At 47.5% G+C, this 72,089-nt stretch overlaps 1 protein-coding gene across 1 annotated transcript; it reads left to right on the top strand.

Moving 5' to 3' along the window:
• Positions 1-38,042: 38,042 nt before the first annotated feature.
• LOC130108376 (EMILIN-3) lies at positions 38,043-60,232 on the top strand. The gene is made up of 6 exons (XM_056275283.1): positions 38,043-38,409; positions 52,701-52,823; positions 54,538-54,860; positions 56,145-56,488; positions 58,333-58,683; positions 59,087-60,232. Exons 1-6 carry the CDS (start codon positions 38,225-38,227, stop codon positions 60,230-60,232), a joined length of 2,472 nt encoding a protein of 823 aa, XP_056131258.1. The 5' UTR covers positions 38,043-38,224.
• The last annotated feature ends 11,857 nt before the right edge of the window (positions 60,233-72,089 follow it).

Here is a 72,089-nt window from a genome sequence, read left to right as displayed (position 1 = left end):
CAAAGAGGAATGCCCATCGGATGACTAGTCTATGACAAAAGATAGACTGCGGGGCATGGATGTTACCATCATGTATGTTGTTATTGTTGTTGATAGCCTTTAATTGTTTTCCCCCCAATAGTCAAAGTTGTCTTGTACACACAGCCAAAAACTGTCGATCTTATATATCCATATACTCTCATTAGATTTGTTGACCATGAACTGTGGTCACACATGGTTACAGCCCATGGGGTGACCCTGGGCCCCTGTTTGGCATGACTAGGGGCCTCTTTGTGCAGACTAGCAGACTCCTGCCTTTGTTGGGTGCAGCCTCGGGAGAAAGCCTAACGGCCAGGGTCTGAATGTTGACCCTACACGCTAATGGTAAACACCAGCCAAATGCCAAACAAACAATGGAAAAATGAGCAAAGAGCGACTACATCATCTTGGTAATGAGCCTTCCTTTCTCCATCTATCTATCTATCTATCTATCTATCTATCTATCTATCTATCCATCTATCTCATGTCCTCTGGAAAGACTCACAACATAAGAACATGAAGTGAGTGGCCAGCTCCAGCACCAACTCAAGAGTTCATTCAGATGTCTGATGCAAATCCAACTCAGCTTTGTTTACGGGTTCTTCCAAGATTATTTGGCCCCGAACCCTTCAATTTTCTTGTCCATGAAAGATTTTTCCCCTCCTCCATTTATTTCTGTGAGCTTTGGGAGCTATTTGGACATGAACCCCATGTCCTCCTCTCTTTCTCTGCCAGTTCATACCCTCGCTGGGCTCCCAAATAACATACAAACACACATACAAACCACACACACGCACTCACACATGCAAACAGAAACCACGGGTACGAGAGCACACATGCGTGTTTATGTGCTGATAAAACACAAATATACATACACTACGCGCACAACCACACTCTTAGACACACACTCCTGGCTATGTGGCTCCATGAATTCAGCATGAGCATCTGCTGTAGTGCTTAGGAGTCTTAAGCATCGTGTTGTAGTCTACTGGAGGGTAATGCCAACCATCACAAACACGTACACGCATACGCGTACATTTAAACACACATACACAAGCTTGCATGTGTGTATCACACACACACACGAGCACACACGTGGACACATTAACACTAAATTGATGCAGTGCCATCCTGCACATGCCAAATCCCATCTATGAGATAATCTTTGGAAGGACACCTCCAGCACTGGTCTTTAGAGTCACTGGATTCTGAACTCAACCACCAACCGTGGAGCACGGCATGGTGGTTCACTAACCTCTGGTATTTTGGCTTGACTAATAACTGTTGGATTTTCAGCAATCAACTAATGTAACCACACTATCGCTTTCTTCATTGCCTGTGACCAAGACTGAGTCTTTAATAAAGTATTCTGATTCCGAGTCTGATTCTGATTAAGCTCTAATAGATATTATCACTTACCCCTGGAAAGCACAACGCACTTAAATGCAGCTGTGCCAACCTTACAGCCAAGTAAAAGTCTGTTTAGGAGAAAAGACTGTCGTTCTTTTCATTGTGCAATTACTTATCAGACAAGTACACGTGTACAGGTGTCAACCAATTTTCGATTTATTACCACTCTACAACAGACAAAATAATGTGAAGGTCTGCTTTTTCTCCATCTGTCTCAGTCTGTTTTGTCTTGCTCTTCATTTGCTCACTCGCGGTCTCTCCCACTAACCTTCTGTCTATGTGGTGTGCCTGTTGTCCACTCAAGAGCTTTTAACTGCGTCTTGTCTTTCTCTCTCCCAGTGCTTTCCTTTTGATGGCTCTGCCTGCTGTTTTTGAGCTCTACTTTTCATTGGCTTTATGAGACCAACTGTAAATTCCTGAGGGCCTTGTGCGTCGCTGTGGACGGACTCTACACGGTTTTTCTCTTAACCTCACCAAGTTCGCCCGCCCGCCCCTGACTCCACTGCATGGCAAGCAGTCAATCTGGCACAACTTTATTTTCCACTCTGTTTGGCTTGTGAAACCTGGACCACTAATTATGAGGTGATAATTAGTGAGGGTAGAGCCGATGAGTGGCATGCCGGTTGTCTTAAGGAAAGCGAGGCTTCCCTGCAGTTTGTCTTCCCCACCAAGCTGTATTTTTTCCAGTCAGAGGCTAGTGGATTTCTAATGCAGCAGACCGAAAGAAAAAAAACTAAACTACTGAATAAGTATTGTTCCTTTTTATTTTCGTCAAACTGCAACTATAAATGAGACAAATGAGCTGCTTTCTAGACAGAAGACCTGACTAACAAAGTGGACACTGCTAGAAAAGGTAGGGGTTTGATGGAATGAAAGGGTAAAGAACCATACCGGTGTTTTTTTATGCTAAAGCCCATTTACTACAAATGGTGTGTACTTTACATTATACCCGACCATTTTCCAAAGCACGCTGTAGTTTTTCAGATTGTTGGATGCTACCAGATTCTACCTTCCAGGGAGCCATTGGGTTCCATTCATTTCAGTATGGTATGTAAATCAACTCGTAGAGCTTAAGATAGATAATCGGTCACAGTGAGCATTCTGTCAATGTCATTGTTTGTCAAGTCCACCAGGTAGTTTGTTCCAGTGCTGGTGGGAAGCTCGGACATGTGAGATTTGAGATTCGGCTGTTGAAGGGCTTTGCGTTCATGATCTATGTTGTCATAAAATCAAACCCGGGAGGTAGCCTAAACAATAATCAAACGTGGATGTCATAAAAAGAATAATGTGAATTCGGTAGCTTCTTGCATTACAAAAAATTGCTGTTTTGCAGCCAACTCTCAAAATCTCAGATGACTGAGCTCCCCAACAGTACTGAAACACACCACGAAGAGGACTTTTTGCAGCAACCCGTGCTTTCAAATTTATTGTCCTGCAACAACAGCGTGATTTCAACAAATGCCCATTTAAATATTGTATATAAAAAGGGATGTTGCCACTCCTACAGCATGTGATCAGCATTTGGAGATTTGCCACATGTAATCATAGGCCACAGGAGAAGATACTTGTGGTGTGTGTGTGTGTGTGTGTGTTTTGAGGGGGGTAGAGCTGTTAAAGGCGATTCACAGTTAATGCTGGTGTGTACTCCTGTATTTGAATGGGGTAGGCTGCACACAGGAGGGGATCTGAATAAGGAGGTGTGCATGTATGCATATGTACAGGCTTGCATGCCGTGTGCGTGTGAGTGCCAGAGTGCATTACTCTGTTTGTCGCGGGGACCACATTGAGAAAATTCCGAAGAGTGAAGCCAGACATGGGGACAAAGAAGATGGAATAATGCAGCGAGGTAGAGACTGCGTGTTTGTGATAGCTGGCGGAGGGAGACTCTTCAGACATCTGTTAATGATTTTGTAGATGTGTGTTGAGGACGGGGTGGGGGGGGGGTGGGGGGTCACTTTCATTGTAACAACAGTGGCTGCATTGTGCTTTGTCTAATTTGGGTGCATTTTGTACTTTTTTGTGACCCAGGAGCCGAAAGTGTTGGCTCACCGTGCTCACCAAATTGTTCCCTTCACAAAGGAAAAAATGTAGATGCGCTCATATGTGCATGTAGGCACAAATGCATGACGTGCTTGTGCACACCAACAGTCATTAAGTCGCATTAACAATGACACACCAACAAACACAAACTTGCAAGTGTCCTTTCACGCTTGTCCCATGTCAGCAGTGTCCCAGGTAAGGCCTGTGACCCTTTAAACTTGCCGTCACACCTCGATTCTGACAGACAAGAGCCAACAACCCAGTGTTGAAGAAACATTTAACATAGGAGGTTGAAGTTCTGGCAAAGGACAGCCACAGAACAAAATAATGGACTGAACATGTGACATATTTGACTTTCTAAAAAAAGTTTTCACTAAGTGAACGGAATCGATGGCCAAGGGAAGATGAAGGGACCCAATTATGGTTGTAGATCTAAAAGATATTCTAGTGCGTTTTCAGTCAAAGCCCCAGATTTTTCAGCCGGGGCTTGTCGACATGTACAAAATGCCACACTTACCCCTGAGCTGTCAGGAAGAGTCTGAATGGCATTCCTCTGTCTATCAATGAACTCGCCGAAACCTGCGACACTCTTTACCCTATGAAAGAAAGAGGAGGGGTAAGAGAAAGAGTAAATAAAAGAGGTATAGAGAGAGGATGGAAAAAAGAATGGAGGGAAAAGAGACAAGAATGTGCTCAACGGGGACGGTGGAGGGAGCGGAGATGGGGGTGTCGGGGGGGAGGACTGGGGCTGAACAGCTGAAGAGCTGAGGGTTTTGGGACTGATAGCTTGATGTGCATCAGTGATCCCAGTCCGCTCCCAGTCCATACCCACCCACCAACCCCCATTCTCCCTGGCTTTCAGCGGGACTTTCCCACTGGCAAGGTTAAAGCCCTATTAAGAGTGTATTTTGTTGCTATATTGTGTTTGGGGCAGGGTGAGTAAGGGGAAAGGGCTGCTTGTGGATAAAGAATTTGCTCCAGTGGCCTCTCAACTAATTCAGGCCTAAATAGCTCACTCTATTGAGTTGCCAATGCTACCCTGTGTACAATCTACACCGAGGCTTTTATTGATGTTGATTCTACTTTGTTACAGCCTGGCCAAAAATGTGCACCTCCCTGTGCTCTATGAGTTTGTCTGACAATCTGGCAAAGTACTAGTTACACTCCCAAAGAGTTTACATGCAAACTTTTTTTTTGGGGGGGGGGGGCGTGGTATCCGGGTAGCGTAGCGGTCTATTCCGTTGTCTACCAACACAGGGATCGCCTGTTCAAATCCCCGTGTTCCCTCCGGCTTGGTTGAGCGTCCATCCATCCATCCATTATCCAAACCACTTATCCAGCTCTCAGGGTCGCGGGGATACTGGAGCCTATCCCAGCAGTCATTGGGCGGCAGGCGGGGAGACACCCTGGACAGGCCGCCAGGCCATCACAGGGCCTGGTTGGGCGTCCCTACAGACACAATCGGCCGTGTCTGCGGGTGGGAAGCCGGATGTTGGCACGTGTCCTGGTCGCACGTGTCCTGGTCGCTGCACTAGCGCCTCCTCTGGTCGGTCGGGGCATCTGTTCGGAAGGGACGGGGTACTGGGGGGGGAAACAACGTGATCCTCCCACATGCTACGTCCCCCTGGTGAAACTCCTTACTGTCAGGTGAAAAGAAACGGCTGGCGACTCCACGTATCGGAGGAGGCATGCGGTAGTCCACAGCCCTCCCCGGATCAGCAGAGGGGGTGCAGCAGAGACCGGGGCGGCTTGGATGAGTGGGGTAATTGGCCAAGTACAATTGGGTTGAAAAAAAGGGGGGGGGGACTTGCTTTTTTTTAAGCACGTGCCCGTTTGTGACGCTGTTCACGTGTGTTTGCGTGTTTTCATACGGATGGGTATGTGGTGAAACCTGAATAAACTTTTTGATCACGCTCGGTCACTGCCGTGGTGAAATCTTTAGTTGCTCATTTTACATTTGCCATCAAATAAGACTTTGCCAGGAAAGAAATTATAGCACGTAGTTTTTTACGTCTTCCTGGTAGCAGCCAAATGCAAGAAGTAGGCAGGAAGCGGTGCGTTTGAGGAAGAAGCAAAGCAGCCGTGGCTAACGAACAAGTATGGCAGACTAAGCTTGTAAAAGACATTTACCGACAAATACCACAACATCCGCGGCCAAAATTTACGTTCCACTATGTGTTTTTGGTCGGCAGTGGGAAAAGGTGCCGACGCAGCCGGCTGGCACCTCTGTTTATATTTCTGGGAATTTGGAGATCGGTGTTTTTACCTTAACCACCTACTCTAGTTGGTTTTAGAGCGAGCCAGTGAGTGGCGCCATGCACTTTTATCGATGACTTCAGGACGGTGTGATCTGTTATCTACATTTTGTCGTACCAAAATTATAATACATCTGTTGATGTTATGCATTTGTATTTACTGGCACAGGTGCATGCTCCAGCATGGTCCACAACTTTGAAGATACCAGACCAGGAAGGAGAAATAGGAGGGGTCCTGATAAAAGAGAGGCCGAAAACCAGAGAGGGTGGACGTGTGTGTGTTTTTTTTTTATGTGCACCAGATGTGACCTATGAATGGTTTTGATATCGACGGCTAATACCAAACTTATCAAACTCATCAAACATACTCCAACGGTGAGATTCTCAACAAAAGCTCGCTGCACATATGTAGAGTGCAGCTGCCATACAAATAAGACAAAAAAAAGAGAAAGTTCTGAGCTGGGTTCGTAACTCTCAACAGTCATTAGTGTGTCTAATGGTGTTTCTCTTCAGACAGTAGCTCCGCTGTTTGACCCCCGTGCTGTGAAAGCTCCTAATTGCGGTTTAAGAGTGAAGGGAAACAGATGCAGCAATTAGACTCCTGTGGGGTTTAGGTAGAGGAAGAGCCCAACAGTCTGCAGAGCCAGGCTGGCATCCCTGTAATGGCTGCTTGAAAAGCCCCATCAGGAAACATTACGTCTAAACGAGCCGGGCCGTAATCAAAAGCACATAACAGTTATTGAAATTCAAATTGTTTTCTTCGAGCACTGTGGTATTTTTGGTTCATCGACTGGGTTCTGCATTGGTCTTGAAATGTAGCCCGAAACCTCTGGGTATGAGTAGGTCCCCCTGCAACTTAGTGACTGGCACCGACGCATGATTGGGCGTGACACAGGAAGCCCTGTTTTTAGTTCTTGGTCTGTGCTGCATGGCTGTGTATGAATAATATGACAGAAATACCAACCTCCACAGACCATAGACAGGAAACACTCCACAATTGCTCTTAAAAATATAGACATTTGTAACCGCACACGCTTTTTGTGAGGCACTGCATACACTACACATGTGACGAAGATGTGTGTGTTTGTGCATGTACCTACATCTATACTGTATCTGTATATTTTATGTGCAGATTCATAATTCATCAGGTTTATAAAAACTAAGGAGTAGGACTGCACTTACTGTATGCTCAGGTTGTAATGTCCATTAGCCTATGGCAGACACAAACAAGGATGCTGTAACTTAAAGCTACACCATTTACTGGAAAACAATGATGTCATCTCCCAAATCCAACACGCAATTTTTCATTGCCTTTTTTTTCTCTCTCTCTCTCTCTTTCACTTCTTTCTCTCCCACTCCACTGGAGTATCCGGATGGTGGTCTCTCTGTGGTGAGGTTTAACATAGCCATGGCTGCTGGCTCCAGTCGATGCGGCCTTCCCTGGCTTTCCTTCCTGGTTTTCCTTTATACCTAATTGCTCACCACATATGTGACAAATGACACCAGATGCCACAAAGCAGAGAAATCCAGTTCTGTGTGAGATTTATGAGCTCCAGGGATATAGAGGGGCTTATTTATAGAAGCTTTTCTACTGGACCTGGCCCCGGGGAGCAGCGAGTGGCCAGACGTAGTGCCAATACAGACCCTGCCATGTGGGATCCATTACCAATACTGGAACAATTCGCTCAGGTGGGGAGAGCAGGTTGTGTGCGTGTTGCTGTGGAGGTCTGTTGGCCTGTCTGCAGGCCAATCACTCCTTTCAATACAGTTAATTTCCCCACTCTTGCCTACGCACATGTGACCGGGTGCAGCCAGCATCGTGTCTCCTTTGCCAGTTTACAATAAGCTTTGTGTTCTGACGTGATTTGAGCCGAACAGTACTTTCAGGGTGAAAATTAAAGCAATCCACATTCCAGGAGTATTATTTTGGATCAAAGCACGTTTTGCAATGTAAGAAAGTTGGTGATTAGGTGAAAGGCTATGAAGGAAAACATCTGATTTTCAAGTAGACAAGTGGAATAACGTGGACTGTATGAAACATGGATGTGACATCACCCATGTGGTTGTGGGCGGTTGGAGGCTGAGGTGGGACTTGCTTGCACACACACGAGCAACCAGCCAATCGCCCCAGAGAGGGACCCGTCAATCAAGGCATCTATGACCCCCACCCCCTCCCAGACATAACACTTTTTAAGCCTTTTATATCCTCTTAATGGAACAGTTATTTTCAAAATCCCCACCAAAACACATATTAGAAGAACTGATAGCTATTAAGACCCCAACTTCTTGCAGAAAAAAACACTGAGGGGAGACTTTTGATCTTTTCCCCACAGACCTTAAGCTTTCAGTGCACCGAAAGAGTCAACGATTCGTGATCAAATTGTGTTCGGCACATGTGACAAGAAAGTCGGAGAAAGATTGTTAAGAGAAGCGGAACTCAGTTCGGACAATGCTGTGAAAACATGCCAGGCCAGCGAGTTAGCCAAACAGCATGTGGAACCGTTTGAAGGTGCCGCTGAGGGACTAGCTTTAGCGCTGCCAAGTGCGAATGTAGACGCCGTTTCACTGGGGGGGAAGTGGGCGCGGAGAACACCGAGGCGCCCGATGCGAGCAAAGCAACACGTTTGGCTGCAAAGGTTGCGGAGACAATCACAGACCCAGGCAATGCCTGGCATTTTGGTGAAATGTGCTCCAGGTGTAAGGGACAAAACCACTGTGCAAAAATGTGCTTTTCAAGAGAGAGGAAAGACCGCAAGGTGCATGTGGCGGGTGAAACTGATGAGGACAGTGACTCACCGAGTGACTCATTTTTAGTGAACATGGTTTCCTGTGACTGAAAAAAAGTGCAGCCAACTGAGAGCATTGTAGCGAATTCGGGGGACAACGCAGCCACAGGAACTGCCGCGGCCGGGAAGCGAACCCGTATCGCCCGCACCGCAGGAGACGTCGCTAACCGCTCGACTAAAGGGTCAGACCCGCCAGCCAGCGGCCAGCGTGTCTACTTATCCATGCACGTTACAATATAGACACTGGACATCAAGTCAGCGCAGTGGGAACAGAAAAATGGATGGCACCTCTGTTAGTTAATGGGACGAGGGTGTTCTTCGAATCAGACACAGGGGCAAAAGCCAATGTAACAGAATTGAAAATGACCTCACTCAGATAAAGTGAATTCTCCCAAAATTTGTATTTTAACATGTTATTGTAATCCAATGCTTTTTGATGGTTTGTGTAAACCCCAGATGTTGTACCGCATTCACTAAGGTTAAATATGAGGCTGCGCGACTGTTTGTCTATTTACTTTCGCTTTGACACATTTTGGGCATTTGCGCGACCCGTACCTTAGAGCCAGACCATTTCCGCTGGAGGTAAGCAGGCTTTGGGAGCGCTCCGTGAATAATTTGATATTTTAATAAATGAACATGTTTTTCTTTGCAAACTATGGGTTGGATATAAATGTATATAAGTTGTACTAACTAATGCAGTCGAAAAGTAACGATAGAAAATGATTTGTAAGTGTTTTAACCGAGTTCAAGTATAATTTTGGCGGCAACCACGCTACGCTGTGCGTTATGGAGAGCATTGCTCTTATTGTGGTTTTATGCTATTTTAGACTTGTATGCAGTCGCGTTGCAGCAGAAATCTCATGGATTGTTGTTTCATTTGTGAATGCAGGCAATAAAAGCCACTGTTAGGAACCCCTGGTCTGAATCAGTGGCGTAACCAGGAATATTTTTTTAGGTGGGCCTGAGTGAAAATGGGTGGACCAAAATTTTCCAGCAATAATCCTTCAAACAAGACGCAAATTCGAACACATTACAGCAGTAATGTGTTGCGGGGAACACTAATTTAGCCTGCGAGGGTGGCTCATCCACAGCAGACAAATCTGACGGTGGCATGGTCAAGGGAATCGTCTTACCGTCGTCAGTGGGGGGAGGAGAAGCTGCCTGCAACGGAGAAGCTGTAGCCTCCTCTGTCGTTCTCTCCGGCGGTATCTCACTCTCATTGGGCGGCTCAGTCGGTGCTGGAGCAGGTGTGCTTTCCTCCTCCTCCATCCGTGGCTTTCTAAAAAAGCAGAAGATTGAACTTTGTTTCGCCATTCCATAAGTTATGGCTAACTGTTGGCTACTGGCTAGTTAGCAGCAGTGAAAAATACGTGATGGTATGCGCGCTCAGATTTTGCAGTTCTACGTACGTAAAAGGGGCCGGCCTACGTGCTTGTAAGCCAGCGTGATTGGGTGGGCCTGGGCTTGAAATGGGTGGTCCTGTGACAGGCCAGGCCCACCCGTGGTTACGCCCCTGGTCTGAATCTCTATCACGAACACCTGCACAAGTGAGGGTCGTTACACCAACCTGATTAGTGTAAAAGACATTGAAGCACTTAAAGAGGAGCCACAAATACATAAACGGACAGCCCCACTGAAGGCATACAATAGAAACCAAGGGGGTGTGCAGGCTGAAAGTTAATGTGAAAGGGAAGCAACAAAACCTGACGTTCGTGGTTGTTCGACCGGGATATAGGCTAGGCTTACAAGTCAATCATAACATTTAAAGTAACGTTTGGATATTGAACACACCGCGCATATTTCCCTCGCATTAACATAATGTAGCGGTTATGGGGATACATAATTCCCCTTACTGAGCTAGTAGGAACGTTGGTTTACAGCCGCTGTTTCCTCGGTTCGGTTTTACAGTGATACACTTCCGCTGCGGGGGGTTTTGTTGTTGTTGTAATGGTGGAAGGAATAAATGGTGCACGTTGTGTAGCCGACAGAGAAAGTTGTCACGTCTCCTGCTTGAGCTCCTCTACAATAACATACTGTAGCGAGTTCGGGGGACAACGCAACCACAAAACTGTCGCAGCCGGGAAGCGAACCCGTATCGCCCGCACCGCAGGAGGCATCGCTAACCGCTCGACTAAAGGTTCAGACCCGCGAGCCAGCGGCCAGCGTGTCTTCTTATCCATGCACGTTACCATACATATAACAACATTGCGACTCACCAGTTTCATCAGTTCCCCTTGAAACTGTGGTCGCTGAAAGAGGCACCTTTGCCCCCTTGTTGGCCGCAGCTTCCCCCGACAGTTCACGGCACATGTCCCTGGCAGCAGGCAGAATCTGATCTTCGCCGATAGTGAAAAGGCTTCTTGGCCTCAGCAACACCTCTAGCCGGTAAGTAGGACGCTCTCAGAGCGGCAGCGCTGTAGAGGTGGTGGCTCTCAGCACGCGCTTCTGTCCCGCTTGCTCGCGTTGTTTTCGCTCAAAGAGCTCCACGGGTTTGTCTTTAGGTGCGGGGGTCTTGGGGGCTTCGTTGCCTCACTAGACAGCTTTGTCTCCACATATCACACACAGGGGGCTCGGAGCATGCGGGTCACCGGTCGCAATAAAGCCGTATTTTAGGTACGACTCGTCGTACTTCCTATTGAAGGAAGCTTCTGTAACCGGTTATTTTCTTGCCCGGTGCGGGATTCGATACGGGGTGTACTGCACCACAAGGCGACATCGCTAACCGCTCGGCTAAAGGGTCAGACCCGTTAGCTAGGGGCTAACGTGTCTTATTACTAGTTTACAGTCCTTTTTTTTCCGCTGTCTCGGCCTCTGCTGCCTCTGCGTCACCGTCGTCATTGGACCTCTTATCTCCCCGACCTCTTCCGAAGAAACTCTCAGGCGACCTTTGTCTTTCACTGCTCATGGTAGCTAGCTGCTGCTAGTAGCGAGCTGACTGACTGCGTCTCTGAGTTATTAAGTTAGTTACCATTGGTCTGCAGAATGCCACGTGACTGAGTGATAAAATTACGTCATTGCACACGCTCCAAGTATCCGTTTCAAATTAAAAGCCCTCCAGCGTTACACGGTCCCGGGCTTTTGTTTGAATATTGTATATCTTATTGCTTCCTTGCGGCCCGGTAGCAAATGCTTTGCGTCCGTGGCCCGGTGGTTGGGGACCCCTGCTCTACAGCACCGCTATTGCTTAAATTATGTGCAATATGCATCTGTCAGCTTGCTACTACTACTACTTTCGGCTGCTCCCGTTAGGGGGCGCCACAGCGGATCATCCGTTTCCATTTCTTCCTGTCTTCTGCATCTTCCTCTGTCACACCAGCCACACCTGCATGTCTTCCCTCACCACATCCATAAACCTCCTCTTTGGCCTTCCTCTTTTCTTCTTCCCTGGCAGCTCCATATTCAGCATCCTTCTCCCAGTATACCCAGCATCTCTCCTCCACACATGTCCAAACCATCTCAATCTTGCCTCTCTTGCTTTGTCTCCAAACAGTCCAACTTGAGCTGTCCCTCTAATATACTCGTTCCTAATCCTGTCCTTCTTCGTTACTCCCAGTGAAAATCTTAGCATCTTCAACTCTGCCACCTCCAGCTCCGCCTCCTGTCTTTTTGTCAGTGCCACTGTCTCCAAACCATACAACATAGCTGGTCTCACAACCATCTTGTAACCCTTCCCCTTTAACTCTTGCTTGTGTCCTTCTGTTGCAAATAACTCCTGACACTCTTCTCCACCCACTCCACCCTGCCTGCACTCTCTTCTTCGCCTCTCTTCTGCACTCCCCGTTACTTTGGACAGCTGACCCCAAGTATTTAAACTCATATTATGTGCAATATACAACAACAGTGCAATAGCTGTACCCTGTGCAATGATTGAACATGTGAACATGCTGCTGCATCTTTTACTCAGTGTAGCATATGTTGTATTTTTATTATTTTATTTGTTTTTTTATTCATTTGTTTAAATGTGTTACTTTTACCCCCTCTTCTCCCCAGTTGTATCCGGCCAACCATCCCACTCTCCCGGTCGCTGCTCCACCCCCTCTGCCGATCGGGAAGGGCTGCAGACTACCTACCACATGTCTCCTCCGATACATGTGGCGTCGCCAGCCGCTTCTTTTCACCTGACAGTGGGGGGTTTCGCCAGTGGGAAGCAGCACATGGGAGGATCACCAACCCCCCGGACAGGCGCCTTGACCGACCAGAGGAGGCGCTAGTGCAGCGACCAGGACACATACCCACATCCGACTTCCCTCCCGCAGACACGGCCAATTGTGTCTGTAGGGACGCCCGACCAAGCCGGAGGTAAGACGTGGATTCGAACCGGCGATCCTCGTGTTGGTAGGCATCGGAATAGACCGCTACGCTACCTGGACGCCTCAGTGTTTTTATTTTTACTCCTATTTGTATACCAATGCTTGTGATCCACCCTGCTTCTATATATAAATATGCATCTCTTTATTGTATTCTATTTTACAGGCACAGAGAACTCTTTTTTTTATTGTGTACATTATATATTGTGTATATCTGTGATATTGTGCCTCTGGATTTAGCAAGCTGTGCTGACACTTTAACTTCCCTCGGGAGCAAGAAAATATCGATCTATCGATCTATCTGTCTGTCTGTCTGTCAGTCTTGGGGGTTGCCGCTTGTTGCATCTGACATGAAATCAACCTAACATTCTCCGACAACGTTGGACCCTGCTCTGTCCAAATCCACATTACGAGTCGGTTGCAGAGGAGACATGCAACATGGAAAGCGCTGCTGTGTTTCCACAGGCTGGCGGTAGATGCTAGCCCTCCACCGAGCGGATCAAGGTTACCGGTGAGCAGGGACAAGCTGAAGCTGCAAGGCCGGGCTGCTGCTGCTGCTGCTGCTGCTGCTCCTCCTGCGGCTCCTGCTGCTGGGGAGCTTCCGTGCGCCGTGTTCGAAGTGAGGTGTGGTGTGTGTGTGTGTGTGTTTCATGCCGTTCCCCTGCCTCCTCCATCCAGTCTCACCTCCCTCAGGGAGGCAGGCCAGGGATTCTTGGCAACCCCCCAGCTGCAGACTGCAGCCCAGATGAGCCTCCCTCCAACCTGCAACCTGTCTGCCTCCTTGCCTCCACTTACAGGAAATTTGAAAGAAAGAAAAAAAAAAGAAAAGAAAAAGAAAGTCTCATACTCCGAGACGGGATTTGATTTGAAGTTTATTTCAAACTCGGTTGAGTTTTCGAAGTAAGTATATTGAATGTAAGCCCACTTGAAATGTGGAGAAAGAAGTGTTTCCGTTGTTTCCTTTCATTTCCACTTACTTTGTGAGGGGTGATGAGTTGTGATGCTTACAGATCTGTCTGAAACAAAAGCTTTCCGACTTGCAGCTTTCTCCTTGTGCTCTTACTGCTCAGTCACTCGTAAATTAACGTCATAAACATCACTGATGGTGGACTGCTGAAGCAGGAGAAATAAGATTGATAGAAAGGAAGCATGTACCAGGTTTTTTTGTGGTTTTTTTGTTATCCTAATGGGGACCAAATGTCCCCATTAGGATGGAAAAACCTGTAACCACCCACCTTGTGGGCCCTTGTGGGCCCTCATGAGGAAACGGGTCTATTTTAGGGTTAGGACTTGGATTTAGGGTTAAGGTTAGAATTAGAATTAGGTTAAGGTTAGGGTAAGGGTTAAGGTTAGGCATGTAGTTATGAAGGTTAAGGTTAGGGTTAAGGGCTAGAGAATGGATGCAGTCACTGAGAGGTCCCCACAAGTATAGGGCGACGTGTGTGTGTGTGTGTGTGTGTGTGTGTGTGTGTGTGTGTGTGTGTGTGTGTGTGTGTGTGTGTGTGTGTGTGTGTGTGTGTGTTCACAAGTTAGGGAGAGCCAAAGGTTAAGCGTCTAATCTTGAGGAACGGCCCTTACACAGCGGGACTCGATGGCTCTAAATCATGGACCTTGGGGGAGAAGGGATCGCCAAAAGCAGATTTTCAGAATTTTTTTTATGGAATAAACTGCTTAAAAAATATTGTTCTTTTTTTTCCCCCTCCCTTATCAAGTCATGTCACTGACTTCATTGCTGCCATTTAGCAATACTGAATACAGTTTGTATTGTCTGGCGTCCAAAGGCAGAAGAAACACTGGAAACCTTTAGGCTGACTTGCTGATTTTGTAAAAGCCTCTCCATTCATTCCAACAGGCCCATTCAGCTGCAGGGGTGCCTGTGCCTTAATCGTGGATTTACTAAAGAGGCAAGGACCTTGGGAGCCAAGTTGCAGGCCCCTCATTCAGGCCCACTTCTTAGCAAGGCCATTTCAGTATAGACTCACAATGGACACTTCTTTTTTCTCAATCAGGGAACGTCTCTTTTTCTGATGGCTCTGACTCCGTTCCTCTGTTTCTGTCTCTCTTTCCTTCTCTTTCTCCCCCATTCACTGTTCATTAGGACCTCATTGGCCGACAACCTTTGCTGCTTTGCTGATACCGTTTAGATGCTTCTTCTCGCAGAGACCAGAAGTGGGTGAGTGGATGGGCGGCGCTGCCAAAGACTATTCAGCTCAACCCGTCCTATATGGAGACAAGCCGGAGGAAATCCGATGATACCAGCCGCTGAATACGCCAGGGAAAGGTTACTTGGACTCTTTGCGACTGGTTCCATTGGACTGTGTGGGTTTGGACTGGGTCTGAGTTTCTTGATAGATGCTCAGTAGTGGTCGTTCGATTCGGTCGTTATGCATCTGTATTGTTTATAAGGGGGTGGGATACCTGCAGTCTGTTTAGACGGAAGAGGTCGCTTAGTTGAGTGATGAAAAGTATCTGTCAATAGACGTTGCGTCCTGATTCAACCTTCTTTGACTGCGTCTGAGTGTTTCGTAGCATGGTGATGCTGGCACCGCCCAAAGGTAACGCAACACAGAATCCGCTCAGGGAACAAACCTAGCAGGGAATGCGTTGGTGGTAAACCCTAAAGCAGTGGTACTTGTGCCATGGAGAGCCATGCCAACATGACACCACCTACTGTCACTATTTAGCACACCTGCACCCAGACGGAGGAGGACTAAATGGTGAAATAAATAATGAGGTATAGTGTTTGGTTGTGATGAAAACCCACATCAGGAATCGGGAACACTTTGTTTGTCATTTCACCTCATGTACTTGCGCACATGAAGTGAAGCGAAATGCTGTTTCCCCCAGCCCACAGCAGTGCAACATACAGACAAAAACAGATGTAAGAACTACAAGAACACACATATTCAAACTAACACACACACACACACACATATATATATAAGATAAATCACTGTCCAAGGGAACAAACGCCAGCCAGGATGACCTGCATGGGCTAGCAGTTAGCCTAGCCTGCCCCGATTACGTGTCCTGTCAGACCGCCCTCCGTGTTTCCTCCTCAGGTGCAGCTCCAGGCAGGGGCCGTGGCCCCTGTGGCAACTGGATGAAAGACACCAAGCCCCGCCAGCCGATCCAGCGCCAGCTCTCCCAGCCAGACACCCTCAACCCACCTCCCCGCACACCACACGACGACACTAAAAACACCAGCCAGTGCCAGGTGAGGCCGCCGCCACACCGTCCTCGGTGTTATCGGAACCACCGGTCTGCATGGGCTAGCAGTTAGCGTAGCCTGCCCCGCTTCCTCGTCCTGTCAGACCGCCCTCGGTGTTACCTCCTCGCATGCAGCTCCGGGCAAGGCCGCAGTCCCTGGTCCCACAGCGCAGCAGACCAAGCTCTCGTAGCCGATCCAGCGCCAGCTCTCCCAGCCAACAAACGAAGGCAAAAATTTAGACGCAGATGTGAAGAAAGACACTGCATGGACGGTACTGGGCGAGGCCGCCGCAAATGTGAATTCGCACCGCCATCTTCCCACACCGGTACTGGGTGAGGCCGCTGCGAACGTGAATTCGCGCCGCCACATACACATGGTTTCTCTCCATGGCACATGATTAAGTAGGGCGAACCTGAAGACTCTGATCTCTGTATTGTCAAGGAGTGATGAAGTGGAATGGGAGGTGGGTGGGGTGCACACAGCACCACTCAATCATGCATCGGTGCTGCGGAATGGTATCCATCTCTTCACTGGCTTTCTTTTTGTACGTGCATGTGTGTGCGTGCGTGTGCGTGCGTGTGTGTTTGTACGTGTGTGTGCATGTGTGCAAGCACGCACTCGCACGCGGGAGGATGCACTGGGACAATTACGGTCATTGTGGAGAATGGGGAGCCAGAACTAAAAGAGCTTGTCGGTCAGATGAGTGATACTCCGGGATATGGGCTAGGAAAGGCAATGATGGTTTAAGCACTGCGAATTTATGACACTCTTAAGAGTTGACCTCACGTGAACCATGGACGCCCCCCTGGTGTGTGTGGGAAAAAAACACACGCAAGCAAACACGAACGAGAGCACCAAAACACAGAGGGAGCGCACGCATACGAACACAGGCATTCTTACGCGTGTGTACACAACACACACGCACACACACACACGCACACACACACACACGCACAGTTGTTATAAAGCGATAGGCTCATTTCTGCTGCGTCGACCTCAAGTCTAAAAAGAGCAAACACAAGGCTGCCATTGTCTGTCCAAGTCACCACGACAGATAACGACTGGATAACGCCGGCCCTCATCCGCGGTCAAGCTCTGACCTGCTGGATTTACTGCACCCGGGGCGTGATAACCTCATCTGACGGGATTTCTTTGGGGGGGGGGGGTACTTGAACCAACATTGGCGCGGTGCTTTCAGTTGCCCCTCTTTAGTAGAAGATGAAAAATGAGGGAGGAAGAGGGAACGCGTGTAAGAGGCACCATCTTTTTGAGTTACGGCTCGGCCCGCTCGCGTCCCATCACCCGCTTTAAACCGCGGCGCGCACAAAATGGCGAACCCGCTGAACCCGAGCGGGGCAAGACGCACTGCGGAGCCCTGTTTCAAGCCTCTCCAGATAACGGTAATCCGTCATCTCCTGTGTCGATTTTACTGGAGAGAAATCAGAGAACGAGGGGGAGAGAGAGAGGGGGGGGGGGGTAAAGACCACGTTTTACGCACATGGAGGAGTTTATGCCCGTTTATACTCCCTGCAGCGCTGTCGTAAAGCAGATCACCTTGAGGCGGTATTCTCCCGGCAAACATACCGGGGCGCATACCAGGCTGAGCCCCGGATAACGGGCCGCTTCAGACGGACAATATGGAGTGAATATATCCCTTACACAGGTTTGCTTGTCTTGTGAGCGGGAATAGCACCGACCTTCTTTTCCCCCCTAGTGTGAAGCCGGCAGCGCAACGGTAAACACTGGTGTATTCGCTGCCGTGACGTATTCGCATGAAACGGTTCGTGTGATATCGTACGAAAAGTTACGCACCATTTTTTCGTGGATAATCCTACGAACGTCCCACGACACGAGCGATTCAGAGCGCCTGCGCAATCCTCTGCGGCGCAGAATTTTTTCAGTGTGTACGCGTGGCCAAAAAAAAATGGTAGGACAGAGCATCCGGGTAGCGTGGTGGTCTATTGCGTTGCCTACCAACGCGGTTCGAATCCCCGTGTTACTTCCGGCTTGGCTAGTGTTGTTTTGAAAGATGAATGGTGTACTTACCGTCGCTAGAAATCTTATCAAACCGCATCTTAATGGCCAAACTATCTTAATATGTTGCATTTTCCACTGAGAATAAAAGAAACGTCCGCCATTTTTATCCACGACAGCAGGCGCCTAGGTCACGCGATCACGCCCTGGCCCACGATTACGTGGGTTACATACGAATTTTAGTGCATAACTTTTCGTACGATATCACACGAACCGTTTCACACCTTTTTGACCTTAACCGAGGGAAATGACGTAGCACCCAAGCGCGCGCGGGGACCGCCGTCTGTAGCCAATCGGGGTTTAAGAGCAGAAATGTGCACAAACGATGTGCGTTTTAATCAATGCTATACCCTGCCGTTATGGATCATAACACTGCATTACGGTGGAAGGACTTGCAGCTCACATCATATCCATATTGAAATCCAGCTCTATCTATCCTTTATAATCTAAATTAAAGAAGAAGGAAAAAAAGGGTGAAAGAGCAGAGCAGTCGTCTCACGGGGGCGAGAGAAAACAAGAGCAGGATATGAAGAACAGTTGTTTCATTCAGGTAAAACTGTAAAGTAAAGAGAGACAGAGGGCGTCTGGAGCAGAGTTCTGCATTGCTAAGCATAGTCCCATTTCCTCTCTCTCTCCCCCTATCTGCTGGCTGGTATAATGTTGAATTCTTTGGGGGGGGGGCACAAATTCATCATCAAAGTGAACAACTACACGTTTTAATTTTGCCAAGTTACATGAAAGTTTAATTTTCAGATTAGCCACGAAGACGTCTTCTGTTGAGTCAGTACATCAATTATTCTGACTACACCCTTTCCATTATAGGGTGTCTTCCATCGTGTCCCGGGCTGGTAACTCTATCTGTTTCTGGAACTTGTTTGGTGACCAGGGCACACTTCTGTTTCTGTTTCTGTTTCCATCGCACTTAAGGAGCCGAGACAGTGAAGAAAAACTGGCAGGTGACCATCCCCAAAAAAAAAGAAAAGAAAGAAAAGCAAAAAAAAGCAAAGGTTTAGCAACAGACGTCATCAGGCCTGCAATGTTAAACACTGGAAAAAACAACACGACAATCATGGTAACACTGCAGACTTGGCAGTGGATCTGTGACGTTTCTCGTGAATTTTGCATTCAACCAAATGAGTGACGTCCATCAACACACACACCTCCACCCACCGTGTCCAAGGACTCGTAGCTGATAGCGTCTCATTAGGTGTTACTGAATAAGACGACCCAGACCTAATGGAGAACAACCGTGTTGCTAATCGACGCAGTTTCTGAACCGGTGGATGCGGTTTTCTTGGTGCAAGACAGCGTGGCGTTGAGCGGCGCTGCAAAAAAAAAAAGGTTCTGTCACACAACTGACTTATTGAATGACTGAATGAGCCTCCTAGAATTACTATCAACAAGACCTGCAAGATGGGCAAAGCACAAGGGCCTCATACAGGCTATGCCTTGTGCTGCAATAACGTAGTGTGTTTTTCCTACGCCAACTCTGGCCAGTGGTGAATAGTGTGTGTGTGTGTGTGTGTGTGTGTGTGTGTGTGTGTGTGTGTGTGTGTGTGTGTGCGCGCGCGCAAGGTTGTATGCACGCGCGTGCGCATGCATGTGCGTGCATACGTTGCCACATGTGGCTGCGCATGTTTGTGCATGTGTGCCTATAAATGCCTCTGTGTGTGTGCGTGTGTGTGTGTGTGTGTGTGTGCGCGCGCATGCCCATCACTCAGACTTGAGCGAGGCAAACCTGGAGGATTGCGTCACAGGCAGAGAAAAGAGCGGTCCTGGCCAGTAAACTAGCCTTTAATTGCTTTGCAACTGAGAACACATTGCTGAGGAAACAAGGGGCTCATTGTAAGCGCATGTTCATCTCAACACACCTCATATTTTCTGCAAGACGCTGACCCCCACCCGTTAGCCAACATTTACAAGAAAACACAAAGCCAGCAATTAAAGCACCAAGTATCTCTGCGCACACTCGCATGCAAACACTCTGACATGTGCGTATGCACATAAATGCAGTGATGTATTTCGATGGCCGGTCAAGATGTAGATATTTTACAGGGTACTGAGTGTGCTGGAGCAGTGGAGTAATGTGAAGTCAGCTTGACATGACTGACAGACAACACTGTGCTTCTGTGTTTTGGCCTGAGAAAGCTGCACGTTGAGGTATGAAAAATGGATGAGATGGATTTGTGTGTGCGCGCGTGCATGTGCGTGCGTGCGCGCGTCACGTGTCACGTGATGAAACTGGGTTGGGTGGTAGTGGTGGTCTGGCTATAATGTAAACCAGATGTCGAATGGATGCAAACTATCGAAGCCACTGGGGAGAGAAGGGGGTCTGCATATCTGTGTGTGTGTGTGTGTGTGTGTGTGTGTGTGCGTGTGTGCGTGCGTGCGTGTGTGTGCGTGTGTGTGTGTGTGTGAGTTAAAATGCGAGAGCGCCAACAGTGATTACAGATCCAGTGTAATCTTGTGTTGCACCAACCACAACTGGCACAGGGTGAGTGCCGTGCAAGCCGGAGTGACCTCATAGTATTTGCGGCTGATTCAGAAATCATATATATTGCATACAGCAAATTCACTGTCACAGGGCTGAGGGGCTAGGAAACTTTGATATAATGGAATTGAGATTAGGGCTTTTTAAAAGCCATTTCAGATAAATATGTCAATCCACGCCATTTTAATCTCCTGATCTGCAGATGCATTGTATATTTTTAAAAGGTGCAGCCTTTATGTCAGAAAAGGTCGACACGTTAACCTTTTAATCGACTCCGACAGGGGAAAACAACCGTACGATTCATTTTAAACTTAATGTACTGCTTTTGGCGAGGAGCCAGCCGGTGCTGAACTGATGTATTTGAAAAATGCAGTATCCCAATTTAATAATAAGACCAAATATTGTGTTTTTGCCAAGTTCTGTGCAGAAAGTCTACAGCAAATGGAGAAAATCTAATTCATCGAGCTTTCCTGCGCAGGACCTTCTCTAATGATCCATTTTGTAACACAGTCACTCCTCTGTTTGTGTGTGTTTGTGTGTGTGTGTGCGTGCGTGCGTGCGTGCACGCGCGCAAACGGTCTTGTGACATGGGGAAACCTGAAGGAAATCGATGGGGGAGAAGGGAGTCATTGAAGCTATCAAATGTATTTTCCAGCACATGATACGATAACTGCAAACATGGGATATTGGAAATGAAATAGTTGTTGATGAAATAAATCTGCATAGACTGTGTCTGCTGCGTCTTTTAATGCTCTGGCTGACTCCATTAGTGAAAGGTTAGTAATAGCTGGAAGGCATTCCTCATCTTGTTGCAGTGATGGTAAAAAAAAAAAATATATATATATATACATATATATATATATATATATATGTATATATATGTATATATATATATGAAATATGAATTATTGGAAAGGATCGAGGTCAATAGGATCCCATGATAAGCCTGTGGCAAAGCTGTTGCCAGTGGAGAGGGTTCTGGATGGAGGATGGACGCAATTTCAACTGAACGCAGGAATTGTATTTACAAAGTCTATTTACAACATCTCTGGGCGTCTTTGGCCACTACACTCTGGTGCTGGAGCCTGCTGCCTCACCCTCTCTCTCTCTCTCTCTCTCTCTCTCGGGATCCAGTTCGGAGCGACGCCTGGCTCGCTGTTCAGTCTGTCCTCGTGTTCGTGCCCGTGTTAGTTTCAGTCCAGGACCCAGCTTCACCGCTGTATATATGCCGGCAGCCATACTAACATGTACCCTGGCTCTGCGAAACGACGGAAGCTGAACAGGTATGGGCTTGGCTAGTACTTGGATGGAAGACCTCCTGGGAAAACCGAGTTGCTGCCGGAAGTGGTGTTGGTAGGCCAGTAGGGGGCAGTCTTCCCTCTGGTCCTAATTTTTTTTTAAAACCCAGCAATTATCAAATCCCAATGCCCCGGTGCAGTGACGGGGACACTGCTGTAGGAGACGCCGTCCTTCGGATGAGACGTTAAACCGAGGTCCTGGCTCACTGTGGTCATTAAAGATCCCATGGCACAGAGTAGGGGGTTCCCCGGTGTCCTGGCAAAATTCCCAACCTGGCTGTCTCCGTCTGGCCACCTAATCACCCCCTGTGTAATTGCCTCAATGATTCCTCCCTCTCCACCTCAAGCTGATGTGTGGAGAGCACTCTGGTCCAAAATGGCTGCCGTGCATCGCCCAGGTGGGTGCTACACATTGGTGGTGGTTGAAGCGAAATACCCCCTTCAATGTAAAGCGCTTTGGGTGTCTAGAAAAGGTGATTATTATTATTTTTATTATACAAATTTCCTTTAACTTCATGCCATAATACAACATAATAACCGGGCAGGTCCATTCCTTGGGCCTAGGGTTAGAATGAGGTAGAAGTCTATTTGATGGATAGTGCCTTTCTTAGTATATGAACTGTTCCAAGTAGTGCGGTCTTCTGTAGTTCTCTTGGGTGGATTTCTCCATCCCTTGTTTTTACAAGTCCCAGGGCTCCTATCACTACTGGTATTGTTGTGGTTTTCATTCCCCACATTCGTTCAGTCTCGATTTCAAGGTCTTTATATTTCGACAGTTTTTCAGTTACTTTAATAATAATGATAATTATTATTGTTGTTGTTGTTGTTATTATTGTTACTATTATTATTGTGTAGCCCTGGCTAAAATGCATTTAGACATCCGGCAAAAATTCAGTTAGACACCTAAAATTCATATACATTTGGTTAAAATTCATCTAGGATATAAACAGTTTTAAAAATGAAATTCATAATGTTTTAAATATGTTAAAAATATACATGGAGGGATAAAATAGACGAGTCATAATCTTTACAGTTAAAAGGTTAAAGTTTATGCAAATGAGCATAGTTTGCTTAATATGTACACGACCAAGCACGTGTAGTCAGTCTAACAGCCTAACTTGATTAGCCGCATTATATCAATTTATGTTTTCCTTTGTTTTAATTGGCATATTCTAAAATGATAGCCAACCCACATTCCATTCTCAGGTAGAGGGGTAGGAGGACTTTTGGTTGGCCTCAAGGAAGTTCTGGCAAACCATCCGGCGACTCAGGAAGGGGAAGCAGGGCTTGACTCAGGCTGTGTTCAGCCGGGAAGGGGAACTGTTGACCCGGACTGGGATGTTGTCGAGCGGTGGAAAGAACACTTTTGAGGAACTCCTAAACCCGACTAACACGTCCTCAGTGGAGGAGGTAGAGTCTGAAGACTCAGGGAAAGCCCCACCCATATCCCTGGCAGAGGTCTCTGAGGTAGTTAAAAAGCTCCTCGGTGGCAAGGCGCCGGGTGTAGATGAGATTCGCCTTGAGATGCTGAAGGCTCTGGATATTGTTGGGCTGTCTTGGTTGACACTCCTCTTCAATGTCGCGTACCTGTGGAGTGGCAGACTGGAGTGGTGGTTCTCATATTCAAAAAGGGGGACCGGAGGGTGTGCTCCAATTATCGGGGCATCACATTGCTCAGCTTCCCTGGGAATGTCCGCTCTAGGGTGCTCGAAAGGAGGCTCCGACCGATTGTTGAACCTCAGATCCAGGAGGAACAATGCGGATTCCGTCCTGGCCGTGGAACAACGGACCGACTCTTTACCCTTGCGGAAGTGCTGATGGGGGCATGGGAGTTTGACTAGCCAGTCTACATGTGTTTTGTGGACTTGGAGAAGGCTTACGACCGTGTACCCCGGGGCACTCTGTGGGGGGTACTGCGGGAGTATGGGGTACAGGGGCAGTTGCTACAAGCCATCCGGTCCTTGTATAACCAAAGTGAGAGCTGTGTCCGCATTCTTGGCACAAAGTCAAACACGCCAAGGTTGTCCCTTGTCTCCGATTCTGTTTGTGATATTCATGGACAGGATCTCAAGACGCAGCCAAGGTGTGGAATGTGTCCGTTTTGGGAACTTCAGAATTGCATCTCTGCTCTTCACAGATGGTGTGGTTTTGTTGGCTTCATCAGAACGCGACCTCCGGCGCGCACTGGGTCGGTTTGCGGCTGAGTGTGAAATGGCTCGGATGAGAGTCAGCACCTCCAAGTCTGAGGCCATGGTTCTCTACCGGGAAATGGTGGATTGCTCCCTCCGGGTTGGGGATGAGTTGTTGCCTCAAGTGAAGGAGTTCAGGTATCTCGGGGTCTTGTTCACGAGTGGTAGGATGGAGCGGGAGATCGACAGGCGGATTGGTGCAGCATCAGCAGTAATGCAGACGTTGTGCTAATACAGGACCGTTGTGGCGAAGAAGGAGCTGAGCCGGGAGGCAAAGCTCTCAATTTACCAGTCAATGTTCGTTCCAATCCTCACCTATGGTCATCATCTACCTTAGGTCTGACATCAGTGGCAATGGTGATTTAGAAAATATCTTCTTGGACTTGGTTGAGCCAAAACAAGGGCACGGATGCTGCATCAAAGTCTACGTGATGCTGGTTTGGACGATGAGTGGTTGCTTACAGATAGGCAAAATCTTCACGATACGCTGGGTTGCCAGTAGTTTTAAAACTGTCAAGGCAGTGTGGCAAGACTTCCCTGCTCTAGCGAAACAGCTGAAGGAAGCTAGTGAGGAGCCAAAGCACACGGATGCCTAGAGGCTGCAGTTCAGTGGCCTTCATAATCAGCTCGTAAGCAAAGGCTTTGTTGCTGATCTTGCATGTATGAAGGACGTTCTACGCGAGCTCCAAACCCTCTCTCTAAAACTACAGAAAAGAGATACAACTCTGAATCAGTCAAGCCGTGACGTCACACAAACGATCGAAGTGTTAACAGCAATGAAATAAACGGGCGGCAAATCATTCCACGTAGCCAAGGAGCGCATCGCAAAGGCCACATTTCATGGAGTGCAACTGGTCGATGGCAGATCAACAGACTGCAGTTTCACCAGTCTGTAGTTGACAATCTAGTGAAACGTCTACCCGACTCTGGTCTTGCACATCTACTCAAACCGCTGGACGAAAGCTGCTGGCCGGCTGACCGTGGCGAGCTGGTTCTGTTTGGTGAATGAGCAGTCCACACACTAGCCAAGCTGTTTGGGGAGCTGTCGAGGGAGGCTGTGGAGGAGTACAGAGACTGGAAATTGCAGTTGACTGAAGGGGGCACGCTGAGGAGACTTGCTATTGCTGCTAAAAAATTTTCTTCCCAGCTCTGCAGAGTGCGAAAGAGGTTTCTCTGCGCGCAATGACATTGATCGCAAGACACCGAACCGTCTACGGGAGCAGAGTTTAAGCACACTTCTGTTTTTGGACATTAATGGACCCCCATTGGAATATTTCAAACCAAAACCTTTCGTGAGGTCATGGCTTAAGGCCGGCCATCGTCTTTCAACTTCATGGAAACCGGGGAAAGGTGTCAAGAGAAAGGAAATGAGGCCACTTTGGGGCTACATCCAATAGGTGGTGAGTCGATGGTGGCTTTGGCACACCTTGGATATGAATGGGACAGACAGCTTGAAATGGGATGATTTGTAAAATGGTAAAAATGAAATCATAATTTTAAAAAGGCATATGGTAATGGTATTTGTATGTCTTAAAATGGGATGATTTGTAGAACGTTAAAAAAGAAAAAAAGAAGGCTAATACATTTTTAAAAGGTGTCACCCAGCGTCACCCTATAAACCAATGCACACCATTTACAAATAATGTAGAACTGGGGCCTCCCAAAAAGCATAGTGGAACCGTTTGTGTTGATGACGTCATATTGAAATATTGTACTCCAGCACACACACACACACACACACACACACACACACACACACACACACACACACACACACACACACACACACTACATAGGAGGGGCCCCTGAAAGCCTCGGGGTAATTCGAACACTGGTCTGGATAGGAGCACACCGCGACCCGACCCCGGAAGAGCGGCTGAAGATGAATGAGATGAGAGGAGATGAGATGACGTAGAGGCTTGGTTGTAAACTGTTAGGTTTTGTTCGTTGGAGAATGGCAGGCAGTGCAGTTTGTTCATTCATCTTCAGCCGCTTCTCCGGGGTTGGGTCGCGATGGCAGCGAGCTTAGATTGTTCGAGAGCAAAATGTGTTCCTAACTTAGTGGTTGACGAACAGTTATCCAGAGGGTTCGGGTTTTTGTGATCTGCGAGAGGTAAATATGAGATTGTGTATTGCTTTCATACTGTTACTACATGTTATGGTGTAAAAACGAATTGTGTTGCTAATCGCAAGTAGCCGTTAGCATTAGCATAATAGCCGTTAGCTTTGCATTGTGTTGCTAATTGAGAGTAGCCGTTAGCGTTAGCATAATAGACGTTAGCTTTGCATTGTGTTGCTAATTGCGAGTAGCCGTTAGTATTAACATAATAGCAGTTAGCCCAGCTTTGAATATTTGGTTAAGACAAGCTATTGCTAGCTCGCCACGAAATGGTGTATGGACTTGTTGCTTTGCCGATTTTTTGATTCAGGAGACGGGTGATGTGTGACTGTAAGAGAGGACATCTTCGTTGGACCACTTTGGAGAACTGTTTTCCGTTGGAGTGCTATTTGACTGTCGCTGCTGTTTCTTCGCTGCTGTTTCTTCTGCGTTCTGCCGAGCGCCCATCACCAAGTTTCCCCTCGTCTCTCCCCATCTAAATGTTCCCAGGATCTGTGAGTACTGAGCACATGCTTTTTATTTTGCTTGTGTGACCAAGTGAAGTGGCCACTACAGTTTCTAGGCCTCTACGCTCCCAAGCCATGACTCAGGCCTGCAACGGGGGTTTGGTTTAAAGTGGGTTTACCATAGGTTGCAGAGAGCGAGAGAGAGTATGTGTGTGTGTATGTGTGGACCTATGATTGATGTTATTTGATATTATTTTGTGTTTATTCATATTTGGGATTTAGTCCTATTTGTCTTTATTCATGATGTGAGTTTGAGAAATCTGTTTTATATAAATAAATAGCCTACCATAATTTGGTATTACATCTAAAGAAACCTTGTTGTGTCATAGCTCATATGTAATTCATGTTTAATAACTTAAAAGGATAGATAAAAATTAGGACAAGAGACAAAACCAAAATCTAAGTGATATATCTTTATTATATATTTTAAATTTATTTGGAGGCACTGCCAGTAATATTAGTTTAAAATAGAGAAGCATTAAAATTGTTTAAAAGCATACAGGTAATAGCGCCATTTAGTTTGAAACCGTACCCTTGCCCCACCCACAGTACTACTACACATAGCAGATTTTTATATTGCTACATGGGACGGGTGTTACAATTATTATTATTATTATATAAAGCAAACATTGTTAGAATGACACACCTGAGGCTGATCATTAATTAGCCTCACTATTGCGTCTGCTCTCCTGCGACCCAAGTTCCCTCTCTTTCCGCTAGCAGCCGAGGCTGAACCACACCTTACTATCACATACCTCCACCACCTGACTTAGGCCGGGGCAACATCTGGCTGACAGCCAACACCGCTCCCTGAGCAAGAGAGGAAATTGGCCATGACCATCTGCGCCCCCGGCCTATGGACTACCTTGAACTTAAATTGCTCTAATGCCAGATACCAATGGGTGAGCCGTGTGTTGGTACCCTTCATGCGGTGGATCCACCTGAGCAGGGTATGGTCTGAACAGAGAGTGAATGAGAGCCCCAGGAGGTAAAAGTGGAGGGCACCGACCACCCGTCTGATGTTGGCCATACACTCCTTTTCTGTGGTGTTGTGCTTCATCCCTCACTCTGCCAGTTTATGACTAATATACAGCACCGGGTGGTTGACTCCCTCCACCTACTCGGACAAAACGGTCCCCAGTCCTCTGTCAGACACATCGGTCTGCAAGACAAAACGGAGACTAAAGTTAGGAGTATGGAATAGCGGCTCCCCACAGAAGACTTGTTCAGCTCTTTTGAACGCCACCTGACACCACTCCATTGGACCGAATCTGAGGCAGCCTTTTGGGTAAGGTCATTCAGGGGACTAGTCATCTCCACAAAGGCAGGTAGTAGCCGGCTAGTCCCAGGAATGCCCTCACCTGCACCTTTGTCTTAGGCCTTGGGCTGGGTGGAATCGCTGCAATCTTATTGTTCAGATGCACCAACCTGCCACCTAAGTGGTACCTCAGCTACTGTACCTCCTGCCGCCTGACCACTTACTTCTTTGGGTTGACCGTGTGCCTCGTCTGCCTCAAGGAGTCGAGCACTGCAGTAACTTGCCACATATGCTGGGCCCAGCTGCTACTGTGGATGATCACATCATTCACGTAGGCAGCAGCATTCACTGCGTATGGCCACAGCACCCGGTCTATGAGATGTTGAAATGTGGCTGGAGACCCAAACAGCCTGAACGGAAGTTTCACGAACTGGTACAAACCATCCAGCGTAGAGAAAGCCATTTTTTTTCTTATAATCTGGTGACAAGGGAATCTGTCAGTAGCCCTTGATTAAATCCAATGTTGAAGAAAAAAAACGAGCAGAGCCGAGCTGGTCCAGGAGTTCGTTGACCCGCAGCATTGGCTAGGCTAGGCATCAAACTTTGACACATCACTGACCTTGTGGTAGTCTACACAATAATATAGACCCATCAGCCTTATGCACGAGGACGATCGGGCTACAGCAGGCACTGCTAGACTCTTCTATTACTCCCATTTCCAGCATGGCCTTGACTTCTGCCTGAACAGTTTTCTTTTTGTGTTTGGGCAGCCGGTAGAGACGGGAGCCCACGGTCACCCATGGTGATGTCATGATTCTGTGTTGTATGAGGTTTGTGCATCCTGGGAGGGGGGAGAACACATCAGCAAAGCGCTGTGACAATGCGGTAACCTCAGCTCTCTGAGAGTCGGTTCTCACAATGGAGGGAGGCAGGATTGTTTAATTTTTTTTACCTCCAGCCAGGGGCGGACTGGGAATGAAAAATGGCCCTGGACTTTTTGACTTAGACCGTCCCCGCACCCCCCCCCCCCAATGATACACCACCACCCACACAAACTACCGGGAAGACTCCCAGTGCTCCAGATGGCCAGCCCGCCATTGCCTCTGGCCCCAACTCATCTCTCTGATACCACCATGGCTACAGAAACTGGGATCCCCTCTCTCCATGCTTTTAGGAGATTGAGGTGGTAAATCTGTGTTGCATCTCCCCTGTCACTGTGCACATCCTCATAGTCGACATTCCTCACCCGCTGTGTGACCACGAAGGGTCCTTGCCACTTGGCAACTAATTTGGCGCTGGATGTTGGAAGCAATATGAGGATTTTCTTTCTTGATGCAAATTAACGCAGTCGCATTCCTTTGTTATACAGGCACTGCTGATGTTCCTGGGCCTGGAGCAAATTCTCCCGTGATGGAGAATTCTTCTAGTGTAGCCTATGGAGTTTTGCTCTCAGATCCAGGATGTACTGCATTTCGTTTTTACTGGTGCTTGGGCCGCTCTCCCAGCTTTTTTTTAATCACGTTCAACACAGCTCTCGGCATTCTGTCAAATAGCAACTCAAAGGGAGAAAACTCCATGCAGGCCTGGGGCACCTCCTGACTGCAAATAACAGTGGCTCCAACCATTTATCCCAATTGTGTCTATCCTCCTGCCCGAACTTACAAATCATATTTTTGAGTGTTTTATTAAATCTCTCCACAAACCCGTCTGTTTGGGGGTGCAGATTGATTTTATGCCCAATAATTCATATCGTTCGTGTAGTACATGTGACATAAATAATGTGCCCTGGTCACCTCAGAATCCCAGCATGGGAGATTACATGAAATAATGGCTGCGCAACACTTTTAGGTAAGATGGTACGCAACAGCACAGCTTCAGGATAGCGCATTGTGTAATCCATAATGACTAACACAAAGCGATATCCCCGTGCACTCCAGTCTAATGGCCCAACAAGGTCCATGCCAATATGTTCAGATGAGACCTCGATTAATGGTAATGGGCTCAGTGACGCTTTTGGGGGGGCTGGCAGGTTTACCAATTGATATTCCTGGCAAAACGCACACCACTGCCGCACATCACCATGAATGCCCGACCAGTTAAATTGAGTCATTATCTGGTCGAGTGTTTTATTGTAATCGAGGTGACCTGCCATGGGTTTATGATTTACTGCCTGGAAGATCAGTTCCTGGTGGCCTTTCGGCACTAACAATTGTGCGGTTTCTTGCAAGGTTTGAGCGTGGCGACTCACTTGATATAACCAGTCTCTGATAAGTAGAAAATATAGGCATGAGCCCGGCATTCAAGTGCACTTATTGACAATTGATAGTCATCACATGGTCAAAGGCGAAGCGCAGTGTGTAGTCATGCGTCTGCTCGGTGGGGAAGTCCTCTGTTGGGCTGACCACTGGAACCATGGTCAACTCCCCCTTGCCTGACTCAGATGAGCTTATGTCACCACTTAGTACCGCACACCACTCATATCGCACATGTCACTCTCGTTACCCTGCTGTTTCCCTAACCGCCTTAACAAAGCCCGGCTAATCCGGGCCTAATAAAAGGGACCGCGACAGGCAGGAATTACCCGTAGCCTGGGCTTTATGCCCCCCCCCGTATCCTATTTCAGTGGCCACAACCGAATACCTGTGAATATCCCCATGCCCATAGCAAGTTTCCACCTATGACATCTACACCCGTGCCCCAGGCCGAACCAGGATTTGATGGATCAGCATCTGCGGGCAACCTTTATCCACCAAAGCCCGATGTATACCCCCTTGCATATGTACCACCATGCTGTATCTCCCACCTGGACCAGGCAAGGGAGCGGACAGGCCAAGAACCCGCACCACGTGGCTCACCTCCATTAATGGACACTCCCTCCGCCAGTGGCTCGGCTTCCCAACTTCTTGCTTGATGTTTGAGGCGCCACCTGTGGATCTGGGAGGCCAGAGGCTAAAGCTGGGCCCTGGGGAGTAGGGAAGAGGGGTTAGAGCGGAGGTGAGATGTAGGTGTTATGGGCTGCTGTGTGTGTGTGGGTGTGGGTGGGTGGGTGGGTGAATGTGATTGCCTCCTTGGGGCCAGGATGGGGTGAGCTGCTGGCTCACTGCGTCGATCCTGGGCAGGATTGGTGAGGTGGTCCTCCGACAGGGTGACAGCCTTGCCCAGGCCCTCAAGACAGTGGCAGTGGACCCATTTGGCTGTTGCCAGGCACAGACAGGCGATGAAGTCTTCTACTGCCCCTAGCTGGGTGATGTCATCCCTGTTGTCCAGGCCTGGTCACAGCCATATCGAGGAGCTGCTGTGCAAGAATGAAAAGACAGCCAGCGTCCTCCTGTGTGAGTGCCCTGAACTGGCACCAATGTCCTTCTGGTGTGAGCCCCACCCGGTCCAGGACGGCTCGCATGATGGCATCATAGTCCCCCTGGGAGTATGCCAGTAGGCTGTGTGTGGTGGCTTGCACCTCCCTGGTGAGCAAGGGGAACGTGCACACAGCCCATTCCTCCTCTGGCTACCTACACGCTGACGCCAAGGATGTTCAGAAGTGCTTTAGGGTCATCGGTGGATGTCATCTTGGGGAGGGTGATCCGAGGCCAATGAGACAATGAGGTGGCCAGATCACTTCCGCGGGCAGTCGAAGGGAAGAGCAGCAGCTTCCTCAGGAGAGCCCGATCTTCTTCTTGCTGAGCAGTCAACTCCTGCAGGGCTTGCACCTACTCGTGCTGCATACGGGCCTGGCTCTGCTGGAGGTCAGTGATTCAGTGGAGGGCTCGTCCCAGTGGAGATTCCTGTTGCTCCATTGAACCATATGGGCAACCACTGTGGCAAAATCGTTTCCCAGTGGAGAGGGCTTGGAATGGAGGATAGATGCAATTTCAACTGAACACAGGATTTTTGTTTACAGTCTATTTACAACATCTCTGAGTATTTTTGGCTAGTACACTCTGGTGCTGGAGTATGCTGCCTCACTCTCTTTCTTGCAATCCAGTTCAGAGAGATGTCTGGCTCACTGTTCACTCTGGTGAGTCCCTGTTTTCATGTCGGTGTTAGTGTCGTCAAGGACCCAGTTTCACCACCGTATACAAAGTACAGGTTATTAGAATGACACACCTGAGGCTGATCATTAATCAGCCTTGCTATCACATCTGCTCTCCCGTGACCCATGCGCCCTCTCTCTCCGCTTGAAGCCGAGGCTAAACCCCACTACTTCAAAGCCATTTTGGAATTTGGCCCTTTATTAACTCCCTGTGCTTTCCCGTTACTAGTTACGTGACCCTGTGCATAGCGACAGGCATGGGCGCAAGTCCATGAATACTGGGATGGCATCCAGCACTTTACCTATGCCCCTGTCCATAGGGTTAGTGGTTGGATCAGGAAGGGATCCGATGTAAAATTTTGCCAAATTGTTATGCAGATTGACAAGACCATACCGGATCAGTCGAGGCTCCATACAGGATTGGCTGAGGCCCAGGTTAACAACGGCCGCCATTGGTGCTGTGCCCTCACAGGGTACCAATGAAAACGGTTCAATCCGCTGTGGCGATCCATGGGAAACAGGGAACAAGCTGAAAGAAGTAGATTGACTCCCTGTGCTTTCAAGTTTGTGCCTACACAATATACATAGTCTGTCTGCCACAACATTCTTATTTTTTTTCAGCCTGGATAGGTAGAGACAAGTATTCCCTTATTTGTCGATGTGTCGGACGAAAGATATAAAATCTACAGGGAAAAATCAACCAAAGACTTGGCCAAGGAGCCAAAGATGGGTGGATCACTAACTGGTTGTCTCAAGTCTCTTAGATGAGGCTTCAGGAATTTCACAGACCGCTTTCAGCCATCACAGGGACTTTGTGTCAGACGCCACAGTTGTCACATTCTCACCCGGAGCCAGGATGCTATTGCCGCCACAGTCGTAGAGAGGTGCCTCTCTGTCTCAATGGCTATCCAGATCCCCCACATTCAGACACTATACAGTGGTCTCCAATCATGTGCCGTCAAGAGCCATCAATGTGTGTTCAAGTTTTTCATTACGACCACACTCTCCACAGGCTGATTTCACTGATTATTTCCTGCTTCTCTGATGAAGGCGTGCTAATCAGTGAGATCAGCTGTCAGTGTTTGGTTAAAATGAAAAAGAAAATGGAAAAAAAAGGTCCTTGATGGCACTTAGTTGAAAACAACTGCGCCGTATGCCTCTCTCGCCTCATATACCTTCAACTTTGTACTCTTTTTAAGGACCAGAGCAGAGGGTAAACACTAGTGCATACCTGTCACAGTGACATCGAGAACCACTTTGGGACAGTGTGGATGACTAGAAGAAGGGGCAGAGGAAAAAGTGAGTAGTGTGCATTGGAGTATACGCTCTGAAATGCCGCTCCTTTCCCACCCCTACGTCTTTATGAGATCATATCCTCCTGGTCCTATTGTGGAAAAAGAGCTGTTTCTAACACAGGAAGTTCCTTTCGACCCTAGTGAAACATTGTGTGTTTGTCCCCCCTGTTGGAGGACCTGTAATTGGTCATTCCACAATGGTTACTCTCGGCTCTGTGATTTAAATGGGCCACATATAAACGCTTGCAAAAATAGATGCTGTTTGCGGAAAGATGCCATTAGAATTTGTAGCGCTTCCAAAACCATTTAGAACATATAGTCCAAAGTCACATAAGTTACAATTTTCCCTTTTGAGTTTTGCCATGTGTCATATCTGTCCTCGTAATGGTGCAGCTCTTGAAATGGGCCACTCGCTCTGTATTTCATGTGAAATCCTACTATCCCAAGCCATTATAGTGTCTTTTCTCTCTCTCGCTCTCGCTCTCTCTCTCTCTCTCTCTCTCTCTCTCTCTCTCTCTCTCTCTCTCTCTCTCTCTCTCTCTCTCTCTCTCTCTCTCTCTCTCTCTCTCTCTTTCTCTCTCAGTAGAATCCACTGGTGGCTGCTTAGGACAAGCATTGTGGAGAGTTGGGCTAATTTATCGCTGTCCGCCGTGAGCCGTTGTAGATGGAGGTCTGATTTTAACTGCCGGTGTCAGATGTTAACAGGCAGACATTTACGGTGGATGTGATAGAGGTCACACCACCTATAGGACTTAACCACACCAAATGGCTTAATTGAGAGTTAAAGTCCTTCTGGGAAAGCTCGGTTTGTTGCAGGATGTATTACTGTAAAATTGTCAAAAAAAATAATATCCACCTTCTTAAAAGTACACAAAGTCATTTCTTTTCCAGAGCTTGGATTGAAAATGTTGTGTCTTTTGGCCAGGGCTCCAGTGTATCTTTGACCATTAGGAATGATGGTGTACACATGTGTGCACCAATTCCACCCCTATTGCTTGGCAGTGTGTGGGCAAAAGGGAAATAAGTGGGAACTACTCTGCCTATTTTTGCGGCTTTGTGAGCGCTGAGTCTCTCTCCAGGTCACTACTGTGAGAATGGATCAAACTCCAGTGCTAAATAGCTGATGTCAAAATCCTGCAATCCAGCCTTTTTTCTTCTTCTTTTTTTTCCTGTTTCCCATTTACTATGGTTTTGCCCCTTTGACCCAACCTAATAAAATAATATCATGTAAAAAATAAAAATAAAAAATCCAGAAGAGGACTGATGCATCAAGCGACAGCAATGGGTCATGGAGGGGTCAGGGGCAATGAAACTAATTGAGTGGTGTCCTGTGTCACTTAAGTGGTTTCATTAACATTGTCTCTCATTACTAAAAGACTCGTGCATTGTACTGATGGTCTCCTATGAAGCACCGGGGCTCAGGGGAAGAGTAGACCGAAACGAGACTGTATGTCACTGGCAACAGGACTCCAACCCATTTAAAGACGGGGAAATTACACACAGAACAGCATAATATTTTTGGCCTCTGACACTGATTTATATTCAGTTTAAACTATTAGCTAAAGCTCAAGAGGCAAATATGTTGATAAAAAAAGTCTCATTTCCATTAAATAAATGGAATATATATCTAGCAGAGCAGATGATGATGCGAGGGATGCTTATCTGAAACTGCTTACAGATGTTGCCATAAAGTGTGATGCAAAGATACTATATCCGTGCAGCGAGGTTATCTGCTCTACATAAAACCCAAGGAAATGAAAAGGCAGATGATACGTATCGTGACATAGAACAAATTTCTGCAAAACGACGCCGCGTTCGAAACTAACACGCCAAAAAGTTAAAACCATTTTAGATATGAGAGAGAGAGAGTTATTCTCTATACAATCCTTTTCAAAAATGAGTGTTTAGCATCTGGACTTGTGTCAGGAGAGACAGCTGGAAAAACTTCTGCCAGTCTTTTTTTTTTTTTTTTTTGAATGATGGCTTCTTGATGGACTGTTCTCTGCTAGAGCAGAAAAAACATTTAGAAATAGTTTCCTCTTTACTGCTTCAATCAATTTGTGAGGTGACACGTACTGATTTAACAGCGAGGCTTCAGCGGCTGGGCACACCCTTGATCTCTTCAGATGTTGTAAATCACATCTGGCCAGATGACTTTCGGATATATTCAGATAATAAACAGGGTAAATGTGATGTCACTGCAACGCTGTAACGTCCACTTATTGAAAATGCAAGGCTACATCAAGAGGTTTCCTATATGTGCACATATTTTACACAGCATGTTTTGGTCAACATTTCTGAGTGCTGTGGTTTTCTAGTGCTGTGTTCTCAGTTCTTTATTTGCATACCAAAAATATAGGCTGTCTTGTGTTGTCATGCAGCTGTTTTATGTTTTGTATCTCCTATTTGCTATTTCTATATAACAGGCTAACATCCTGCTAACATCTATTTCAGCATCTCTGATATATTCTCTGCACCATTGCACCTTATCACCTCTTATTTCGCCTGTATATAGTCAATCCTTGTGTACATATCTGAAGATTGTTGTGTTGTAGTGTTGTTTTTCTATGTTAAGTACACTGAGAGAGCCACGAAACCGGGGTCAATTTCCATGTATGTGCAAAACTACATGGCTAATAAACATGACTCTGATTCTGATTCTGATGTCTTTACCTTTTATTGCATCTTTATCCTATTATGTGCTGCTGCACTGAATCATTGAAGAGGACCAGAGGACACTAAAGTTTAATCTGATCCAATCTAATCTGATCTGATCTAGTCTGATCTGATCTGATCTAGTCTGATCTGATCTGATCTGGTCTGGACTGGTCTGGTCTGGTGTGGTCTAATGTAAAACTACTACAACTCAAAAATGCTACGCAGGGTTTTGCAAAGTTTCAGATTAGCTAGTTCTTTTATTGAGTGGAACTCATTATATGTGAATATGTGCTAGATCTATCACCTTCATGCGTATTTGACCCTTGAGGCAAGCTTTTGGTTCTTGGACATTTTTGGATGCCTCCCACTTCTGTGATGCATGTCTCTTTGCACACCATAGACCTGGTTGTTTTCCCTTCTCAATGACCAGTAAATGAATAGTAAACAGAGCCAAGCAAACGAGGGAGCCGTCTACACAGGGGTGAGAACCCAGCTATCCAAACAAATGGGCCGTTTCAGACACCTGTCTCTTCCTACGGCACCCTCAGCATGGCTTCCAACTTCAACAATCAACCTCATGGGTCAGCTGTGCTATTACTGTCCAACCACCTATTGTGCTTTTACTGATAGCACGCAGTCAGATAAGATACTGACCCCGGCGTAGTTTCAAACGGTAACCCTCGCACACAATGATGTCATTACAATAACCACAATATTGTTTTAGCAGGTATGGGCTGTAGCTGATTTGAAGACATAACAAATACTGGATCAGACAACAAAAAAAAAAAGAAAGAAAGAAAGAAAGAAAACACTAACCGCTCTCCTACCACTGAAACTAATTTGATGTGTCATTTCAAATCACACTTTTTTTTCTCCTTCTTTTTCAGAAGTACTGAAAGACAAAAGGAAGGGTCAGCAAACTGATCCAAACATATGAAATATATGGAAATGTGCTGAGAAGTAAGGGGGTGATGGGGTGAAAACTATTGGTGAAAAGAGACCGAAGCCATGGCTTGGATTCATAATGGCTGACTGTGGTGAAGGCAAGGAGGAGGTCCATTGTGTCCGGATCTGCGGCGTCTTAGCCGGGCAGGGCCACGGCCGCGCACATGGCACCACCGCGCGCTGGGACTGACCCCTTTCATGCCCGGCCGCTCCCTCCACGGATAACAGACAGCAGGACGGACAGACTAGAGAAGGGTGAGAGGATTAAAAACATGGAAGTAGTCATTCTGCAAAGAATATAGGCATAAGGGAAAGACTGAGCAAGGGAAGTGATGATGGGCAAAGTGAGAGAGAGAGAGAGAGAGAGAGAGAGAGAGAGAGAGAGAAAGTAGTGAAGAGAGACTGGAGAAAAGCCCTCTCCCAGGGCTCACTGAAAGGGGAAAGCGTTGGTGAGGCGGGGAGAGGGTGTGTATGTGTGTGTGTGTGTGTGTGTGGTGGTGGGGGGGGTTGTGTTGCATAGGCAGGAGGCTGTCGGTCATGACAAGCAGCATTTTTCTTCTTTTGAATCTGATTGTTAGTGAGGATTTGCTATTGTGTGTTTGTGTGTATGTGTGCATGTGAGCGAGCAGGGGGGAGAGAGAGAGACATATTAGTAGTCATCCCCCCTTCTGTGGTGCAGCCAGGACCGGAGTTGGGGTGGGATATGCAAATGCTGTCTGTCTGTCTGCCTGCCCCTTCAGAAGCAGGAGAGTAGCACGCCGCTGCTCTCAAACACTCGTACTCCATACACAGAACTCGGAGGGCTGAGCCCACTCAGCAGGTCTTGCACATACACACACGCATGTGTGTACGTGTGTGTTTGTGCGTGCGTGCACGGAGCTGAACCTCCTCTAGCGACGCACTCACTCACACACGCACGCAGTATCGCGCGCCGTCTCTCCCCCTTTTTTTTCTCCCTCTCTCTCTCTCTCTCGCATTCTTACCTCTGTCTCTGCTTTCCGCGTCTCCAGCACACCTTTGTGCTGTTTTTCTCGCCCTTCTTTCTCTCCCCTCCCTCTCCCTCCCCCCCCCCTTCACAGTTTTCCCTCTCCTCCATCCGTGTGCTCAGAGTGCGACTGGGTGCGTGAGCTGCAGGCAAGATGCTGCTGATGCCACAGCTGTTTGGGCTGCACGTCTCCTCCGGGGCCCGCTGAGGACAAGACAGCGCGTTCACCAGGAACTCTGCCGCTATCCTTCTTTTTTTTTTTTTTTTTTTTTTCTTTCCCCCTCCCGTTCACCTTTCCAGCCAGTCACATTTTTGACTCAACTCTTTTTTTTTTTTTTGGAACTAAATCTTCCTGCTTTTTTAGGCTCCCGGCAATTGCGAAAAGAAAAATGAGGACCGAGCTGTGTGGACTGGCTGCACAGTTCCTTTTCCTAGGAGTGTCGTTGTCTGTGGTGGACAGTAAAGGGACCTTTTATGGGGGCCACATCAACCCTTTCTATGGAAACAGATACAATCTGTACAAGGCTGGAGTCCACCCCCACTACACACCAAACAAGCCCATGACGCGCCACAAGTAAGTACTCCCTTCTGCACATGTCACTGCATCACTTGCGTAGTTTTTTTTTTTTTTTTAAATTTGTTTTACTACAGAGTGGCGTGTTGGGTGTATACAGCATTCCAAGGAGTTGGAGAGCATGATATTGCAAGTAGGACCCACCTCATACTGTATTTCCCATGGGTAACACATGTCACTAGTGAGTTACAGAAATATGGTTTCGGTTAGGCTATCGGCTCGGTAACGGAGCCCTGAATCGACTCTCTGTTTCTGCCTTACTTGCCATCAGCCCTTTTCTGTGGTTCACACTTTAAACCATCTGTGGCCAAGGATAAACATTGTAGAGAAACAATGACATGGCGCATTATGAAAACAAAGCCTTCATTATGGTCTTTATGGTACAGAGGAGGGGAGAGCTGAGCTGATGACAGGAGTATTGATCTGGGCTGGGTGGAGAGCGTGTTACTCTGTGTGTGTGTGTGTGTGTGTGTGTGTGTGTGTGTGTGTGTGTGTGTGTGTGTGTGTGTGTGTGTGTGTGTGTGTGTGTGTGTGTGTGTGTGTGTGTGTGTGCGTGTGTGTGTGTGCGTGTGTGTGTGTGCATGCACGGTGTGCGTGTGTGCGCGCGCGTGCATGCACGGTGTGTGTGTGTGCATGCACGGTGTGTGTGGCCGTGCGCTGTGTGTGTGCGTGCACGGTGTGTGTAAATGGTGGGGAGAGGGGTTCAATTAGGAACAGACTTACAGTACAGCTGGGTACCCACCATCGTAGGCAATAGTGGCACAACTAACAGTCTGACTAGCAGCACTGTAACACAAAAAGCTGCGAAAAAATAGTCCCGGCTCACTTTGTACTGGGATCACCATCGAAGGCCGTTATGTGCTTATTTCTGGTTTTATCCAGTAAGAACATCGTGTTGAGGGCAAAGCCCCCGTCCTCCCCTTTTATCAGTGAACCAGAGCCTATGTAAATACATGGGACAGATATTGTCCTGACAGTCAGACCACATCAGTATAAAAACCTCATGCAATGCATTTGAAAGTCATGAAGCTGTGGGGTGAAACAGATTCTTGTGGATATATTTTGCCTGGATGGAGCTGCTTGATGTTTGGCCTGTGGGTCTTTTTGGATTTTCTCCCTTTCCCCCGTCTCTTTTGCTTGGCTTCCCCCGAGAGCAATATATCTTTGGACAGCTCCCCAGCTACCTGCTGCTTCGCTCAAACTGCCTCAGCAGACTGCTGGTGACCTACTGTGGCACCGCTCAGCCCGCCTCGCACCCTCACCCCCTGCAACAGACTCCCTCACCCCTCGCCTTACCACGCCTCGCCCCGGCGTCCCGTCGCCCCAGTTCTGATGCGCGCACACACTTTTTAACTCTTTCACTGTATCACCCCAGTGAAATTCGCCTTATTTTATCACCTCATTATTATTATTTTTTTTCTGTGTCGTGTTTATTCTTTCTCTCCGGGAAGTGTTTCGCCCAATTCTCACATCGGATTCCACCATTCGTCAGGGCCCTTGTTTTATCCTCCCTTTCACATCTCAGTCAACATTTTCAAATCTCTCACATCATCGCACGTCCAATTTTCACCCTCTCCCATTAACAGCTGCTCTTTGCAGCTTAACCGCCTCTTCGCCTCCAAACTCCTTCATGCTGCTGGCGTTTGTCCTGTTTTGTCACATTACAATTGGCACTGCGGCCGTTGGCGTCCTGTCCATCAAACGGCACATTTTATCCGTTTCTCAGCTGACTGTTAACTCGAGCTTGTTTACGATATTTGACTGGCCGTGAGTCTGTCTGGTGCACGCCGGTGACACGACGACACGTGACGAGAGCGGCATCTGGCGTGACATTGTTTACTTTGTGACAGCGGCGCCGATAGGTTTATTTATATCTTCCTGGCACCGCAGCGAGCCAGCGTATCTGGACTCTCAGAAAGGCTTGGGCGTACTTCACCTCCAAGGACGTTGGCGGGAATCACAGGACAACCAAACAATCAAGGACCGTTCTATTCAAAACCAAAAAGAAGAGTAACGATGGGTGACCAGTGTTTGCTTTTATTTGGCAGCTTGTATTGACCCCCCCACCCCCCTCCATGACATTGTCTTAAAGTTCAGCTGTGGTGTTATTGTAAGGGCTCGTGACCCACCTTGGACTCGAACGAGCCCTGGGGATGTGTCAGTTCAGACCACCGCCACAGATATATGAGCTCAGTTGTTGTCGGCCTGCCTGGTCAGTGGAAATAGAGACTTAAAAATAACACGTGCTTCGACGAGTCTGTGTGCGAAACTATGCAGTGTGACTGTGTGTGTGTGTGTGTTTGTGCGTGTGTGTCCCAACGTCGATATCTGGGTTGCACGTTTATTTGTTTGTTAGGTTTATTTCTCCTTCTGAGAAGGATTTCGTCCCTCGCAGCGAGTCCTAACCTCGCCTTGCACTGGCCACTCAGTCAAGTGAACAAAATGCATCTATTTCCACTGGGATATTTAAAATTCTCAGCTGTTTGTGTACTGCAGTTTCCTTTCTTCGTAGTAACTGATTTTCTGTGTTTTGGCAGTGAGGCATGTGATTTCACAGTCATTCCAGTCCTTCAGTGCAGCCACTTCCTGCTGTGTGGCCCTCTCGTCGTTGATGGCGGATCTTAGATGGCTGCAAAACCCCTTTGTAGGACTACTGTGCAGAATCGATACGTAGCTATTGATGGTATTTCTACAGAGGGACAGTTCATTTGGATCCCTTTTGTATGTCTTGATCCCCCTCCTCAATCCACCATTTACCAGCAGAAGCGAGAAGGGGTGAGATCTTCAGAGAATTTAGCTATCGTGGCCACGGATGTGTAGACTCATGATCCCTTTGGCTAAAGGGCTAGCGAGTCTACACATCCGTGGTCAATACACGAGCATCCTACAAACAGCCATCGCCCTCTGACGCCAGACTTTGCCTCGGATCATGATGGGCCCCCTGGATTTCTTACAGCTTGTAGAGGGGCTAAGATGAGTTTGTTTAATTTGTTGTTTCGCCGCACAGTTCGGCCCGCGACGCACACCGCAATCGCAAAGAGCGAGGACAATGCAGTCCTTTGAACTCGACATCGTCATTCAGTTTCACAGATTAGTGAGATTTCAGCCAGATACCGCCTGGCTTTACCGATCAGATTAGACGTATCTGAGGGGGTTTCGATGATGTATTGGACAGAGGTCAGGGGGCGAAGGTCACCAAGTCGGTCGGGGTCGGGGGGGTCGTGATTCGATGTTGTATATTTGTACTCCGTGTCCAGTGGACAACAATTATGGAGCCAGTCTCCTGCTAAGGGTCACGGAGGCTGGGCAATAAGCTCCCAAGGTCCTTTCTAATGCCACATATCCATCTTACATACTGCTTTCTCTAGCCGTTCTCTTGGGGTGTCTGGGAGGTTTGGGATTCTTCATTAAACTCACAGTGAGCTGGAACCTGGACATAATACCTCTGACAGAGTAGTGACAGACAAAAACAAAACAAACAAAAAAAAACAACAAAAAAAAACAAAGCCCTTTTTTCATTATATAGTTTTAACTGAGTTTCAAACTCATCCAGTGTTTTTGTTGTCCAGAGTGGTAGTTTGCAATGATTTAACTAGGTTTACTATATCAAATTACACTGACTCGACAATCTTGCCTTTGGAGAACTCCATTTGTTTGATTTTTAACAGCTAGCTACATCCATCCATGTGGAGGTATCCTGTATGTCAACTTCACATTGGCACTGATTTCACTCCTTAAAATCAATCCAATTGAAGTCCAGCTGTTCCGTTTGAAAACACTTCCTTTTTTCTTTCTTTTTTTCAAAAATACTGTGAGTTTTTTCCCAACCAAAGCAGATTATGTGCCTCAGGAAATGCCTGGGGATAAGAAAAGTTGTTGGAATTTTTTTTTTTTTTGTCCTGCCGGTGTTTGAGCCTCTTACCTTACTTCCAAAAGAAAACACAGCAATGGATGTGACTTAATGACATGAGAGTGGAGGGCATCGTATGGTAACTTACAGCGACTTCTATATATTTGTTTGTTAAATTTCGAGTGCCTTTAAGCTGTAATAACCAGAGTTGGCTTGAAGCTGACCTTGTCTGTGAATGACTGAGTGATCCCAGTGGTCCTAGAGCGGGCAGTACCAGCCCCCTCCCCTTTAACCCTAATCAGCAGCCGCAAGAGCAGCGTCAATCAACCCTGCCCAACCCTATGGGGCCTTCAAAGACTCGCCAGTTGGCCAGAAATAGATTTCATTTAAAAGCATATACTAGGCTGCAGAGATGGGCCCTGGAGGAGATTTGTCAGCTTATAGACATGGCTGCTAAAGATCCTGTTTAACATTCAACGGCTCCCTATCTTGCACACCCTACCCATAAATCTGTCGCAGCCAGAGGCATTGCTCTGGGTTCAAACAGTCAGGAACCCTGCAGGTGAGGGACCAGCTGGCGGCGGGTAGGGTGATCCCCCCAGTTTCCATGTTTCCCAAGTAACCAAAGCGATCATGGAGTACGTGGCAGGTTATGAGGTAAGAGACGTTGGGAAGAAAGCGATCACACGTTGCAGACGGGCTTTCTGAGAAAAGGAATTGAGACAAATGCACATTTGTACAAAGTCAGGCTAATGAAAGATGCCGTCCAATGGTCGAGTTCTCCTTGTCCTGTTTATTTTGTTCGGAAACCACGTGACCAGCGAAGACCGCCATTTCACATTCTCAGCGAGTGACGTACAAATAACACGACTTGTAATTATCATGCAATGACATTTTCAAACCACGTCCTGCGGTAGCGAAGGCAGCCACAGTTACGGCTGTTAAGTTTGGCAATTAGACTAGGTAGTGGCTAAGTTTAGGGTTAAAGGAATAGTTTGGATTTATTGACACAAGCTGGCCTGATTGTAGTCTCTCTTGAAGTGTTGGGGAGCGGGAACTGGGGGGGGGGGGAATAGCGTGATCCTCCCACGTGCTACATCCCCCTGGAGAAACTCCTCACTGTCAGGTGAAAAGAAGCGGCTGGCGGCTCCACATGTATCAGAGGAGGCATGTGGTAGTCTGCAGCCCTCCCCGGATCAGCAGAGGGGGTGGAGCAGCGACCGGGATGGCTCGGAAGAGTGGAGTAATTGGCCAAGTACAATTGAATTGGGAGAAAAAAGGGGGGAAAAGGGAATGAACAGCAGCAAATGGGGTCAGCTGATAAAAACATTTTAAGCCATTATAAAACATGCAAAAACAAAAACCTGTTAAATACCATACTTTAACCATACTTAAAGCGACAACATTGTCTTAGAAGAACGTTTATTACTCGATTATTGTCGGTCGGGGTCTTTTAATTCAAAATAAAAAACAAAACGGTTATTTATTTATTCTTCATCTACAGTTGTCTGATATCGTGGAGGAAAAGCAGAAAGGGAAGTAAGTTCAGGATAGAAAAATGAGAGTTACCTGGGGCCGAGTAGAGGTCGGGGTCCGAGTAGCAACAATATTTGCCAAGTGCCGGACTTGAGAATATGAGATGGGAATTCTGCTTTTCCCCTGGGAAGCCCGGAGAGGAGTTTTAGGAACTGTAACAGTATACTGGAAATATTTACAATGGGACCAGAGCTGCAGTCAAGAAATGTCATGCTCCAGTGGCAGAAAAAAAGACAATATTTTGGCGTCAAGATGGAAAGAGGGTTATGGGGAAAGAGAGAAAGCACACGTGAGGAAAGAGAGGGCGCGCCAAGTGCTGCGACTCTGACACGGCTTGAGGAGGTGAAGACAGTTTTCCGATACTGGCTCGTAAAGCAATGGGTTAAGGTCAGGTGAAGGTGTAAAATCGATGTGAATCGGTTGAGTTAGCCAGAAGATCAACTGGAAACATCCTCCCTGAAGCCTCGAGATGCTTCCTGCTAGTTTACAAGGGGACATTGAAAGGTGTGCAGATGGAGAAGACAGTGATGGTGGCGTGGATTAGGCTGAAAGTTGCAGCACATCCCAGCCTCTCACGAGTTGACCCAGAGAGTTTCATTGGCTAACGCCAGCATGGGTCTAGGTTTCATTGATGCCCCCATATGACGTAAGCAACTTTTCTCATCAGTTGTAGGAAAAACATGGATTTCCGCCTTCAAAAAAACTGTATGATGTGGCTCAAAAAGTTTTTTTTTTTTTTTTATCATGAAGGCAATCAGTTCAACTGCTCTTGGCCCATAACAATATACTAACAGCTCAAAAAAAAGTTTATTATTCCTTCCAGTGCATTGTACTGTAACACACACTGAGGCAAAGAGCACTCTGTCAATGTTATGCACGACACAAAGGGAGGAAAATATTCAGTTTTCATGAGTTTCCTGTGGACCATGTGACAAGAACTGGCGAGCAAATTTCCATTTTCAACCGCAGGAAAGCATCTATTAATCCGTATTCTACTTTTATATTCATTTTCCTTTATTAAAAGTTCATTCATATTTCACAGGTCATTCATATTTCACAAGAGGAGGAGGAGGCCTGGAGTTTTATTATTCTGGGGGGGGTTTGGGGGGGGCGTATTTAAAAACATGACAGGACATAACTTGATTTGGTAGTTTATTTGCAAATAATTCTGGTTTTAAATTTAATGTTGATACCAGGTAAAAAAAATTGGATTGGGTTTAATGGTTGGTCAGTGTCAATGACAAGAGTCCCATAACGAGTTTTAAAAAGTTCGGCGATTAACTAAATTGCCCACTGTGACACGTGTCAAACCTCACCTGCAGGTCACCTGGGTGTTCTCAAACAGGGCACGGTCTGGGTTTGCTTTTGCATTTCAAGTATTTGCAAACACTGTCTCACCCAGCCCTCCAATTGCAACACCGGCTGAGATATGAGACGTGAAAAAAAAGCTTAGAACCGAGCTGCTCTTTCCTCTCTCACTTAGAACCGAGCTTCTCTGTCCTCTCTCACTGAGAACCGAGCTTCTCTTTCCTCTCTCGCTTAGAACCGAGCTTCTCTTTCCTCTCTCGCTTAGAACCGAGCTGGTCTTACCTCTCTTGCTGAGAACCGAGCTTCTCTTTCCGCTCTCGTTGAGAACCGAGCTTCTCTTTCCTCTCTCACTAAGAACCGAGCTGCTCTTTCCTCTCTCGTTGAGAACCGAGCTTCTCTTTCCTCTCTTGCTGAGAACTGAGCTTCTCTTTCCTCTCTCGCTTAGAACTGAACTGCTCTTTCCTCTCTCGCTTAGAACCGAGCTGGTCTTACCTCTCTTGCTGAGAACCGAGCTTCTCTTTCCTCTCTCGCTTAGAACCAAGCTTCTCTTCCCTCTCTTGTTGAGAACCGAGCTTCTCTTTCCTCTCTCGCTAAGAACCGAGCTTCTGTTTCCTCTTTCACTGAGAACCGAGCTTCTTTCCTCTCTCGCTTAGAACCGAGCTTCTCTTTCCTCTCTTGCTGAGAACCGATCTTCTCTCAGTTACAACTGAGCTTCTTTTTCCTCTCTTGCTGAGAACCGAGCTTCTCTTTCCTCTCTTGCTGAGAACTGAGCTTCTCTTTCCTCTCTCGCTAAGAACCGAGCTTCTGTTTCCTCTTTCACTGAGAACCGAGCTTCTTTCCTCTCTCGCTTAGAACCGAGCTTCTCTTTCCTCTCTTGCTGAGAACCGATCTTCTCTCAGTTACAACCGAGCTTCTTTTTCCTCTCTTGCTGAGAACCGAGCTTCTCTTTCCTCTCTTGCTGAGAACTGAGCTTCTCTTTCCTCTCTTGCTGAGAACTGAGCTTCTCTTTCCTCTCTCGCTTAGAACCGAGCTTCTCTTTCCTCTCTCGCTTAGAACGGAGCTTCTCTTTCCTCTCTCGCTGAGAACCGAGCTGCTCTTTCCTCTCTTGCTGAGAACCGAGCTTCTCTTTCCTCTCTTGCTGAGAACCGAGCTTCTCTTTCCTCTCTCGCTTAGAAAGGAGCTTCTCTTTCCTCTCTCGCTGAGAACCGAGCTGCTCTTTCCTCTCTCATTGAGAACCGAGCTTCTCTTTCCTCTCTTGCTGAGAACCGAGCTTCTCTTTCCTCTCTCGCTTAGAACCGAGCTGCTCTTTCCTCTCTCATTGAGAACCGAGCTTCTCTTTCCTCTCTTGCTGAGAACCCAGCTTCTCTTTCCTCTCTCGCTTAGAACCGAGGTCCTCTTCCCTCTCTCGTTGAGAACCGAGCTTCTCTTTCCTCTCTTTCTGAGAACCGAGCTTCTCTGTCCTCTCTCGCTTAAAACCGAGCTGCTCTTTCCTCTCTCATTGAGAACCGAGCTTCTCTTTCCTCTCTTGCTGAGAACCCAGCTTCTCTTTCCTCTCTCGCTTAGAACCGAGGTCCTCTTCCCTCTCTCGTTGAGAACCGAACTTCTGTTTCCTCTCTTGCTGAGAACCGAGCTTCTCTTTCCTCTCTCGCTTAGAACCGAGCTTCTCTTTCCGCTCTTGCTGAGAACTGAGCATGTCTTTCCTCTCTCACTGAGAACCGATCTTCTGTTTCCTCTCTAATTGAGAACCGAGCTTCTCTTTCCTCTCTTGCTGAGAACCGAGCTTCTCTTTCCTCTCTTGCTGAGAACCGATCTTCTCTTTCTTCTCTCACTTAGAACCGAGCTTTTCTTTCCTCTCTTGCTGAGAACCGAGCTTCTCTTACCTCTCTTGCTGAGAACCGAGCTTCTCTTTCCTCTCTCGCTTAGAACCGAACTTTTCTTTCCGTTCTTGCTGAGAACTGAGCTTCTCTTTTCTCTCTCGCTGAGAACTGAGCTTCTCTTTCCTCTCTCGCTTTGAACCGAGCTTCTCTTTCCTCTCTTGCTGAGAACCGAGCTTCTCTTTCCTCTCTCGCTTTGAACCGAGCTTCTCTTTCCTCTCTTGCTGAGAACCGATCTTCTCTTTCTTCTCTCACTTAGAACCAAGCTTCTCTTTCCGCTCTTGCTGAGAACCGCCGAGCTTGTCTTTCCTCTCTTGCTGAGAACTGAGCTTCTCTTTCCTCTCTTGCTGAGAACCGAACTTCTCTTTCTTCTGTCTCCTCTCCTGTCTCTGTTCCCCTGTTCTTAGATCATAGCGGATCAGGCCCTCTCATCCTTACTCCCCAGAGTCAACATCGACCACTGTTTTCTCTTAACTGGAAAGCCTTTCACACACACAACTGGTCCCAGTCACAGTTCATATCTACGCTACTGCACTGCAGCCGAGCTGTGTTGACACTGTAATGCATATATACACACTCACATGAGAGTACACTTGCGAGCACGCACGCACACACACACACACACACACACCAATAAACAGGTCGTACATATGCACAGGGCATGCATTCAAACAAGTGCATGTAAGCTCACTTATGCAAACAATCACACAAACATGCAGACACACACACACACACAAAACATTCTAAAAGGTTTTTTGTGTTTGTTAAGCGTTATACTAGAGGACCGCAATGGAAATAAGCCTGCAGGCTTTGTTGTGTTTTCATCCTCGGTGATTTTTTAATGTATGTATTGACGGCAGTGCAGTGTTATAGGTGTTTGTTAATCATCAAAGATGTTGCTAATGTTACATTGTCCATGCCCCCCCTCCCCCCCCTTTTATTTTCTCACATGTGGCCACTTACACGCATACTCACCGTGGGCTCGTATTTCAGGTTTTAAAGCCCCCGTAATCCTTCTATTCCAAGCTGTGTGGTCTCACTTGGTGTGAGACAAAAGTTCCAGGGTCACTTTCCCTCTCTAGTGTGTGCCCGCGCACTTGTGTGGTGTGTGTGTGTGTGTGTGTGTGTGGTGTGTGTGTGTGTGTTTTGAATTATCAAGCTTTCATTTTTTTATATTCTATCTGTTTGTGCCATTTCAATAAACTTTTAAATCTGCAGTTTATCTACGTATGTGTGTTTCTTTTGGTCTGTGCGCATCTGTGCGCCTTTGTGCACAAGCCCCTTTCACACACACTACATCTCTGGTTGAGCTCAACGTACATGTAAAAAAGAAACCAAAAATAAAAGTATTTTTTTTCCCTCTTACGCTCAACATGCACAGATTTTCTGCAGCAGAGGAGCAGAGGTGACCTGCTGTTGCCCTGACCCAGCAATGTAGCAGTGGGTAAATCTGAGCACTTGACAGAGCCACCGCTCCTCTGTCTGAAACGCACCTGCCAAGATACAATATCACACACACACTCAAATGACATTGACAGACCTGAACCAAACAGAGGGGACTGGAGGGAGAGCGATGCGGAGACAAAGAGGAGGGTTACAGAGTTTTCTCCTAATGCACATCTGGATTCCTGCACTTCAGCCCAACGTGTGTGTACACATACACACACACACACATGTATATATATACACACACACACACACACATGTAGATTTAGATGTGTGTGTGCGTGTGTGCATGCGCGCACGTGAATGTGAGTCTGATGGTCGCTTGCGCCCCCCAGATTTGCACCTGCCAAACAAATTGAGGAGCTTGGTCACTTCTTTTTCACTTTTCTGATCAGCCCTGTGGGTAATGTGAGAAGGATCACTCCCCCCTCACCCCCCCCTCTCTCGCTCGCTCTCTCTCTCTCTCTCTCTCTCTCTCTCTCTCTCTCTCTCTCTCTCTCTCTAAATCACACACACGCACACACAAACACACAGTCTGCCCTCCATCAGCTGTCAGACATACCTCTTATGCTTATAGCAGGTCCCCCCCCCCCATTCTTACAAAGTATACAGACAACAGGTCACACAGTACACATATTTTCAGTCAATATATCTGCCAGTTATGAGGAGGAAGTAATAACTATTAAATCTTATTGCTGTTTAGAAAAATTAAATCTTATTGAAGGATTCTTAATCCAGTCACCGTAGGGCCTCGTGCCATAGAAGACATTTTTTTGGATAACGGCGCGTTCGCCTTTGCCCTTGTCCATCTCCATTACCGTGAACCGTTGCAGAGCCGCGTGCAGTTGTGTAATACGAACTGGACTCATGAACGCATACCTCCAAGTACGTCACATCCATATTGACCACATTAGCAGCTCAGTTTCTCTTCAGGATGTCCTTTGCCGAAATTCAACCGCCGTGATCCAGTAAATAGGCTGTTGGATTATTAAGTGCTTAAAGACATCCCATAATACCACATTCGGCAAGGTCATGCTGTGGCTAACCACTTCCTTGAAAACGCATGGGGCTGGCAACAGGTTGTCGAGTCAGTATGAAAGGACCTCATTCCCTCCGGCTCTTGCCCTTTTCCTCCTGCCACCATTAACATGTGTCAACACTGGGCAAGTGACTTTGGGCGCGTGCACACACACACACACACACACACACACACACACCCATGCATAGTCCGTCAACATAGTCAACAGTTGCCAGAGAGCCATGGCACAGTGGTTTCTAACAGATCCAAAGCTCTTCTCTCCAGTGGCGTCGTAGTGGGTTGGGATGGGGTGGGGGGGACTTACTAGGGCCCAGAAGGGAGCGGGGGCGGGGGGGGGGGGGGTCGGGAAGCCTGGAATTAAAAGTTTGTTTTGGTCCGCAAATTTGTATTTCTAACTAATCAGTGTCGTAACTCCAGTCAAAATTGGCTCAGTACATCGGTCGAGGGACTTGAATTGTGGAGGCTCTCTGAGGCCCCCTCTCACCCCTTACAAAAGGGGCAAAATGGTTTAGTCCGCCCCTCACGAGCGTCCCTCGGTGCGGCTCATCTAGCCCTGTCACGAGTGACTGCCGAAACAAGCGCAAGCACAGAGTCGCGTCTTTCCCCAAAGAAAGGTTAAGGTTAGGTCAAGTGAGGTGAAAATAGATGAATGTGCTGTTATTTTAACTAATATACCGTATGCTAGAACTCAAAAAAGTGACGCTTGAGAGACAAAAGAAAGGAAAGGGGCCCACAGAGACTGCTTATGTATAGGGCCCCAGAATTTTGTGCTACGCCCCTGCTTCTCTCTACTAGCCCCGTGAACCTGTTAGCTTGGCATACGGGAACTCTGCAGCCCCTCGTCCCCCCCCCCCCTCTCCTTCTGCCTCCAAACACTTCTGTTTGTCCAGAGACAGCTGTGGAGCACCGTTAAGCGTTGCATGTGTTACTGAGCGCTCCCATCTGAATGGGGGAAATGCTTCACATGTGGGCCTGAAAGAGCGCAGATCATCGTTTCCTGTGTTGCGCAGGTGCCAAGGAACATTTAGCAGTTGCTATAGCTGCGCTGGCCTCAAAGGGCAAAAGAAAGAGACGGGAGGAGGAGAAACAGAGAGGGTCCAGCATGATGCAACAAATGTGCCGAGTCGTTATAGTGATGTTATTATGGGCTGGATCCTACACGCACAACGTTTCCAGGCTTCAAACCAGCGCTGGCTACGTCTCGGCGACACTTTATTGCCTCGCTCGTTATTACGCATTAAACCGAATGTATTTTCATTTGGTGGCGCACATGCCAGACAGTGATGGGATGAAAGGGTAGCGACAACGACTAAATATAGGCCGCAAAAAAAAAATAACACGACACGTAAGCCTACAGCAGTTTCGGTCTGTTGTGGGACACCGCGGAGGCCACCATGGAGGCAGTTGACCATGAGGGTAAAACAGTGTCAAAAAATAGATCCCGCAACAGTGCAGGTTTCCCCGGCGTCACCATGGAGCATACAAGTCCTTTTTTTTTTATTTACCCCCCCCACTTTTCCTCCCCTATTGTACTTGGCCAATTACCCAAGTCTTCCCCCCCCCCCCCTCTGCCGATCCGGGGAGGGCTGCAGACTACCACATGCCTCCTCCGATACATGTGGGGTCACCAGCCGCTTCTTTTCACCTGACAGTGAGGAGTTTCGCCAGGGGGACGTAGGGCGTGGGAAGATCACACTATTCCCCCACAGCCCCCCCCCACGAACAGGCGCTCCGACCGGCCAGGGGAGGCGCTAGTGCAGCGATCAGGACACATACCCACATCCGGCTTCTCACCCGCAGACACGGCCAATTGTGTCTGTAGGGACGCCCGACCAAGCCGGAGGTAACACCGGGATTCGAACCGGCGATCCCCTGTGTTGATAGGCAACAGAATAGACCGCCGCGCTACCCGGACGTCCCTAGACCATGCAAGTTATGCAGCTGGATACAACTTAGTCTTCAATTCTCTGTAAATCACGACTAAATGAACTCTCATGTCGAAAACATCTAACATTTTTAAAAAATCTGTCCACCGGGGCTTGCAAAGCCAAATGGAAATCTTGTGCGGTTATTAGCGAGAAAGATCTATTTATCAGCCCTGTCAGAGGCAGCATAACAAACAAGCATCCCTTGAGTGGACTTTTTCAAAACATGCCCAAACACAAAGCTTGAATCTGACATCAGTCGGACATTTTCGACATCTGCTCGGAGACAGTATCGATAAATTTGCTGCAGCAAATTGATTAGATTCTGCAAGGCTGGGACGGCCTGCTAATCGAAACCACACCCTGCCTCCATTCTACCACCACGCCAGACGTTTTCTATTTCAGACCACGCACGTTACAAGATGTCACTCTTCATCTGAAACAAACCAAGTCGATATTTTTTGTGTGTTTGAGTCGAATTCTGCTCAGCGAGGCCAAAGACGCCTCATAATTTGGTGGCAGCCAGCAGAAGGTGACGTGGCGCCGGTTCACGCAGTAAAACTGAATGGTGAACGGCGAGCGATATATTTCTGATCTTGTCACTCAGCATTGCACCCTCGTGCCTGGGAGAGCACACCCAGATAGCAAAATTGCTGTGGCCCGGACCCGTCCCACACCCCGACACTTCCATCCGGCCCACATACCGCGTGGAAGGATGGCACTTGGGCGGTCCGCTCCCGTTTGCCAGATCTGGGCCAGAACCAAGCCATAGCAATGCCGCATGTGCCACATATTTGCCAAAGGTGGCCCATATTTGTTTTGTGATATTTGGGCCATATTCACCATTTACCACACGGGCCACTTCAGGGTCACATCCAGATTACATGTTGCCAAGAGCACTGCATCTTTGCCAAAAAAGGCCCACCTTTGATTTGGCATATTTAGGCCACATTTGCTATTATACACGTGGGCCACTTCAGGCTCACATCCAGTTTGTCAGGGCCAGAAGAAGGCCGTCAGTGCCACATCGTTGCCTGAAGTGGCCCCCATCCGAATGCTATCTGGGTGTCACCCAGCATTGCAACCTCGTGCCTGGGGGAGCACATTTTAACCGGACTGACGCATCTTGAAGACATGCAATTGGATTGGAAGGATAAACACGCACAGGCTGTTGTCATTATGGACCAAATTCTCCCTTTCATGTTTCGACACCATTTCAATATGATTAGTAAAAAAAAACAAAAAACGTGTTGATTGATCAGCGCTGACCAAAATGTGTTTGACGGTATTTGTCCCTGTCGTCCTCTCCACAGAAACCACTGTGCATATGTGGTCCAGAGGAACGTCACGTGCGTTATGCAGGATGGAGTGACTACCTATGTGAAGGCGGAGTACACCACCAAGTGCATCTGGGGTCAGAAGTGCCCTGTTGTCATGTAAGTTTTCAAACGTTCACAGCGCCGGGCCTCGTGAGACCAAAAAAAAAAAAAAAAAAGTCAGATAAAATTAATATTCCACCGTTGACCGTGTACAGCAAAGCTCGCTTGCCCAGTTGTTTGGCTTCAGACTTGGAAAAAAAAGAAAAAAAAACCAGGCTACGATCTTTAACTGTTTCTCAAATACCTCATCTGAATCTTCAAGCTTCGCAAGTGACTTTGAATCTCTTCCTAGACCTTGTATTAGGGCTGCCCTCTAGTGGTCATATACTGTACTACAGCCACACACACACACACACACACACACACACACACACACACACACACACACACACACACACACACACAGGCCAGTGGGGGAAACATGTGGCCCAGTTCAGGAGTCTCTCAGTGACTGGATTATTTGCTCATGTTTCCCAGTAATGTCAGGATGAAGGATGTCAGCCTCCGTACACTTCCCTTTCTCTTTCCACACAGTGAACTTACATGACGCACATACACGGCTGTGTCCGCGCTGCCGTACTGAAATGATTTTCGACTGATTTTGGACTTTAAGATGAACGTTTTTTCTTTCTCGGTTCATAGAATTTGATCAGAATTTGGAAAAAAAAAAGTATCAGATTGCTGCGTTTTACTACATATGATGCAAATGGAGTCTTCCACCAATACCTGGGAGTTGGATCCTGTATGTGCACAGATGCAAGTGTGGTTCCGTCTGTGTGGCATACAGACATATCCGCTAAATTGTATGACTCCGTAATTCTCTGTGATTTGCCTTTCAAAAAGAAAAAATTTGATGCTACACAGGGGAAATTATTAGAAAAGAGCAGATTTCCACTCCAAAAAAAGACAGATGAATCACTCTGTGTGTGTGTGTGTGTGTGTGTGTGTGTGTGTGTGTGTGTGTGCGCGCATTAGAAAGAGAGAAGGAAAACGAGAGCATTACTTCTTCTAAATCAAAAGAGCATTCAGCTCTTTTGACAAGATAACACTGCGAAGTGTGGTATTGACCCGCGATGAGCACTCTGATCCCACATCATTTACAGAGCATTTTATCTTAATCTCCTAATCGCTCCCTAATCCATACTTAATCCCATAGAAAACAACTTCATCTCCTGGTCTTGTCAGTGCACCTCTCACCTTCTCATGTCCTCGACCCCCCCCCCCCCCCCCCAAGTTGTATCCGCCAATTACCCCACTCTTCCAAGCCGTCCCGGTCGCTGCTCCACCCCCTCTGCCGATCCGGGGAGGGCTGCAGACTACCACATACCTCCACATGTGGAGTCGCCAGCCTCTTCTTTTCACCTGACAGTAAGGAGTTTCGCCAGGGGGACGTAGCACGTGGGACGATCACGCTATTCACACTACTCCCCCCCCGAGCAGGCGCCCCCGACCGACCGGAGGAGGCACTAGTGCAGCGATCAGGACACATACCCAAATCTGGCTTCCCAACCGCAGACATGGCCAATTGTGTCTGTAGGGACGCCCGACCAAGCCAGAGGTAACACGGGGATTCAAACCGGTGATCCCCGTGTTGGTAGGCAATGGAATAGACCGCTACACTACCCAGATGCCCCCTCCCTCTCTCTTTTGACACGCACAAATGCAGCACATCTGATACAAGCTGACATTTCGTCACCATTATAATTGTAATTATCATGGCAACGTGGTACCTCTTGCGGGGGCCATTGTTTTTGGATTATGTCTCCTTCAGGTACAGGACCTTCTTCAAGCCCAAGTACAAGACGGGCTATAAGACGGTGACTGAACTGGAGTGGCGATGTTGTCCCGGCTTCTCGGGGGAGAAGTGTTTTGAGGGGCCAACCTCCACCCCTGACGTCATGATGCCCCCCTTCAAAGGAGCCGCCCTGCCCCACCGCCCAGGTGTGAAGGGCTTCCCCCATGGACCAAAGCCCCCCGTGGACCACAGGCCTGGGGCAGGACATCTGGAACCGGGCAAACTCTTTCCCAGCCTGCCTGACCACAGACCCATTCCTACAGGACAACTGCCCGCTGGAAGCGGCAAACCAAACTATGGTGAGAACAGATGATATTTAATTTGTTATACTGCCCGTGAAGTCTGTAGAAAGGCTGTTTCCATTGTTCTCTTTGCACGACGGTGACCAGGGCTCGTGCTTTACGTTGTACCGTGCAGCGTTTCCACCCTTTGTCTTGCGTACCGCCTGTTGACACCATGTCCCGCATTTTGAAGCAAAACATCAAAAGTACGTTTCTCCACTTCAATGTTAAATTGTCAGTTTTGATTAGAATCCAATAATAAGGGCGTCCAGTTAGCGTCGCGGTTTATTCCGTTGCCTACCAACATGGGGATCACCGGTTCGAATCCCCTTGTTACCTCCTGCTTCGTCAGGCGTCCCAACAGACACAATTGGCCGTGTCTGTGGGTGGGAAGCCAGATGTTGGTATGTGTCCTGGTCGCTGCACTAGCGCCTCCTCTGGTCGGTCAGGGTGCCTGTTCGGGGGGAGGGGGAACTGAGGGGAATAGTGTGATCCTCCCACGCGCTACGTCCCCCTGGCGAAACTCCTCACTGTCAGGTGAAAAGAAGCGGCTGGCGACTCCACATGTATCAGAGGAGGCATGTGGTAGTCTGCAGCCCTCCCCGGATCGGCAGAGGGGGTGGAGCACCGACCGGAACGGCTCGGATGAGTGGGATAATTGGCCGGATACAGTTGGGGTGAAAAAGGGGCAGAAAAAAATAATCTATGGCATTCTCTGTTTAGTAGCTGTCTCCACTTTCTCTTATCTCAGAGTTTGATTGGTCCTAGAGTAAGATGTCCTAAATTAAATTTTTTTTAAAAAAACAACAAAGCACATAGTCAAAGACCTCTCTCATTATTTACTCTTGGTCATGCCTATAGCAACTTAATTTTTCTATCCATCAATAACTCAGATTATATACTGGCCGGATATAAATGTCTAATTAAGCCATATTTAGTCTATCAAAGTTACATACCTTTTTGCATTTGTAACCTATGAAAAGTGGACATTATAAATTTGCTCCACATCGTCCTGCGAAGTCTTTCTGTCTCTCCTGAATTTGGACTGTTTCCACCTGGTCACCCTACTTTGCACCAGTAAGGGGGGATAATGCCTGGCACACATTGTAAGAGTCTGACTATGATTCTTCTAGTCTTCATGGTGCTAGAAGTGATGGGGGGGGGGGTGCAACGGGGGAGCATTAGTTTAACTAGCAATGAAAAAATAACAAAGAGAACAAAGAAAACATAATTCTGCAGTGGCTACTTCTGGGTATAATATACTATCTCTTCATAAGTCCATTCTCTGTAATACTCATGTAGGCAATAAATTTGGGGTTTCAGGAGTGACTGGCGAGCGTCTGGACCGTATGGAGGAAGATCTGCGTCGCCTCACCCAGGGTCTGGACACTCTCAGCGGGGTGGTGGTTAGTCTGGAGGAGCGCTTGCGCACGTCCCTGCGGGAGGATACGACCAAGATTCTGGGCACCCTTCTCACCAGTGTCCCCCGTCTGTCGGACTCCTCCGTGGGCTTTGGGGTGATCCCCGATGGGACGCCCGACGGGCTGGAAGGCGAAGGCTTTACTGGCTTTGGAGACCTAGCAGGCAGGGTGACTGAGGTGAAGGATGATTTGCAGGCCAAGACCCACATCTTAGAGGAGATTCAGGTACCAGACCACTACCAACACTCAGATCAGTTGCACGACAAGGCTTAAAGGGAGGGTATTTTCCTGCTTTTGACAAATGGGTATGTCTATGGAACACATCTGTAAAAGATTTTTCACCAAATGTTTTTTTCCTCCCGAAGTCGCTTGATTTCCAGTGCTTTACATCCACCTTTAATGAAACAGGCCGTTTGGCAGCTAATTAACATAATTCTAGTTTTATTCAATAGCTGCTATCCTGATTGGCTGGCAGTATTGCTGGCCCTGCCCCTCCTTTGACAGAAACAATGGATGCTCACCCAGGGATACCTTGCTCTCGGTATGGGCGGTGTCGTCGTGCAGAATCTGGGTTGATTGTTCCTGGAGTGACGCTCCTAAGTGCAGTTCTGATTGGCTTGTTCAAATGGTGCTATGAGGTGTAGGCGGCGCTAAATTATCACTGATTTTTTTTAACGTAAATCCTGAAAATCCCATCAATTAGTCAAACTATCTATCTATCTGTCTGTCTGTCTATCTATCTGTCTCTGTGTCTATCTATCTGTCTGTCTGTCTATCCATCTATCCATCTATCCATCTATCTATCTGTCTGTCTGTCTGTCTGTCTGTCTGTCTGTCTGTCTGTCTGTCTGTCTGTCTGTCTGTCTGTCTGTCTGTCTGTCTGTCTGTCTATCTATCTGTGATTGAAAGAATCATTCAACACGTGAATGGACCACTGACATGCATGTGGATATCTTATCCCCCCCCCTTTTTTTTTTCTTCTCCCCAGTTGTACTTGGCCAATTACCCCACTCTTTCAAGCCATCCTGGTCGCTGCTCCACCCCCTCTGCCGATCCAGGGAGGGCTGCAGACTACCACATGCCTCCTCCGATACATGTGGGGTCGCCAGCCGCTTCTTTTCACCTGACAGTGAGGAGTTTCGCCAGGGGACGGTCACGCGATTCCTCCAGTTCCCCCTCCCACTCAAAAAGGCGCCCTGACTCTCCAGAGAGGCGTTAGTGCAGCAACCAGGACACATACCCATATCCGGCTTTCCTACCCGCAGACACGGCCAATTGTGTCTGTAGGGACGCCCGACCAAGCCAGAGGCATCACGGGGATTTGAACCGGCGGTCCCCGTGTTAGTAGGCAACGGAATAGACCACCACACCACCCGGATGCCCCTGGGGATATTATCTTTTTATCTCTACTTTCACTTGTATGTCTTTTTTAGTGATCGCGACAGTAATGTAACTTCCCTGACTTTCCAGTTCAGTTTAACTAACATTTTTCAATGAGCGACATAAAGGAATGAATTATGTAGGAGTGATGCCATGATGAAATAAAAATCAAATAATCTGGCGTGAAGGAGTATAAAAAGTCAGTCGAGGTGAAGTGGTAAACTGACCTAAATCGACCATAAACTGTAAGACTTTTGGACCTGAATAGACCGGTGTTCGGACCGGTCCTTTGAAGTGCACACACTTTGCGGAGGAAACCAATGCAACGGCAAAAAAACAAAAAAACTTAATTAACTTAAGTTGTGCTCAAAGGCAACGCCAAGAATACAAGCCTATCAAAGACGCTTCATTTCATCCATTGCCCAGTAAGAGCAGAGAGGCAAGGTATTTGGTCACATGAAAAAGCTGTTGAGCCAGATGTTCCTTGACTGCTGTGAAAGCATGAAGATGATACTCCCCACTTACAGCAAAATATGCCCCAAGACTAAACAAATCTTGTTTTCCCCATAATACCCCACCTTTCAGATATACGCTTGATTAAATCCTTTCTGATTTCTGACTCTTTCCCTTTCTTCGCTCCTGCTTTCATCTTCGCTTACATTTTTTCTCTTCTTTTTTCTTATCTGCAGGGAATGGTTCTTGGTCATGACGGCCAACTAAAGAGGCTGATTGAAGCAGCCAGCGGCAGGCCCATCCCAGACTCGGGCTCGCCTACTCTACTGGAGGAGCTCCTGGACGCTAAGCTGGCCGGGGTTCGGGCTGAGATACTGGACGGATTTGAGCGCCGCCTGACAGGTCTGGAGACCCACTGCGATGAGAGGATCAGAGAAGTGCAGAGGCAGTGCCACACTGAGAACATGGATGGCCAAGAGCAGATGCAGCAGTCTCTGGATGGAAGGGAGACCGGTCTCAGGGAGGAGCTCGGCACTCTGCAGGCTCAAATCCAGGGCCTCACGCTCACTGAAAGCTGCTGCGGACAGGTAGAAACGGCATAACACTTCAAGTAAACGTAAAGTAGGGTGGCCTGGCGTCCCGCTTTACGTTGTGCTGCACAACATGTTGACCTTTTCTCTGACATATGGAGACGATGTCCAACAGTTTTAGGGAAAAAAGTACACATTTAAAGTACATGTTTACACATTCAAACATAAAATTATTAATTTTGGTCATCATCCCAAATGAATCTTTGGCATTCTCTGATTATAGACGTCTCAGCTCTCTCATTTTGCAGAGTTTGACTGGTCGTAAATGAACATACTCTAAAGTAAAAAAAAAATGCCAACAAGACACGCAGTACAACCACACTCATTATTTACTGTTGGTTATGCCTAAAGTAATTGATTTTCTTATCTGTTTTCCCACATTTTATAATAACTGCTGCAGGTGAACAGCCTGTCCCAGCGGGTGTTGCTGCTGGAGGAATCATTCAAGGGTCTGACAGAGTCTCAGAGACAACTTCAGACAGCCCTCACTGACCATACCATCCACGTGGAGACCTTGGTTGAGGCCCGACTAGTAGACATGGAAGGGCGTCTCAATGTCACTGATGGTGGGCTGGAAGGAGGTGTGGGTCTCGCTGGAGGTCTGGACGGCTTCAAGACCATGCTGGAGGACAAGCTGAAAACCCTTGAGGAGAAAGTGTTTGTCGCTGTAGAGGAGCTAAGCAATGCCACTGCTCCGGCTCTCCTGGAGGGCCAGGTAGTCCCAGCCCTAGAGACAGAGATAGAGTCGGTGAGGAGGAGGGTGGAGGGAGACCTGGATGGCATCCAGAAGCAATTAAATGACCTGGAGCTCCTTTGCACCTCCTCCTGCTCACCCGCAACACCGCCAGCAGGGAGCATAGGTATAGCAGAGGTGGAGGAGGAGTGTGAGGAGGTCGAGAAGAAAATGACCGACCGCTTGGACTCCCACGCTGACCAGCTGAACCGTCTGAACAGAACGCTGCAGAACCTGCTGTACCGAATCAACCAGGAGGACACGGAGGGCTCGGTCCAAGGAGAAATCACGCTGCTCAAGGTCAACATCAACTCTGTCAATCGCACCTTGAAGGGCCTGAGGGACTCCGTTAGCTTCATTGCTAAGGAAGTAGGCCATGCTAACACCACCTGGGAGCAGAGGGAAAACCAGTTAGCTAGCCAGGTGCAGGGTATTACCAAGCTAGTGGGCCACCAAGCTTCGCTCCTGGGGGCCGGGGAGAGGCGACTTGCCCAACTGAAGGGGGAGTTAGTGGCCCTGAAGAGAAGGCTGGCCGGGGAGCTGCACGGCTGCCGCAGCACGGCACTTGGGGTACAGAAAGAGGTGAAGGAGGTGGATACCAGAGTGAGCCAGGTGGAAGGTCAGTGCAGCAGCCTGGGGGAGCTGGCAGAGCACCTGGAGAGGATCAGGGCAGAACTGGAGAGACACTCAGACTCTTACCTGGCCCAGGTGAGCGGCACTCTGGCCAACCACTCAGAGCAGCTTGCTGAACTGAAGGGGGAAATCAAAGACTGCGTGGCCAAGGGCGCAGACCACCAGAATGGAGACCAGTAGCATCCAGGCTACGGAACATGTACCAAAACATGTGTGCGTGTGTGTGTGCGTGTGTGTGTGTGTGTGTATGTGTGTGTGTCTCATTAAGCTCAAGTGACTTCCTCATTCTCTCCGCTTCCTTTCAGCCGTCCAAGTATCTTTGCAGATGCTTACCACCTAAACTGGTGGAAGCCATTTCCTCCAAGCTCCCAGAATAGAGCCTCCGTCCTGAGTTTTCAGGTGACGTGAGACAAGGGGGACGAGGAGAGACAGCAAGATTAGAATTGTGAGACACACCTGTAAATGTATAGTTGGGCAATATTCCCCCCCCCCTGAAATTCCCTTATATTCCATAGGGCATTTCCCCCCCTTTTGATCATGTTTTCTTTTTCTTTTAACGTTTTCTTTTAACTTATATGAAGTGGCTCCATTGTTAAACTATTTTATTAGAGATCTTTGTCTAAAACAATAACAAAACAAAGCAATGATATGAGACTAATAAGCTGCTACGGGTTTTTACTGGCAAGCCCACCACCTGTGTGGGCACTTATGTGACCCTTTAAATATACTGTATGACAACCTGGTGCTATACTTTTTTTTTTGTAACTTTTGTTTTACACTCTTGTAAAAATGAAATGTATTTTCCCCCTTTGATTGTACTTGTTTTACCGTTTCATTACTCTGGTTTCATTGAAGTACCAAAATGTACTAGCAGAGGGCAGTATACACACATTAATCGAGACAAGTGGAATCCAGCAAACTTCAATTATGTGCTTAGAATAATAGAATTTTCTCACATGGTTGTGTAATGCAGTCTTTTTTACCCCCAAAAGGCAGTTATGCTATAAAGATTTTCACATGACTAAGGACAGGTGACCAAATGAACATGAAAATGCATAATTTAACTATTGAGATAAAGTAGAGGCCTTTTTGAGGCCTGACTTACTGTCAAGAATCAAGACAGTAAAGAAGAATTATGAGTCAGTCTAGAGAGGCTGCAATGTCTGCAGGTTTCATACAGCATCAGCACATAGTTTGAGGACAGCAACATCCCTCACTGATTAAAACGAGCTGCCAGTTTATAATAGAGACCGGGGATGTGTCATTACACCATACTGCACAGCACATTGTAAGAGTCTGAGGTGCTATTTCGTGGACCTAAAAATTTGGAAAAGGAGCACAAGGTTTTTATATAAAAGCCCTGGCATAACCAAATGAATACATCAAAAAAGAAAAATCAAAGTGGTAATCTGCTTCATTCAAATGGAGATGATGGCATTTCATAACCGTGGAAAAAAAAGAAAGAAAATCTTGGGGATGTGTCATTTGTTTTTCAGGATTTTCACCTCAGAAACTTGCAAGCAATGCTCTGACACATCTGTGCACTGCAAGAAATGACCAAACGTGCTGAGAAATTTTATCTTGTATCCAGACTTGAAGACCTTATCTCAGGAAATCTGCAGCCAAATTGTTTTACCGCAATTGCAGGAATGTATCCTAATCTCAATATAATTTCCCTTGATTCATTGCTGAATATCAACTGTTCAAGAAATATTCGTGACAAAGAATTAAACATTGAAACAAGTAATGTGCTCCATGCCTGTTTCAAAGGGACAAAATATCTGACTTGTAGATATGGAAAAGTCTGAATACAAAATAAAAAAATCCTTGCCAGGCTTGAAACGTTTTGCAGCATGGCAGCTAGAAATGTTATTTCATTAGGGTCCGCATTAGCCCGTGCTTTTATAAAGCAGCTGGTCTTCAGGGGGTCCACACAAAACGCTGGTTTCCTCTCCTTGTTCAGTAGATGCCCCCCCCCCCTTGATAAGCAGATTCAGCTGTGGCTTCAGAATTACTGAATGATGTGATCCACATACAACAGGGTTTTTTGTGTGTTTGTTTTTGATACATTGAGTACTAGTTTATCGCTGTTTATCCAGTTTACGACATTTTGTAACTCATTATTTAGAGCGTGAGAGTTCATTAGCTGTGGATACAGACATATATATATATATATATATATATATATATATATAAAGTAAGAGTCATATGCATACACTGATATACTTACTGGCCTTGTTCAGGATGAACAAGTAAATTCATGATTCATGAAAATGGAGTACAGTAATGATAATTTGTATTATTTTGCAAACCTATGTCAAAAACCATTCTCAGTTCGCTTGGTAATACAATATAGTTTTCCACCCAGCAGCTGATGGTCTGAAGCCACAACACGCTAATTTCGCCAATAAAGAAAAATGTCAAGGGGCGTCCGGGTAGCGTAGCGGTCTATTCCGTTGCCTACCAACACGGGGAACCCGGTTCGTATCCCGGTGTTGCCTCCGGCTTAGTCGGGCGTCCCTACAGACACAATTGGCTGTGTGTGCGGGTGGGAAGCCGGATGTGGGTATGTGCCCAGGTCGCTGCACTAGCGCCTCCACTGGTCAGTCGGGGCGCCTGTTCGGGGGGGGGGAATGGAGTGATTCTCTCACGCAATACGTCCCCCTGGAGAAACTCCTCACTGTCAGGTGAAAAGAAGCGGCTGGCGACTCCACGTGTATCGGAGGAGGCGTGGTAGTCTGCAGCCCTCCCCGGATCGGCGGAGGGGGCGGGACGACTCGGCAGAGTGGGGTAATTGGCCGGATACAACGGGGGAGGGAATTTAAAGAAACGCTGTCAATAACATCAAAGGCTGCACTAAAATCCAGCAGAACAGCTCCAGCTATCGACGTGTCGTGACGTCATCAAGCCAGTCGGACGGCGCAGCCGGAATCAGCGGTCACGTGGAGGAGATGAGAAGATGGCGCTGTCGGATGTGAGGGCGAAGGGCGTTCAGTAGCTGAAAAGGCATCCGGTTAAAGCGTAGAGGATGCCCAAGTGTCCAAAGGGTCAGGGGGTTGGTCAGGGCAAAGAGCGCCAAGAATAATGCTCAACATCCCGCCACAGAAGCGGCGACAGCAGATCTGTTCAGAATCAGCGCGTTGTTTTTGTTCAAGTCGGTGTCTTTCACTACCCAGAACACGATGAAACAATCACGCCGTAATCAAAGCCAGCGGTTGGATGCAAATGAAATAGAAACGCTAGTAAGGCGGTGTGTAAGGACCAGATGCAAGGGCGGGGGTCAGAGCAAAAGGGTGGATGGATATATGAGAGGAGAAGGAGAGGGAGAAACTTGAAAGGAGGCGGTGAGGTAATCGTGAGCAGGACAGAGGACGGAAATGGATGCAGCGTGATGGAAGAAATGAGAGCGAGATGACGTCAAAGACAAGGATGAGTAGAGACAATATATGAGCAAAGTGATGAAAGTCAAATTGTGTGGCGGTGGTGGTGGTGGTGGGGGGGGGGGGGCGAGCGGCTGCACGCCCGCCATAGAGGAACACTCTAGGCCACTAGACAGGAAATTGACAGGGGCAAGGAAATTCTGACGTAGGGAGCGATCATGCCCAACATACACTCAGTCACACAAAGACACACACACACACACACACACACACGCATGCATGCATGCATCATGCATGCATTCATGCAGAGGTGCACAAATACACACACACAGCATGAGAGGTAAACAGAGGCAGCATGCATTTAAACCCCCGGGGGCAGGGAGCAGCTGGATACCCTCTACCACTCTTATCCTGCCTTGCCCTTACCCAACCCGGGGAGGCTGCAAGGGACAGGGAGCTGTCCCCTAGGTGACCCGGAGGTATCACACGGAGAGGAGCCTACACGGGAGGAGATGGAGAGAGGAAACGAGACGTAAGAGATGGAGGGAGCCGGTCTGTAGCGCTGGGTAAAGTTGACACCGGCGGTTGCGTAATAGGAGGGAATATTACAAACCTCGGTACAGCCGTGCAGTCCTATCCACAGGTGCCACATCTCTCTCTCTCTCTCTCTCTCTCTCTCTCTCTCTCTCTCTCTCTCTCTCTCTCTCTCTCTCTCCCGCTCTCTCTCTCTCTCTCTCTCTCTCTCTCTCTCTCTCTCTCTCTCTCTCTCTCTCTCTCTCTCTCTCTCTCTCTCTCTCTCTCTCTCTCTCTCTGTCCTCTGTCTCTGTCTCTCTCTCTGTCTCTCTCTCCTCTCTCTCTCTCTCTCTCTCTCCCCGCTCTCTCTCTCTCTCTCTCTCTCTCTCTCTCTCTCTCTCTCTCTCTCTCTCTCTCTCTCTCTCTCTCTCTCTCTCTCTCTCTCTCTCTCGCTCTCTCTCTCGCTCTCCTTCTTTCGTGCACGCGCGCGCCCCCCTTTCTCGGTGTTGCACTTGCATATATTACACACTCAAGTTCACACACAACATATTTATGTGTACCACTCAAACACACACACACACACACACACACACACACACACACACACACACACACACACACACACACACACACACCACAAATTCACAGACATATATGACGAAAGAACCCCCCGTGAGGCGCTGTTGTTCCCTGTTCTCCACACAGCTGATCTAACCAGATATGACGGCGTGGACCCCTGAACACGTGACGTCAGCGCATAAAGCATATAGAACACACAAACAAGCTGAGGGGTCTGCCTGGTAGACCCTCAGTCTGCCAGGAAGGGTCTGGGAAGGGTCTGCCTGGTAGACCCTCAGTGCTGATTCTGTACTTAAAAATGATCACGGCTGGTATCGCATCCTATAAATCACACACACATCACACACACACACACACACACACACACACACACACACACGCAAAGAAGGCCGATAAAGGGAGGGATGCCATTCTGCAGCACTGAGGGCTAAAATGTGGTGGATCAACTGTTTTGTAACACAGATTAGGACGCCATCAGCGGGAGAGGGGTACTGGAACAAAACAAAACCACTAACCCAGGGGCAAAGACATCACTGTCACTGGCATCAAACCCTTGAGTGGCAGTGCACTCAAGGGTTCAGATCTGAATGAATTAATAAAGAATGTGCAAGAAAACACGTGTCTGTGCGCGTGCGCCGCGCGTGTTGTCTCTGCATGGCAGGAGCACCCGTAGGATCCTGAGAGCTGCCTTCTGTGTACGTATGTACAGATAAATGACAGTGTTGTAAGCATACCAAAGCCTTGTGTTTCACAGACTCCATTAAGATGTGGCTACTCCAGTCAGGCGTTTCTTTTATGCCTCTGCCAAGCATCTCTCTCTCTCTCTCTCTCTCTCTCTCTCTCTCTCTCTCTCTCTCGCTCTCTCTCTCTCTCTCTCTCTCTCTCTCTCTCTCTCTCTCTCTCCCTCCCCCCCCTCTCCCTCTCTCACACATACACACACACACACACACACACACACACACACACACACACACACACACACACACACACACACACACACACAGTGTCTCCGATGCTAACTCCAGGATAGACGTTCACCGTAAGGATGAATGGCAAGGTTTTTAATTTTGAAACACACAAAGGCAGTTTATCGTATCGTGCAATAAAATCGCCTTGTCAAACAGCCAAGGGGGGCGAAGGGGGGGCGGGGTGGTGGTGGTGGATGCAAATTCCTTCGACTGCAGACGAGCTCACATCTGGATGTCCTGTCCCCGCTCCTTACCGTTTCCTCCCCGCAGTCCATAATCAGATTATCATCTGTCAGTCTGGCTAAGGAGTGGAGATGCACTCTTAATGTGCAAAATGCCACAGGGCCGGAGTTGCTCTGATTCATCGCATCTTAAGTGACCTCTTGTCAAAGCATCTTACTCTGCTCCCAGTTGCCCCGATGCTTTTTTAGGATATCAATGGCCGGTCATCCCAACAAGCAGCATCTTTGTCTCGGGCTCCGAGCACGCGCACGCGCGCGCGCGCACACACACACAGACAATACATACTCACACTGCCCAGCTGTCAATTGAGCAATCTGCACGACACAATGACATGTTGGATCCTAGGAAGAGATCTTGAAATAAATACGACTACAGTCCCAAGACATTGGGGTTTTGTTTCTATCTGTGGATCACAAGCACCCTAGGCCACAGTCACCAAGCCAGAGCGGCAGACAATAAGGCTCTGTTGGGGCAAAAGTGTTTAAGATGGGGCATGATGCTATCTATAACCCCCCCTCCTCCTCCTCCTCCCTTACAGTGCAGATGGATTCAATCTTCCTGATGTGATATTCAGAGTTCCCTCAGGCCTCCAGTCTCCTCCGGCGGTTTTCGGTGTCCTGCACGAAAACCTTAATCTTTGCCACATCCAAAAACTCCTCTGGTCAGTCGGGGCGCCTGTTCATGGGGGAGCGGGGGTAGCGTGAACCTCCCACGCGCTGGCGAAACTCGTCACTGACAGGCGAAAAGAAGCGGCTGGCGACTCCTCATATATCGGAGGAGGCACGTGGTAGTCTGCAGCCCTCCCCGGGTCGGCAGAGGGGGTGGAGCAGCACCCGGGACGGCTTGGTAGAGTAGGGTGATTGGCCGGATACAATTGAGGAGACAAAGGGGGGCGGGGATTGGGAACATGACGTGTATACTACCTCTTAGAATGTTGTTATCCATGTCGGCACCGATGATAAATCAACTTTTGCACCATTCGAACCTTCATGATTACTGTGACGTCTGCAGTGCGTCCTCTTGTAACCCGCTCAAGAACAACATACAAGCAGGGTTAGGTTATTTACGGTGTAATTTCTCATTTCTAGGTATCTTTTAATTATATCTTTCACCTGCATGTTATTTTAGCCCAGCAGAGGGCAGTAGTGGTGCTGCAGATAAAGAAACCTACTGCATCGTTTCTCAGTGAGAGGAAGAGCGAAGTCGAAAACAGCAGGGAGTAGTAAGTACAGTAAGTTGGAGTTGAAACGCGAGCTGAAAGAAAAAACGGAATTAAAGAAATAGTTGAAGGGTTTTCTCCACAGAACCCAACTCTAAGCAAGTAACAGACAGGACGAGGTTGAAATTCTGACGGGGATTTTCGAGAATTGTATTCTTTTCTCCGGTGAGTGTCCTACTAAGTGTTGGATATATAGCCACGGGTCGGACCCTTTAGTCGAGCGGGTTAGCGACGAGATACGTGTTCGCGTCCCGGCTGCGGCAGTTCCTGCGGTTGCCTCCCGAATTCGCTACATCGGTGTCAGAAGTGGAATGCGGGTAGTGTAACCTGCATAGATAAGTAGACACGTTAAGCCCAATTTATACTCCAAATGTCGGCTAGCAGACAGATGTCTCTTGACAATTTTGACGTCACGAGAGACACTTTTTGTGTCTCCCAGGGCCGTCGTGTACACGACACATTTTCTTATGTCGCAGACTCGCGCGCATTATGTCGCTTAGCTGTGATTGGATAGTTGGATTGAAGGGACGAGGTGTTCGAGCGTTGCCATGGTTTTGCTTGAGAGCGTTGTTTACACGACGCGCGCTCATTCATAAACAGAACACTCGCTACTGTTTACAACACAGCGCGTGACGCGAAACGTTTCCATAGATACCAGGAGACAGTCAGCGACATTGCGACAAGCATAAATGCAACAACTCATGAGACACCTGTTTGTCTGCCGGGATAACGGGATAAGTGGATAACGGGTCGGACGCTTTAGTCGAGCGGTTAGCGATGTCGCCCACGGTACGGAAGGTACGGGTTCGCGTCCCGGCTGCGGCGGCTCCTGCGGTTGCCCCCGAATTCGCCACAATAGCATAATGGATTCGTTTCACGAGTAAATGAGATGTATTAACGTAAGCAAAAAAACAATGGGAGTTATTCTCAAGTTAAACTAACGAGAGTGTTGTTAGAAGCTATGTTTCACATGTGCAGCGATTGAGAGAATAGAATGTATACCAATTGTAAGCTGCTATATGGATTTTTGAGTGATATTAGTGTCAGATGTGGTCATGTTTAGTTTGATAAGTCATTGAATGTTGCCTTGCTATGCAGAGGTTTGTTGTTTGTTGTTTGTTTTAGATGATTTGGGACAGTCCATTGGACAAATCGCCAACGGACGCGCGGCAGACGAGCAGAGGGCGTGAAGAGGAACATCTTGCCAGCAACCGGAAGTGTTCTGCTCCACATGTCTCATTGTCATCGGGCAGATAAGCGCTGAGATCTCACCACACACTTAATGCAAAAACATACTACCCGGGTAGATGAACAGTGTTTACTTTTATTTTTTGGGGGGCTATTTCATCAGAGCTCTGAAAGACTTCTTTCATTTTCTATTTTGTGTTTAATGTTACAGTAAAATAAATGCCGGCCGTTTGAGTAAAACGTAATAGGTGTTTTGATTCCTCTACTCCTACTTGAAAAGTACCTTAAACAAGCACTTGCAGTTTACAGTATACCTGTCAAGTGCCCACCTTACCCTCTGTTCCCATTCCCGGGTCCAGGCCTCTCTGCAGACTCTTCCCCAGGGCTTTGGGGCACTCGGTTGGTGATGGTGCATGGGACGGCACTGCTTTGTGGTGAGGATATTTCTCATCTTTATACATTGTTATCCCAGCGTTCACCTTTTCCTCTTTTTTTGCACCATTTTTACTTCTGAATAAGTTACGATATCCTTTACCTTGCCCAGTCAACATCTCCTGCACGTCTACCCACCCTGGAAGAAGGACGCCTCCTCTGATCCTCTTCCCGAGGTTTCTACTGTTTTTCTTCTCTGGATTTTCTTATTCTTCTTCCTTCAAATCGTTACTCTAAGGACAAGGTGGGGTCACCCATCGGCGGTAACTGTAGATACCCGTTTTTCACTATGTGAATGATAAAAGCTCTCTGTGACTTTAACTGTGATTTAGGGCTGCGCAACCTCAGCTGAATTAAGCTGCTCCCGCTTCTGCTCCCTCTAGCTGCTCACACACTGACAGTGGCCAGTCGGTGCTCTGCGTCTTGTCACAGCAGGGTAGTCTAAACTCAGTGTCCTGGAGGGGAAGTAAGTGTGTATACCAGGTTTTTCTATCCTAATGGGGACATTTGGTCCCCGCTGGGATAGAAAAACCTAAAACCACCTGCCTTGTGGGGACATTTTATGGGTCCCCGTGAGGAAAAGGGTCTATTTAAGGGTTAGGACTTGGTTTTAGGGTTAAGGTTAGGATTAGGTTAAGGTTCAGGTAAGGGTTAAGGTTAAGCATGTAGTTATGAAGGTTAAGGGCCAGGGAATGAATGTAGTCAATGAGGGGTCCCCACGCATATAGGGAGACATGGTATGTGTGCGTGTTTATGTTACGGCTACGGGTGTGTCCACGTCCATATAGTTTTGTGTTCCCTCCTGTATTTAACCCTCACTCTCATTCTACATTAAGGTATCCGCCAGTTGCTCATCACCTAACCAACCAGTAAACCAATTTCCGTCAGTTGTGCAGTCTGCTATTTAAACCCCCACATGGTTTCAGTTCCCCAGCCAACTAGTTTAGTTTGTGCGTGATTTTTTTTTAGTTGGCATGGTGTAGCTGTCTTGTGTTGATGTCTCTGTAGCTACTTGGTGTTTGTAAAGTCTGGCCAGTTTTCAGTTAAGTTTTGCATCGTCTCAGCCTTGAGTATTTTGAGTTATGTGTAGCCTTTATTTTGTTTAGTTCTTTTGGGCAAGGGGATCCGGGTTAGATGCCCATGGGCAAACACCCCATCACGTGGCTTACCTCCTGTTATACACACTAGGTTAGGCGCGGTTGCCACCCTCTGTATTTAGGTTTGGTGCTTTTGAGCACTGTCGGGAGGGGGGGGGTTACTTTTATTAGTAGTTTGTTGTTTTGGCAACAAACTACTGGTTCCCTTGTCCTGTCATGGTGTTTAAGTTAATATTTATATTTTATTATATTTATACATGTTTTCCTGTCTCACTGTGTTGCACCCTCACCGCACTGTTACCCAGTGCACTAGTTGTTGTCCCTCACCAGACCGAGGGATGTAACAGTTTGTGTCCGAGTTGTGTACCCAAGTTAGGGAGAGCCAGAGGTTAAGCGTCTAATCTTGAAGAGCAGGCCTTGCACAGCAGGACTCCGTGGCTCTAAATCATGGACCTTGGGGAGATGGATGTGGTCAGTGAGGGCTCCCCACAAGTATAGGGTGACGTGGTGTGTGTGTGTTCTAGACAGGGGTTCTTAGAAAAAAGAACTGGAGTTGCCCAGAATATTTCCTGGAAAGGCTTGGGCAGCGACGCATTCAAGGTACGCAGGTGGAAATTGTACTCCCAAGACGGAAAAAGCACATCTTTTCAAGTTTTACTTTATTGGTGTACTTTGACAATAACAATGATGGTATAAAAGAAAATCTCCATCATACAAATTTCAATAATCAAAAGATAATATGCTGATACACAGACAGTTACACATAAGGCTGACATCAAGTTTCAACAAGTGGCTTCAAATGGCTTCAATTCAAGGAGAACCTTCTTCCTTACAACCAGAGAAGATATATTTTAAATGTAGTCATCTTTTTCCGTTAGCGCTGATAGAAAAAAAAAGTCTCATTTGTGTAGATTTTGGAGTGGATGGTGTTGATGGTTTGGGTGTCAATGTTTCTTTGCGTGCATGGTCGGCACACGGGGTTTCTCTACATCCTACCCTACTTTACTTGAATGAAGGTCTGGATCCAAGAGACCTCAAAGCCAGAAGTTCGGCCTCAGTTTAATTCAAGAACAGATGCCTATGTCTCCTACACCTTCGCGGTCTCTCTTCCGCATACAAACGTCAGGAGAAACGTCCAGAATGCTCAACTGATTTGTGACAATGATGTAAAGTCGGTGGGATAGCGGGTTAGTCCCAATATAAACAAGGCTGTGCTGGGAAGCAGGGATGTAAAAAGCGTTGCAAAGCTTCACAAGCACTTAATTGGCACCTGGTGGACCACCAGCCAAACCACTCCAAAGCCTCGTTTGTTAAGATAGCGTCTGCTGTGATTTAAGACCTCATAGAATTTCTAGAACACTACACACAACCAATATTTACAATAGTCTTTAACTTGATATGCACTTATTCTTTTTTTAATTTAAATATATCTTGCTTATAAAAAAAATAAAAACTTGAGTGAAAAACACTGAAATAAATTAGCAAGCTTTAAGGCTGCCGGTCGTGTCAGGCGTCCACAGAGGAGCGGTGGACCCATCATATGGACTGGCATAGAACGGATCAGAATAAATGAGATTATGGTATGACGGGAGTGTGTCGATGGGACAGCGGGTCTGGCCTGGTTTTGGGATGACGCCATTTACAACACAGGGCCAAGACTTACCATCTAACTTTTTTTCATCATCCGTGTGTAAATGAGAAACTTGCTTTCAATAAACTTCAGATTTTTATCCTTAAGCGGAAACTTTCTGCTGTGGATAAAGTCATGAAAAAAAAAAATACTTGTAAATCCCTGTGTGACTGTAGCTAGCACATTTGGTATGTGGTCGCTGGCTAAGCCGATAGCGCTGCCTCATCAAGTCTACATATTCTGAAGAAGAGTCATGGCATCCAGAGAGCATTTGTCTCTTCCCAAGCATCACCTCTGGACAAGGGGGTCATGGAATACTCTGATGCCTGTCTTTGCAAAACTCAAGACATTTGTCCATGTCGTATTTTAAGCAACAGAAATGAAAATAAAAAAAAGGAAAAAGATATACAGTGTATTGTGAGCTTCAAAAACTAGAGTAGGACTTACACGTTGTCCAGAACCAAGTCACTCAATCTCATATCAGTGCTGTAAACCAAATAGACATTAAAATCTCTATGGAGGACAATGGAGCTCTGCAGCAGCAGGTTCAGCCATTTCACTCAAACACACTTGGAAAAGAAAACGGATACAGAGCTGTTGTCTGTTGCTCCCGCTAGGCGCCTCCAGTGTGGTTGGCTCGGGGTAGGGTGGGGGGGGTGTGTGTGTAAACAAGTGCCTCTATAGTTCTGATCTTCAACAAGCATGATGGACACAATCAGATCCGTCTCACCCGGCAAGAAGGAAACGCAACATGTTTATAAATGCATGCGTCAAAAAGACTGACACAC

The sequence above is a fragment of the Lampris incognitus genome, chromosome 2 (assembly GCF_029633865.1).
Source record: "Lampris incognitus isolate fLamInc1 chromosome 2, fLamInc1.hap2, whole genome shotgun sequence".
Taxonomy (NCBI): domain Eukaryota; kingdom Metazoa; phylum Chordata; class Actinopteri; order Lampriformes; family Lampridae; genus Lampris; species Lampris incognitus.
This window is presented reverse-complemented; position numbering and strand designations above follow the sequence as displayed.

Excerpts from the sequence above, each read along its gene's own strand:
- LOC130108376 (XM_056275283.1), top strand. The coding sequence starts at position 38,225 with ATGAGGACCGAGCTGTGTGGACTGGCTGCACAGTTCCTTTTCCTAGGA. Across the intron at positions 54,861-56,144 it reads AAGCGGCAAACCAAACTATG|GCAATAAATTTGGGGTTTCA; the intron begins GTGAGAACAGAT and ends ATACTCATGTAG. Across the intron at positions 56,489-58,332 it reads ACATCTTAGAGGAGATTCAG|GGAATGGTTCTTGGTCATGA; the intron begins GTACCAGACCAC and ends TCTTATCTGCAG.